This window comes from Perna viridis, chromosome 1 (assembly GCF_037379345.1).
Source record: "Perna viridis isolate PV_CMFRI_1.1 ecotype Kerala chromosome 1, ASM3737934v1, whole genome shotgun sequence".
NCBI lineage: Eukaryota > Metazoa > Mollusca > Bivalvia > Mytilida > Mytilidae > Perna > Perna viridis.
The window spans coordinates 10,633,636-10,685,860 of NC_142445.1; the positions used below are offsets into that span (position 1 = coordinate 10,633,636).

The following is a 52,225-nucleotide window of genomic DNA, read 5'->3' on the forward strand; positions in this document are numbered from 1 at the left end:
ATTCATGTATTTTACTATGGTAAGAACACATTTTATGTTATTACAACAAAGTTGATATTTTATGCCATATTCATTGTCCCTATACATTTATCCCCATTGATGTCATTGATATCTACGATTATTGAATACCATGTGATTTAAATTTTTAAACAATTGATTGAATGTTTATCAATCAATAAATAAGGGATCTAATTACATGTTGACTAATTTTATTTACATGTTGATAAAAAAAAACGTATAGATATCGATAAACTGATTTATCAACATGTTTAGAGACATTCATTAACGTGTTAATATGCTGTAGGCATCTAACTGATGCAACAGATTCAACAAATTGCCTTCCGAATCATTGAAAAGCTATGCTTCCGATTTGAATTATACAGTCGGGGATATACTTGGCTACATATTTTTCCAGTTTGGGTAAGGTTTTTTTTAACAACAGCTGGAACAGCGGAGAAAGATGCGTAAATACTGTACATGCAACTTTTCCCCAATTTTTCCTTTAATATTGCATCAGGTAGAAAAAAGGAATACATTGAAAACGAGTGTGTATTTTCATTGATAAAACTATCGTTTATTTGATCCTGATAAGTGCTAAAATCTATTTCAGTTGCGGAACATTTCAGCCTGTCTCTGTCAACTACAAAACGTTTTACCATTTCGCTGAATTGAATCTTTACTATGTAAATTATTAACTTGGATTCAACTCACCACTGTCTGCAATCATGATATTTATGAGCGCAATAAAAACCAAAATTATATACAGCGTGCATGGTAAGTACGAGATTTAACCCAGAAACGGTATATCTAAACAATTCGGTTTTAAAGTTATATTGGCCTGAGAAATATAGACAATTTATGCGTTCTTAAATATTAAGGTCATAGGTTTCTTATGTTAACTGGAACAGGTTCATTGCAATAATCACAGTTTATTGTGGTGTCTGTCACCTGCAGTTAGGGGCATCCAAAGGGTTTGTTTCGTAATTAGTCTCTGAATGGAGAATTCCCATTTTTAAGGATGTACGTTGGTCATGTTCAGCCATTTTTGTCACATTTTAGGGCTTCTCTGGTTTAATCCATTTCAAAGCATAATATTTTTTTGCCCAGTGGCCTCCCTCTTTTCTTTTGACAATTTCATTAAACACATCATAAAATATTATTTGGAAAGTTTTAATGAAATCCTTTTTATTTCATCAGTGTTTTTGACAAATAAAACCTACTAAGACAAAACCTATAAAAATCTAGAGAAAATCTATTCCCGTCATAAATTCAAATGCTTATATCTCAAAAACTAACACATGGACATTTTCTATTTTTTCTTCTTATATTGTACTGGTCTGAAAGATCTTAAAAGATTTCACAACCCTTTGAAATTCTTATTACTCTTAAATAAAGCAGCGAACGTCCTTAAGTGACAGCCTCTATTAGAATTAGGCAGTGGGTGAAATGTGGTATGAAAAAAAAAACAATTTTGAAAATTTAATTTGACTATTTGCACAATCAGAATCGTGGAAAAAGGCAGAATTTTTCCATATCATCTTGGTAAATTGTGTTATACTTCTATTATAATGCACTAAAAATGAACATTTCAAGGGCAGATAACTCAATAGCCTCATTTCTCTTACATTCTATTGAAAAAATTTCTGAGCTTATCCAGTAAAGATATAAAAATGTGAGGTTTTTAATTTTGAATGTATGAAAGTTTTAAGTAAGTCGATGACTGTCAATGCTACATTAGTTTTTAATGACCTCGATGTAGCAAACAACTTTGTCTACTATACATGACAAATATGTTGTCGTACAAACAGACAAAGCCCAAAATACAATTGTTTCGTCTGCGAAACGTATTACATCTGTTTATTATTAGAGGTAGACGTGAAAATAATAGCAGTGATAAGACCTATACAGACACTACACTCTCCGAAGAAGAGGTAGTGAAAACCATAAATCTGTGCTATCCTCTTTTGGTCTCTCTATGATGATTGTGATTAACCGTCTATTTATTGTATATATATGTAAGGATAATTGTGTTTGTGTAAGAGCTAGAGCACATGTGTGAAACCAAAACTAACTTCAACTGATGTGATGAAACAATAAACTGTATAAATTGTTAAGAGTTGATGTTACTCTAGAAAACTTTTGTAAAAAGCAACAAAAACATAATTCAGTATTTGGCTGTTAATTTGTCATAGCTTTCAATAGAGATGATATGAAAACAAACTGGCTGACAAAACATTTAACAAAACATATCGAAGGGTATGCCATTCGATGAATAAAGTCTCTGCTGCTGGGTTTAGTCCATAGCAGTAAAGGCAAATCGATATATTCCGCCATATTATCATCATGTTAATCTTTAACATGATGATAATCAGCCAATAATTTATCAATGACAAAATTAAACAGCCAAAAAAAAACAAAAACGAGAAAACATACAATATGTAACATTAAAGTACATAGGATACAATCTATTTTGTGAATGAAACAAAAAATGCTTTATGACCATCCTCCAAATCTAAATTCTTAATAGAGTGGCAACCATTATTTGATAAGTAACTACGTAATTTGCGAATAATTCGCTTTTTAGCCCTTTCCATGGCGTTATTATTTTTAGAATAACGCCATGAACTACGTGGCAAAATGCTTGTAAAAATCAAAGAACGATTAGGTAACATCTTACTGATAGTGAACGAAGCAAATTTACTATGCTTAAGCAGTACCCTTATTGAAAAATAGCCTATATCATTACCACCACAGCGTATAACAAGTGCCCTGGGTATACCAAAACAGTGTATTGTAGTATTAAGCAACGGTACAACTGAAGTCCAATGTAATCCTGGCATGCCAACCAAAACTATTTTAAAACCATGCTTTTCTAGACCAAGGTGGTGCCCTGTGGCTCTCTTATTTGTGTGATGCTCTGCCTTTGCAACAATTGAAGAACAGGTTGTTCTCCTGAAAATTGTTTCTCAATATTAACTCAAATTCAATTGATGCATCCTTATAAAATTCAAGTAAGTATCAGACTTCCATCTTCCCATTTTTTTTATATCATCATCAGATTTTCCAATCATTGCAAAAGAAGTTGCAGCACCAATGCGAAATGAATGAGTATTGTATTCTCTTTCATCATAATTTAAATATCTTAAAGATGCCTTTAACTTACTAACGAGTAAGTGTTTTACCATTCAAATGAATAAACAGTGGACCCTTGCCAATAGGTCTAGCCTTTAATTAACGTTTTAATTTTCTACTGGGCAGTTTTTGATGAAGGTAAAAACAAAGAAACAGTATTTTCTTCTAAATTGAATGACACATTAGCTTTCTGTAACATATGTAGACTGGTTCCCGATCGCAATATTCAGTATGTTACACATATACAAATATAAGCGAGTGTATTGCTAGTAGCTAATACCTGGAACGTAGTCCCGGGAACCAGGATATAACACATGTCTCAGAAAATGTGATTCAGCAAATTCACCTCCTCTTAACATGAAAAAAAGCTGTTTCATAGGTTGAAGATAAAGTATATATAATTTGTTTGAGCACTTCAAATGTTAATGGCATACGTGGATCTATTTTTTGTATACATTCTTTGCATACCCGAAATCATTTTTTGAATAATGAATGACTTTGTAACGTCATTCATACCTTCAATTTTTATTTTGAAACTGATCGCCGATATATACGATTTAGCTGTTGTTGAAGGTGCATAATTGTTGTTCTCTAAGTAAGCAATAACATTTATAATATCATAAATATAAGGTGGCCAAATGTTATGTCATTTGAAAATCAAATCTAAACTTTTCAAACTTCATTAGACCATTTTGATAAAGCTTCCAAGTATTATAAGAAATTGAATTATCTATTAACTTTATAAAATCTCTTCTAAAAGGTTCAAGAACTCCAATGGTGTGAATCAAGTGAACACAGATAAGCCCATTTACCCATTACGTATATATTACATCCTGCACCTTGCCCCCCCCCCACCCCCCCCCCCCGCACTATCAGTAAAAAGTTGTAAGTCAGCAGTTGATGACCAAAGCTCATCATACATATAGGAAATACCATTAAATGTTTCAAGAAAATATTTCCATACCATAAGGTCTTCAAAAATTTCCTTGGTAACTCTAATAAAATTATGAGGTTTTGAGGTATAATCTTCTATTAAATGTTCTATATGCTGGCAAAACCTTTGTAGCTGTTTTAAAGTAACTTTTTTCGAAAATGCTACCTAATTTATTTATTAGTAACTCCTTGATTTTGTCTTCAGGAATTCTAACTAAATGATTTTCAGTGTCAATGGTCAAACCTAAATATACCAAATTTGGAACTGGGCCAATTGTTTTTTCCGGTGCAATAGGTATCCCTATACGATTACAAACTGAATCAAATTGATTCATTAATTTTTTACAATCCTTAGAATCAGACTTTCCAGCAAAAAAGAAATCGTCAAGATAGTGATCTAAATTATTAGATTGACTTTCAAAGCTAACCAGCCAATGAATAAATGAGGATTTTTTTTTCAAATGTAAAACAAGAAATTGAGCATCCCATAGGCAGACATTTATCAATATAATAATTATTGCCAATTTTGAAACCCAACAAGTCAAAATCACCCGGATATATTGGTAACAATCTAAATGCAGATTTGGTATATTTTTCCCAATTAATGCCCCTATTCCTAATTGCTTTACAATTGAAACTGCATTATCAAAAGACGAATAATGTACAGTTGAAACTGCATATATATAACCATTGACACTATTTAACGGCGGGTATGATAAATGAGTAATTAAACGAAATCCACCTGTTTTCTTTGGATAATACCTATTGGAGAAAACCTCAAATTCGAAATCGGTCGCATATCAAAGGATCCTGCTATTCTGCCTAATTTTATTTCTGTTTCAATTTTATCAATTGCAGCTGTTGGATTCATTATAACACACTTTGATTTTTTTTTATCTAAAGCTAATCTAGGACCATGCTAATTTATTTTAAAACCTTGATTAAACCTTTCAAACAATAATTTAGCATCATCCTTATTCGGGTAAATTTCTAAACTTTGTTTCAATTGATCCAACTTAATTGGAGAATGGCCAATTTTTCTAAATGTCAAATCTGTCATTTTCTGAAATTCAAATTATTCAAATTACTTTTTTATTTGTGAACCACTTCCAAGCAAAGGATGTCTAAATCGAAAAGCATTAGGTGCTGTGGATAAAACATTCAATTTAGGTGCAAATTTACGAACACCGCCTTGCATGTTTCAAACCAAATTTTGCAAATTGATTACCCAACACAGCAGAGTGCATTCCTGTACACTTGATGCATGAATGACGATATATGCAATTAACTCTAAAACAACCTCTCTTAAAGTTGAAATCAAAACATGGTTTAGGTTGAGATCCAACTGAATATGTACACCCGATACTCCTTTAGCAACAAATCTTAGCCATAACACCCCGTCAATTTGTGACCATGATCTCAAAAGGTTAAGTGTCATTCGCAGTCTGAATTGTTGGTCATACATATACACTCTATCAAAAGTAGCATCTGATTGCATCTCTAATAATGGACATGTACATAAACAAATCTCCTGCTAACAGAGGATGTTTTTCAATCAAAATCTTTGCATAATTAAAAAAAGCATCAGTCCACATCTCAATACTTTCAATATGCCTTATTTTGCTTGGTTTATTTACTGATTGTGCAATTAGCCTTCCATTATCAACTGCAATACAATTTTGGAGTTCATTAGATTAAAACAATGATAAGTCTAAATATTCCATATTCCATATCTTATCTTTTAAGGATTTGGGAATAAAAATAGCAAATTCATTTGTAAAAGGCATTAGCATAGGCATATCAGTTATATAACATTAAGGATACTACAGACACTGCAAAGTCAGCCTCATATCTTGACCTACACTTAGAGATCAATGGTAGGGGAAAACTATTGACAAACGTGATTTCATTCACATTTTCAACTTTCCTTTCATCTGTGGCAACATCCCTTCAGCACCTGCTCTACACTGTTTCATCGGATCAAATTGATACAGGGAAGATAATGTGAACATAGAAGGGTCTGAAAAATTCCCAACTGTCAAATTTGCGAACCACTGGGCCAGCTTAGCGAATAGAGTCGTCACATTCTGAGATGTTTGTATAATTGATATGTTGTGACATGTATCGTTAATTTGATCCTCTATCCCACATAACAATACCTAGATGAGCTGTCCCGTACTACCGTACATCGTATACTAAGTTACGTCCCTAGATTAATCCTACGAGGAGGAATGACCCGGTCCGCGAAAGTTATATTTTTATATAGTCTAGCTGGTCGAGTGGTGTGGGGTGCTGGACTTTGTGCAGGCGGTGTTGCCTTAGATGTCACAGCGGTACGAGTTCGAGTCCCGCGGAGGGAACGACCAAAAATTTTCATGGCAAATTTGACAGTTCTAACATCGCTGGGAATTTTTAAGACCTTTCTATATATAAAATACATATATTCTTGGAATTGTAATTGACAATACTAGTCACTTATCTTGCTTGTACAAGTGTAATGACTTGAATTAATTAATTAATATAGATTTCAAAATCAAGGTAATCCAGACAGTTTTATTTCTATTTTTTTACAAGTTAAGACTATCAAATATAATTTTTATTCAGTTACGCACATCACAGATTTTTTTGTCTGGCTGATTTCTCCATTCAGCAATTTGTAATCCCTTTGTTAATTCAGTTCAAAGTTCAGTAATATGTGAACTAAGATATGAACGGCATTATAATCACAAAATAAGTGACAGAAATACTGAGCCGACACAGTCTCAACCATTTTGTTAATGCGGTGATGGATATTAACCAAATAAGTTTATAACAAAGCGCATTAACCTGACGGAAGTGACAAAATTTGTCGACACGAAAGTAGAGGATTGTGCAAGTGCGGAGGCGCTGTTTTGTCTTTTAATACGTCAACGGAAACTATTTTATATTCATTTATTCATTTGGTAATAGGGTGGGTAGAAATGTATTAAGATTCCCAAGAAGAAGGCCTCACACATTCTCCTCCCCGAATGAAACTTCGAAATAGCAACATGGCGGTGTACCGTAAACACCGTCCATCATAGACATAGCCCAAAATCATATTCATGATAAAAAGATAAATGAACACACTCAATGTAGAGTATACAAAGGTAGCGAAAGGCAAAAAAAAACAAAGAAACGGGAAGTTGTGATTCTTATGTGAAACACAGCAAACATATTATTTTAGGTAGTAATATGAAGTCACTGTTGTTGGTGTTGCTGGTACTTGGATGGACGTCAATAACTGTCCGATCATACAAGAGAAGCTATAGATGGAGAAAACAAGGTTTGTGAAATTATACAAAACAATAATACCAACTACATTCGTTTGTGAGTCGCTTGATTTTATATCAAATTAAATAAATTCAGATTAAATGGTAATTTACATAAAGATATCATGCATTACACTTAGATAATATTAGTTCAGGAAACTTATGAAAATTACGGAAAATTAGAAATCTTGAATGAGCTTACCAGTCTCCACTTAAAACTGGATCAGGTGCACAGGTAGGAAAGCAACATGTATATCGATGTGTATGGAAAGCATTTATGGTACGTGGTACACGTTTTAATGATTCGCTGTAAGCGGTATAAAATTATTAATCATATATAGTTCTTGAAATGGCGAACACACAGAACACGATGAATAATTTAAAAATTAAGTAAATGAAAAATGGCTTATTAAACCATGTGTGTCTCGAGCAGGACATAATAAAAGAGATCAGTTTATCTCCTTATCTTTTTCTCCATTTCCATCATCCTTGACGGGTAGATGAAAACACACAAATACGAAATGCACAGCTTTTTGAAGTTTAATTGAGAATACAGACTAATTTAGTTGTTTCTTATGTATAGTCTTTGACTTAATAAATATTAAAAACTATTCAAAAAAATATGTTAATCATCTTACTGTATAGAAAGCCAATATTACACATATCATATCATTTTAATTGACGTATGATCATGAAATCTTGAATCTTATTGACCAGAATTGAATGTTTTCCATACCTATAGACATTCAGTGTTTAATATGCAACCCCGTCTCTTAGAAATTTTATTCGTTAAAAAATACCTTTTAAAACGACTAATCAAGGGAACAAAGATTCGATTATTAACTAAAAGAATATAATCCAAGGATAAAGAACAGAACCACGCAAAAATGACATGGAATAACTGAAGTAACACGTACATGGAACACCAAAGTGAATGAGCTCACCAGTCTCCACTTAAAACTGGATCAGGTGCACAAGTAGGAAAGCGTCCTCTAGAACAAAAACCTGCTGAGTTGATCAGAAAATGTCACGTCCGGGGATAGACGAAAGAAAATACGACATGGTGAACAAATCGGTTTTCATGGCGCACCAGTACATTCTAACGAACCAAGAGTTTATGATGACGAGTAAAAACTATTTTGTATAGCGATGACTTTAACTTTGTGGCAACATATTACCAATTTGACAGAAAATTTAACTAGTTGAATGTGATGGATTGTCATACTTGTTGTACTTGTCAATGTCAAATTGATACCTGTTACGATGTTTACAAAAGTGAGATTCGGTAATTCATATTTTAGAATGTGACGACATCGCCATTATAGGAGCAGGTATTGCAGGAACATATACTGGATGGAAACTTCGAAATCTCGGCAAGAAAATAACGATATATGAGTACTCTGATCGTGTTGGCGGAAGGTTTTATACGCAAAAATTCCCACAAGCACCGGATATCAACGTCGAATTAGGGGCAATGAGATTTATTCCTAATGGTAAGTATTGAATTCATATAAATGTTTTGATTAGAAAAACACAGTACAATAATTTTGTTCTGTAATCTTATCAACTAGGTAAATAATAAATACACATATTAGAAATGTACATTTTGATATATGTCAAGTTAAGACACGGTTTTTTTCTGATCTCTCACGGTTTGGTTAAGACAAGCTTTTTTATCATTCAGGGTTTGGTTAATACAAGCTTTTTCATCACTCAGGGTTTGGTTAAGACAAGCTTTTTTATCACTCAGGGTTTGGTTTAGACAGGTTTTCTAGATCACACATAGTTTGGTTAAGACAAGTTTTTTATTACGTAGGGTTTTGTAAAGACAGGGTTTTTCGGATCACTCAGGGTTTGGTTAAGACAGGGTTTTTCGGATCACTCAGGGTTTGGTTAAGACAGGTTTCACGGTATATATGTTAATTACCAAATCTGGCAAAAACGTAACTTAGGGGAATTACAGAAAATATCTGCATAAGAAAAAAAACAGATACCCAATACAATAAATAACTGAAAAGTCTTATACTCCATTTACTACTTTGGAAGTTTAATGTTCATTCAGAAATCGACCTGAAAATCTATGTATATATTAAAGTAATCAAGGGAACCAAGGTTATAGCGGAAATCAAAAGAATGTAATCCAGGGACAAAGACCAGACATGGAAAAAATACACAACAAAGAACATAAAGTAACTAAAATCATACATACAAAGTAACAAAAGTAAATGAGCAACTCGGACTCCACTAAAATCTGGGAGCATGGACCAGGTGCACCGGTAGGGTAAGCGTCCTCTGCTATAAAAATATCAATTAAGTGAAACATTCATGAAATACACAATACCATATAATGCGAACTAACTTCTTGATTAATTGTTTTATCTAACAGAGCACCCGCTCCTTCATGATTTATTGCAAAAGCTCCGTCTACCAGTCCGAAGGTTTGAACAAGGTTCAGGCACTACTTCACAAACATTGATGTACTTACGTGGGAAGCACCTTAGATACGATAGTCTTGGCGGCCATGATACTCCATATAATCTAGGTCCTAACGAGAGGAAACATGTGGCACTCTTAAAATGGTAACAATCTCTCTGTATGAATTTTGTTTAATTATTTATCTTTGCGTCTTAGTAATTCATATCATTGTAAGAACAATTTAGAACAGATAACTTATCAGAAATATGCGTAAATTGTCTTCAATAGGGAAACATATAAAAATGGAACCGATGCTGATGAAGTAAACTTACCAGAAGCCGACAAGAAGTACTACATAAAAACAACTGCAGATGGAGTCGAATTATACAAACAAAGGTAATTGTGTTTATTACGTTAACTTGCAAAGAAAGGGAAAGAGTAATCAAGGGAACCGTGGGAAACAGACATATACAACAAAGAACACAAAGTAACTAAAATCATACACACAAAGCAACAAAAGCAGATGAGCAACTTGGACTCCACTAAAACCTGGGAGCATGGACCAGATGCACCGGTAGGGTAAGAATCCTTTGCTTTTCTAGAAACACCCGCCGAGTTGCTAAGAAAAGTCAAGTCGGGGTAGACGAAAGGGGAAAGGAAAACTATGACACGTTGAACAAATCAGTTTTCATATAACATGTATATCGATGTGTATGGAAAGCATTTATGGTACGTGGTACACGTTTTAATGATTCGCTGTAAGCACAAAAATGAAATGCACAGCTTTTTGAAGTTTAATTGAGAATACAGACTAATGTAGTTGTTTCTTATGTATAGTCTTTGACTTAATAAATATTAAAAACTATTCAAACAAAAATACGTTAATCATCTTACTTTATAGAAAGCCAATATTATACATATCATATCATTTTAATTGACGTATGATCATGAATGGTTCATTAACTATACAAAATAATTCGCAACATCAAGACTGCAACAACAAAGAAATGCAATGCTTAAACAACGTCGGAATAAATACTTCTTGTCTCCATTTTATACAAAATCTTTTTCAGTGTAATGTCTGTCTATCATAAGACTCTTAGTAAAGAGGCACTTAATTATATAAGAGCAACGCGTAGTTTTCCTCGAGTTTTAGTAAGTGAAGTAAGTTCGAGCATTGGATACATAACATCACCAAAACCATCCAATAAATCACCAAATGAGGTCCTGACTGTCACTTCCGGATTCAGTTCTGTGACTTCCAAACTGTTAGAAAGATTCCTGCAAGCAAGTATTAGGTAATAAGCTGTAAATCATAGCTTGAACAAACCTTTAAACAATGGTTTGTCTTACAATAAAACCTGGTTTAACCCACCTTTTCACTTGAATTGTCTGTATCAAGTCAGGAACATAGTGCTTATTTTATTTTTTCCACTTTATGCCTAATTTTGCCAGTTTATTTAAGGATTGGTATTTCAAACTGATTTGTGATTATGAAATCGAGAATTTTGTACTTACCCTAACTTACTCTTTGAAAACATCGATGTTCACTTGAAATTAACGTGAAATAGAATAATCAACTTCAGAATAAGTGTGTACTCGTTGAAAATGTAAAATTGAATAAACACAAAGATTTTTTTAAGAAACCGGCAATATATACACCAGGCAGATCTTTTTATATAGGTGGCACAGAATAAATTTATTCCACCAGTTTTTTTCATAGCTATGGAATTTGAAACTCATTCTGGTGTCAGAACATCAGTAAATTTTTTGTATTAAAAGTGGATGACCCAGAATATATGTTCAAAGTTCCATAATTTATCGATGGATCTCCCTTTAGTTTAAAGTTTATAATGCATTCTATGTAATTTCTCTCTTTAATACCATTTTTGTTATTTGCAAACCTAGACTCATTTCTTATAAAACATGAGTTCGTGACAACTAATATATGAAAATTTAGCATGTGCCACTCACAGCCTGTATCTTCAATGGACAGCCTCTTCAATTGTTTCAATACAAAATTTTCTTAGTCAGAAATTTAAAACAGTCCTTATTTTATTTTTTTTCAACTAAATTTCTTAACGTTTCTAGTCTAAATTTGTTCGGGCCATAATTACGAGATCATTGTCAATTAAAATTTTCTTTGTTGACTACATTTTTGTCGTAAAAGTGTTGCGTTTCTGATGATTAGTTAAACCAAGTTCTTATCTCTTATCTGCCGTTTCGGATGAGAATTTTTTTTCTTTTCGCAAGTGCAATATTTTTATTTATATTTCTGCAGCAAGCGAAATCAATATTTTTATTTGAAAATATGCCTTGTTAAATAATGGAGGAAATGTTCTTTTTTTCAATGAATGAGTAAAAAAGGAAAATTTTTTTCAAAATTTTGTGCATTTATTGTTTTTATTTCTCCAAAAAGATCTCAGATCCCTTTTTCCCTCGCTTCCAAAATTGTCGATGGCTTAAGAGCACTTCGCCATACTTTACAGTTTTAACCCTTAAGGGCATCTCTATTTACATTTTTTTCAGTTTTAGCGGGTCAGATTAATTTGTACATATACCGGTCATATTAAAAAACTCCACCGACTGTGGGAATATTTAACACATATCATGTGACGTTGACAAAATTCAGACGCAACTGACAGCTGTAAATTCCAAACAGAAAATGGTTTTTTTCCTGTCTTAGAAAAGCTATGTATCGATTTAATTAAGACAATCGGAGTTGCGTTTTTTTTCGAGGCAGGTTAGGTTTTTGACAACAGTAACAGTGGAACAGCGGGGGTTCACGTACATACATGTACATCCATGTTTTTCCCGTACATATAAAAACACATCATATTCACTTCTTTTAATAAGTAAAAAAGATTAGAAAAGACTCGAAAACTATCAGAAAAGAATAAATTATTTTTACTGCAACGTAGTCTTAACCTATACATTTTTATTTGTTTGATTTTAGGAACGTTGAATTTCCTTCTTAAGGACAGTCTGTTTTTGTTACTTCCGGTACATGACTTTATATTGGGCAACATTAAAGAAAACTTACATAATACATGTAAGAGCCGTAGAGCTCCCATCGCATCGCTGTGCTCGTTATCAAAATTATTATTACTACTACTTACCTAATTACATTTATATATGGTTTGCTAATGTAGTACATCGTAATACTATTCAATATTTTCTAGGCACAAGATAAAACGAAATCGTCATCTCCGATCAATAAAAAGGCGACGAAACGGAGGTTACAATCTATATTTTGAACCCACCGTATCTTCTGACGGTTTCACCAAAATCGATGAGGTACGTTTGAAGACACGTATAATTTTAATAAAATTTTCTAGTTCCGAAATACACAAAAATAGTGATATTTTATCGATAACAAATGAGATGTGGTTTGTAGGATGTTTAGTACATTGAATTATATGATATATACACAGTGAACGGATATTTGCTATAACATATACATATTTATAGAAATCGACTAGAATCCAACCATTGCGGACATTTTCCAAAAGAAATAAAATTTAAAAAAAAAACAAAGAATGCATAGTTTCAGAAGGATAGAATTAAATACTTTAAGTCTGCCGCTCCAGAGAACATTATTTTAAACATTAATTGTGGTAGTCTGTGTTAACACGTATGATAAACATAAGTATTTTTACAACATGAATGCATCACTATTTCTTTCGTTTTTGCAGAATTCCTCTTGCTCTATGCCCTCCCAACACATTGAAAAACAATTCAATTAAAAAAAACAAAAACAAAGAGTAAAAGAAGTGTTGGCTTTGGTAAACTTCTCTTCCATTAATACTCTTAAGACTTTCAAATTAGTTTCAAAATGACTTCTTGATAACACTTCGGTTATTTTACATAATTCTTGCTTGACATTTTAGTAATGATGCCAAATTCCTCAAAATTTTCAGAAAAAGTCTATAGAAAAATACTGTGCCAGAAAAGTTGTATTAGCAATCAACAGATTAGCCTTGGAGCGTTTAGATTGGTCTGTGCTAAATCAACCAAAAATAAAAGACTTGATAGTCAACTCTGTTAGAGATTTTCCTGCTGTCAAAATATTTTCTTGTTATCCTTATCCTTGGTGGGAACAATCTCCGGTTTATAATATCTATGCTATTTCTGACACACTACTCAAACAGACATACGGATTTGGAACCTCAAGGATTAGCCCACGTTCATCTGTTCTGCTAGCAAGTTACTCAGATGTAGCAACTTCTCTTTGGAGAGAACTTGCTCAGAGAAATACAGAATATTCCAATGGACACCGGCCAATTGTGAATCCACTCAATCCAGAAATCATTAGCATAACACACAAATATTTATCAAGAATTTACAAAATATCTGCTCGTCGAATACCTCCGCCATCGAATGGAACTGTTGCTATTTGGGATAGTTACCCTTTCGGTGGTGCAGTGCAACTTTGGAATCCTGGTTATATCTGGGAAGATGTAGAAAAAACCATGGTTAAGCCTTCAAGTCGAGACGATGTGTTTATTGTTTCTAATGCTTTCAACTCAAGAGCATTGTCAATTTGGTCAGAGGGTGCCTTACAAGCTGTTGAACTTGCAATGTCGTACCTTAATCCTAAGAACAAACAGTAGAAGAAACGTTTTTAAAAATGATTCTTAAGACACAAAGTCTGTTGCATGCACCGATGTACGAAGGCGACATTCCTTTGACGTGGTCTCTGTTCTGGTTTTTCAAGATTTAGATTACAGGTTTAAAATAATAAAAATGGGACAACGATCTTGAAAGAAAATGTTTATCTTCGTAAAAGTCCTTTCATGTATATTGTATATATGGTAACAAATCTTTAAAAAGGTTTTGTTACGATTTTAACTGCACCAGTACATCATAGAATAAACATAGCGCGTTGTATCAAAAGAATGACCATATTTTGCTTGACGAGTTCCCAGATTGTCTTATTATTTAAACATTTTGTTTATATGACGAGTAGAAACATGAGTAATTTCAACCAAATATTAGTACAAAAGAAGTAGATGAATAAAAGGGAGCATATATATATGATATTCTATCCCTGAAATTACACTTGTCTAATTTATAAGATAACAGATGATAAAAAGTACATAATACAAAAACAATTTTATTTTGAAGAAAAAAAAACTTTGTGAACCTTTTAATGTACTCATCGTTACATTTCTTGTGTATTTATCAAACTCCATTTGAAAAGGATAAAATTATCGGACATACAACGAGTGCTCAGTCAAGATCTGCAAAACCGCCACAAATAGACACTGAAACAAAAGATGACTAATGTTGTTGTGGGTATAAGAGTTGTAATAGGCCTGTGATAAGTTTACTTCAGTCTACTTAATTCAGGTACAATTTTCCTATCGAGTGATAATTGGAAACGAAGACAACATCGTCATCATTTTTGTCGGTGGTACGAACAATTAATTTTACAAGGAATGACAATAAGAACATTTCAATGAAAACAAACGGGTTTTAGATTATAGTAAGTTTTAAACATTAATGTCGACCCGTTAGAAGCGTTCCTTTATATTCTCAAAATGTACCTTTATCTTAGAGATTCTTTGTAATATCGATAAAATATCACAGCAGGAAGCCAATTATCAATAATGATGATGGTCCCAATGGTTTTTATTTTTTTATCAAAAAGGTTAATAAGATACATACTTTAAACATAATTTCTGAAAGCTGTCTTTCCTGTTTGGAATGTCCTGATCTGTTCATAAATAACATTAAGTCATTAGTTGAAAACTAATGGAGCCTTAAATTTCACGGTTGCTGTCACTTTTGTCCAATGAAATGCGATGTTGAAAGCTCAATTGGTTTCGTTGCCATGGTTAAGCATCATGGGTATTGATGATTAAGGACATATACTGAAAGTTCAAACTTCGGATTTCGCGGGTTTTTCACAAGGAATAAAAAGGAATGCAAAAAAAATTAGGAAGCTAATGCACTGCTGGTAAATGATCTCTCTTATAAACATTAATTTCCGTGCCTACCACATGAATTAGTTTTTGGTTTATGTATTTAAAAAAAAAGAATAAACTTAACCTAGCAATTGTGTGCGTGTGTATTCATTTTAACCTATAAAATAAAAATAGTCCTACCATTTTCGGCCTGTAAAATTTAAACTTGTAAACATACTACAACATCAAGTTTCTGCCACATTATTGCTGTCTTGTACCAAACATTCCAGACCAAAAGCATAAACCAAAAACATAAATCAAAATACCAAGGATGTTTCATATAACTCTTAAAATATAAATTACAGGCTGTTGCTTATAATGAATGTTTTGCATGTTAATATCGAATGGTATACTCACTTGTAGCATATATTGAATTTCACATATGAAACTATTAAGTTTCTTCATGTCAGTTACATTTAATTGAACAATGGATTGACACGTTAGACAATGTTGACTAAAACAATCATAGTTTAAGCAAGTGAAAATGAATCCTTAAATATATTTTAAAAATTTAAGTTGAGAAGATATTTTTGAGTTTTTGTAATGATTGATTGTAGAGTTTTGTATTGAGAATTTCTGAAGGCGAACATTTTGCATGTTGAGCTCATACCCCAGTAAATGTTTCTACGACATGCAAGCAGAACCAGATCTAATATTTCAGGGAAGAAAATTTGCAAAGACATAATGGCTAAACGGAATATGATTTTAACTTTGTTGTATAAATATAGAAAAATCCATATTGCGTTCCAACAAACTTTGAATTTGGTTTACTTTTCACTTTCATTTCAGATTTAAGTCGGCAACCAACTCTTAATGCTTTGTCTTTCGGTAGACAATACAATAAGCCATAATGTATCGACAGAGCTAATTTGTCTTGAAATGGTTTTAATACTATGTGGATTCGGAAAACATGACATTCTGGAAAGTAAAATTTAATTCCAGCCATATTGTCACTGCTGATGTGACCGCTGATTTACCGATTATGACAAAAGCATGCGAATGCTTTTTACACACCACTGGAATAGTCACGCCGCAATGGAAAAAGGGAGTTTAGCGCGCTGTGAAACCTAGATTTAACCCATTATTTCGTTTGATGTGCCTGTACCAAGTCAGGACCATTGCGGTACCATCTGCTCCAGTGGTACAAATAATATCTATTTTGCCAGATTTATTTTGGACTTGACTTGATTATGAAACGGATTAGTGTAATGTTTTAAAGAAAACAATAAACCAGCAGAAGCCAGTGAAATGGTGAAACTAGAATTTTCCAACACAATTAAGTCGTAGTGTTCTCTTGCTGTTCAAATATATACTATGTGTCCGGTAACATTTCTTCTTAACCGTATTTATGATTCCTTTCGGTCAACTAAGAAGATTTCCTATTTAAAGGTTTATATAAACAAATTTAAGGTCGATGGCCAAAAATATAAACACTGAATATTAACACAAATGGCAAATTTCTACCTAATTGCAATCCAATATTAAATAAAGAACCATTATTAATTTCATATTAAACGTGTTAATAATTCCAACACACAGACATCATTATACAACACTGCAGTGTTGCAATGACACCATCGAACATTCACCTGTTAGAATATAGGTCATTGATATTTTAAGTTCACCGACCCCTTTTTGTTTAGTCGTATCAGACAGATAATCATTTAGTTTACGTTAGCCTTACTATATATATTTTTATAAGATTTATAGGATGTAGCTGCGTTTTCCTTTAATTACGTTGTTACTGGACTTTACAAGACAGTTGTGACCTTTTTGAAAAGTTGGATTTTCTGAAGGTTGTATTTTTTTAATGTCTGGATATCATAAAGTCAAGTCGTTAAAATCTAACAATCCTCTATTCGTAGCTTTCTGTAATAGGACGAATCGTAATGTTGCTCTAGTGTGGCATGACTACGACGGAAAATTACACTGGTATGTTACATTTTCACCCGGCTGTGTTCATGAGAGGAGAACTTTTGAAAATCATGCATGGTCCGCGTATGACAGTGACACTCTAGACAAACTGCTAATAGGACAAACGTTTGTGTTTAACCCGACAATTCCAAATCAGGATACGAAACAAGATATATGCGTTGAAAGAGCGTATATTGATATCCCAGGTAAGAGAAGGTCTATAATATTATTGAACCATGCATCATTCTATATAGGTATTCGTTTCTACTTTTGGTTATGTTAACTATTAAAAACATAATACTTTTAGCAAAGCTACAAAATATGTGGAAGTTTTGTTTCCAGGCTGCACTTATATTCTCACTATAAATAAAATGTTAAAAATGAAAATATAACAGTGATACTTTATCTCTGTTGTTCAACGAACGGAACGATTGACCGAGTTAGATAAAATGACAAATGTTCTAACCAAATAATTGTATTTGTATCTAAGTCATACTACAGATAGAAAGTTGAATTTATTTTGAGAGAATATATATTGATTATTTATATCGTCGGAAATAAAACACAAATACAACACCTAAATGTGAAGAGAGAGACATATATAATGTAGCGAACAACATTAAAATACATAAGATAGGGAAAACAAGGCACCACAGAAAAAAACAAAAGTACTTGCAATTTGAATTCATATTCAGAAATTCAGAATTCCGGATTTACAGATTAAAAACCGTGAGTGACATCGGGTGCCCCGGAAGGGTAATCATGGCCTGCTTCGACTATTTCAGTAGCGCAAAATTGAATTTAATATTAAACCAAAAGTGGCATTAAGTTTTCCTATAACGACTTTTAAGTTCACTGAAAACTAGTATAATGTATTAATCTTTTGGCACATTTTTGCGGTCGTTTCTTATGTTGCCGTTTAAGCTTTTTTTGTTCTTTTTTGTTTGTTTGTTTGTTTGTTTGTTAGTTAATTTTATTTTATTGTTTTGTTTTGTTTTGTTTATGTTTTGTTTTAAGGGTTTTATATTTTTGTGTGTTTCGTTTTTAATATTCGACCATTATAATAGGGAGACCCTGTCAGTTGCTTCTTCGGAATAATATTAGACGATAATTTTTAGAAACAAAACGCCCCGTGCAGGTCCGGGTGTCAAAAGAATAGGCCTGCAGCAGCGCTAATCTTGTCGTAAAAGGCGACTAAATAGTGCTCAGAAACCTAGCCGGGGGTTAGGCGATCTGCCAACAGAGCAACTGGGTTGTGTGCCCCAGGTGGTGGAATGGGGTACCCTTGGCGTTTTACATGCTGGGGTTGTCAGGATATAATACGGAAAACCTGACCGCAAACCACAGTGGTGCCCCGTGTTGGGAAAGATGCCTCGTTCATCGCACGTTAAAGAACCCTGCTGTGGTATTCGATAGGAGTAGGAACTTTTGCGCTCCGCCACAGGAGGCAAAATTGCCCGACTCTGCCCGACCCTACCCATCCCCCCTTTTATTAGTGGCAATCTAAATTTGTCGACCTTGTTGCCCTTGTGTCCCATCCCTTTTTCATTTCACCATCATTTCATTTCATGGTCATTTTATCATCAATTTCATGTCCATTGCCTGAATATAGCTGAAATATTGCTGCTCGGGCGTTAAACCCCTACAATCAATCAATCAATAGAAACAAAACACATATTCAGTATCATAAGTCATGAACACATGCTTTAATTGTACCGATATATTCAGACGACATTTTGCCGGAGTAAGTCCTATTTTGTCAATCAGACGATTTTTAAATTAACTTGTGATTGATAGTTTGATAGATTTAACATTTGATTATTTAAATTCAATTTTTTTTTAATATAACAAACTTAATCAATCAATCTCAAATACAAATCCCAACACTGTACCCAAACACTTCAATGAGCTGAAAAAAGCGGAAATTTACCAAAGGATCTTTAAGTTTTCAATCAAGAAAATAAAAATTTTATGTAGAACAGCACCATTGGTTTCGTTCGCCATTTTAGAAAGAAGCATTTAACTCGATATATGATGACAATAGTGGCTTATTAACTTGCAACTTACCAAGATCACTTGCTAGACCTATATCACTCATTATCTTATTGGTTATTTACTGTACGCAATATAATATTGTATTATCTTTTACAGTGTATTCCTTGTTAGAGAGATGTTTACAGACAGTTAAGAAGTACATTCCAGATGGAGAAATAGACAATTTACGAATTCCCGAGTGCCTTAAGGAAGAAATAAAAAAGGAATCTGATGTGCCATTTTTTAAACATAAACCTAAAAAATTCTTTCCTTGTATTATTTGACTAAAATGTATTTAAAAGGTTAAACCAATAAAAATTGGCTTATCTATAGAGCACTTTATATATACCTCAAAACTTGTGATACGACAGTGGTTATACCTTTTTGATTAAATAATGTTAGTCTTGGAGAAAGGGAGGAGAGTGTATCGACATTTTGAGACTTTATAACTGATATTTTATCATGTGAACTTTAGATTGAATTAATATGTACAAGGGGTAAAACAACTATACAAAACATGAGAACAGGCACAAAATAACCCCCAATACATAATGAAATTCCAATGTGGACAACAGATAATAAAACAAATATTAACCACATACTTGTACAAATCAAAAAGGTGTTACCTGTAAATATGACATACACAGATACACAAACAACCATTAAGATGACAAGGGTACATGAGGGTACATGTAGTTGTACAGGTTCAAATACAATTAAGAGGGTATTATTAATATATAATGACTTAATACATTAATCATAACAAAGACATGAACAGGGGGTTTGACCTATTCATAGTTGTTTTACATAATCGTTAGTATATATAGGGAGATAGAGAATTTAGAAAATAGGACTAAGAAGGCACTTTTTAAAAAGAGAACTTAAGAGATTCAAGTTCAAGAGGGTTCGCCCTCAAAAAGGGAGTATTTCTCTCTTCTTATTGTTTGTACGTTGATGTTGTATTGTGATTGCTGAATAATAAAAATACCAGTCGTACGTCTGCTTATTGATCACGGCTATGGAAGGTAACAGGAACAGATTATCACTCTGTTATAAATTCGCTCTCACGATATGGGTTTGTTATATGGTTTTGTTTTGTTTTTTTGGTTTTTTTTTTGGTTTTTTTTATTGATTGTTTTTGTTTGTTTGTCTTTGTTTTTGCCGTTTTAGCTCACCCGGCCGAAGGCCATGTGAGCTATTGCCATCACTTGGTGTACGTCGTCGTCGTCATCCGTAGTCGTCGTCGTCAGTCGTTAACAATTTTTCAAAACTCATCTCCACTGACACTACTTGACCATTTGGAACCAAACTTGGTATGAATGTTCCTTGGGGTATTCTGCATAGAACTGATATGGAGATTTTGGATCTGTCGAAAAACATGACCGCCGTTACTAAAAATAGAACATTGGGGTCAGACAGTTTGTTTTTTTTTTCGCATATACAAGTATCTCCAAAACCGTTACGTTTAGCCAAATTCCGTCACGGGGTAAAAGAGTTCAGTATGATGAGATCTACCATTGGTCAAATTTTGGTTTTAATCCATTAAGCCATGTTAGAGTTATTGCCCTTTTTGACATTTTTGTCTATGAAGCTACGGCAGTGGCTGAAATTGACCTAGGCATCACATGAAAATCTTGCTAAATATCATAATTTGCGGTAGCACTCACATGCATCCGCGATCAATACCATTGTGAATGGAAACGAGTGAAACGTGAAATGGAAAGGAGTAAAAATAACCATGAAATTGATAGTTAATCAAACAGCATGCAAGGAAAATTTCGTATCTTCCATTTTATTTTGGAAATCCGTGTAATATTTACGCATTATTTAATGACTTGTTTCTTCGGACTGTTGATCACGTTGTGAAAGAGTAATCAAGGGAACAAAGGTTATAGCGGTTATCAAAAGAATGTGATCTAGGCACAAAGACCAAACATGGAAAACAGACATACACAACAAAGAACATAAAGTAACTAAAATCATACATACAAAATAACAAAAGGAAATGAGCAACTCGGACATAAGAAGTCAAATCCGGGGTAGACAAACGAGTAAAGGAAAACTACGATCCGTTGAATAAATCAGTTTTCATGGTGCAGATGGATACACCATAACGATCCAAGAGTTTATGACGACGACCATAAAACTTCTCTAGTGATGACTTAAAAAATTGTTACAGTCCCCTGTCATTTCATGCGTATGAATATCTCACGTGACCTTAGAAGAAAAGCTTCTGAAGCTGAAGGGGACGCTAAACGGGAAATAGTTTGATTAAATAAGGTGGGTTATTGCACGAAAGCACTCCCTAATGAAGACAACAATTCTTTCATTACAGATGCTATTTGCGAACAAGTTTTGATTATCTTGAGGGAAAGAATGGATAATTTTCCTGTATTTGTAGCCCCCGCTAGTACGATCGAGTCATCTCGCCATCTTGGATTTCTCCAGTTGAGCATCATGACAAATCTAAATATATTCTTTAATTTGACTGACAATTTTAGATGTGGACTTAAAATAGCTGAAAATAGTATTTGAGAGACAAACTTTTATATATTTTAAGATTGAAGGGAAAATGAATCCTTTTTTTCTGTCAGTCAACCCGTTAGTACAGTACTTTCGCGTCACCCCTCATGCATCTCAACAGACGAGCATCATGTCAAATCTTCTGTATTAATTTATGCAACAACAGCTAAAGTATAGGTATTGCATGCTATACATATATTGTATGTACCAACAAATACTTGTAACATGTATTCTTTTTCCGACGCAGTTATTTCCAGAATGAAATGTAGTAAATTATAAGTAAAAAGAACAAATTTTACTGCGTTGGCTATCTTTTTTTTTAAAGATAAGACTTGTTTACAATGTGTTACTTGTAAACAGTACAAAAACCTAGTTTCAATTGATGTATTCATATCATTGCTTGTCATCTTAATACATATACACATATTTACAATTAACAACACATGTTGAAAACTGTGTAACGTACTTGTTTTTGTCTAAGTTTAGAATAGATAGTAAAAATGTTATTTACCGAAAGTTTTCAGTTTCGGTTAATTTAGAATATTTTGACAACATTGCATTTAATAGGAATGGGACTTGCTAGTTATCTGATTTAGCCATTAAATAAATACACGGGGTCCATTAGTACTGAAAGATACAAGTTGTTTGAATGACATGAAAATACAGATTGTTTCTATCACAGCCTTGAATACCCTTTCTGCGTCTCTCAGGACTGCTCCATTTTATGACTCTGTTAGTAACTCTGTTTAGTAGAGGTGAAAGAACCTTTGTTTTGGGTGAACTACTATGTTGATGCTTTGGTCTGATTGTATGGTTATAATTCATTTTGAAAGTAATTAGACACCAAAAATGGCAAATTTACATGCTTTGACACAGGAAGACAGGACTCGACAGTGGTTTAACTAAAGAGTCTCTGTCCATGTATGACTAAGGGAGAACTTGGAGCTGTATAGAAGTTTGCTTCAATTCTATGATAAGTAAAAGTAGATGCTATGTAGTGAAGTATTATAAAAAAGCAAAAAAAAAAAAACATGGAAGAGTGAATTAACATGTATATTTTTACATGTGTATCGTCAAATCTGTGTGTGTGAAAAGTAAGAAAAGGTTGTGAGTCATTATCCCTGTTCTTCTTGTCAAGTGAGGAAGCCATGGCTGCTCAGCTAATAAACGGTCTTTGAAAAGAAAATTTCTTCTAAAAGGAAGAATTGTAAAGATATTACCTCCCCTAGTTTAAAATATTATAATCCTTTTTTATCATCAGAAATGTGACTGTACAGTAAGAAACAGAGAAAAATATGAAGGCTTCATTGACTCAGTACTTTAGTACATTGATTAATGTTATATTTCTTTCAAAATCTTCTCCTCTGACACTATTTGACCAATTGGAACCAAACTTGGTATGAATGTTCCTTGCGGTATCCTGCATAGAAATGATGTGGGGATTTTAGATCCATCGAATAACATGGCTCAGCCTGCCGTTACTAAAGATAGAGCATAGGGGTCAGACAGTAGTTTTTCGCATATATCTCCAAAATCGTTAGGTTTAACTTATTTTTTTTAATAGTTGAAATGATCCTGATTATAAGGCCTACAAAAATCTTTAGGGATAAAAGTTGTCAGACGACTCCTCTAAAATTTATTGCCCTTGAAAAGGAGAAAAATGTCTGCTTTTTTCCAGTTTTCAGCCAATATCTTGAAAACTATGATCGATAGAAAGAAACTTTCAATTACTGAAATGATCTTTATGATAAGTCCTACCAGTGTCTTTTTAAGTGAACGTTCATGGACAACTTTTTGTTAAACTTATTGCCTTTGAAAAGCAAAATTCAACCAGGTGAGCGATTCAGGCTCCTTGGAGCCTCTTGTTTTAAACAGAATAAGTTACATTTAATGGTGTTGTTTTTCGCCTACTAGTTTAACTGAGCAATTATTCAAGAAACAATTGAAAAAGAGATAAATATTTTTTGTGCGGCTTTTAAGATTGTCGCCTTTTCAAATATTCATATTCGTATAGTTTTTGCTCCCAGATTCTACTGAATCCGACTTGCTCATTTAGTTTTGTTACTGTGTGTGTGTATTATTTTGGTTATTTTATGTTCTTTGTTGTGTGTGTCTGTTTTCAATGTCTGTTCTTTGTCCCTGGATTACATTCTTTGGATTTCCGCTAGAATCTTAGTTCCCTTGATTACTCTTCCACACTACAATGTTTCGTATTATTTTCTATTGTTGTAGTTGGAAATCTTCAAAAAATTTACTGTTTTATCTCAAAATCCATGCATTTAAAACTTCATAATACCGATTTTTATATGTTTAACGTGATCTAGTGGGAGCTTCCACAAATAAAATTATTGAAAATAAAAAAAACTCCGATTTTTAGCAGACGAGGAACAATTAACGAGATTCGTTCTCGCTTTCGGTTTAGTTAATTTGTTTCGTGTCTGTTGTCTTTGTTGATGCCCCCGGCTTTGTTTCGTCTACGTATTCTCCCTTGTTTGAAACTTCTTTCAATAATAACCAAGTATTATCTTACAAATAATCCTACTTCTTCACAATTAGAACACGAAAGTTCACCTTTTCATAATAGGTAATCAATTTTAGTACCAGATAATAGGCTCCGAAACATTTCAAGCATATATAGTAGTATACTTTTAGCTAACGTGAAAGAGATCAGAATATGACTGCCTCTGTTTATTAAGTTGTTACATTTGTTTGCTTTCTTACAATACTCTTAGTGAATGGAAAAGATCAAAAACGATTTTTGCTAAATGATCATGATGTTTTATTTTTACGAATACTGAAAATGGAATCTGAGATTAAGCAATTGAGAGCCAGTTCTCAGAGAGGTACGTAACCCTCTTTCTAGCTACATTGAATTATCTAAACTTTTAATGTAGGGCGAGCGAAACAAATGTAAGGAACTTATCATAAATATTCATGAGGCACGAAAAAAATGTAGTTTACCCGTGAAAGAAGAATCTGGGCGTGTTCCATCATCGGGTGAAAACAGTTCATAATACAGACGACGCGGTGTTTTTGGTCTAAAGTTCGTTTTTTATTATTCAGAATTTAGAACTTGATTAAACATTTTAGCGTGTCCTTTATTTAGTTTAAATGTACTTATATTTCAGGTGCAATTTACACAAGATGGTGTAGGACAACCTGTGATGGAATAGCACCGAGCTTGTCTATGAATGTAATAAATGCCAATATATTTTCGTGCATTTTTTTCAACTTCTACAGTCTCCGCTGTTTTACAACAGTGTTAACTCCGTGTACATATCATAGCTATCGTAAAAACATTTGCGTCAATGCTTTGATAAAAATGTGTGCCGATTTCAGATGTGAAACGGTATTTTTTTCTTTATTCCATTCAATTTCGATTTCGTATATCTGGAGAACAACATTTTTTTTAAATGGTTAACAGTAATCCGTATTCATTTTGACAACCATGTTACGTTGTCGGTTGGATGCCACCATTTTCCATGTCAATTTCACTGAATAAGTGTACCCAAGAAAACGAAAAATTGAGCCTAATATTTTTATACCCCCGCAAGGAAAATATGGGATATATAGAAAACATTCCGTCTGTCTTTGTTTGTCCATCCGTCTGTCCACATTTCGTGTAAGGACAACTCCTCCTTAACCACAACACATCATATATAGATGTGCAGGAAGGAATATAGTTACTGTCGGAGCACTCCAACTTCAGGGTTTTACATGTTAATACCTCATAAGCGCAAAATGTAGTCAAGAATTTTAATGGAAAGTTATAGGAAGGATGGGCATCATGGAGGAATAAAATTACTGTCAGAGGAGTTATAAGGGAGATGATAAAACTTATAGGTAATACACTGAACTCCATTTGAGGCGGGGTATTCTCTTTGTGGGCTTGCACAGTTTTTTCTAGTCTATGATTGGACTATAAGACCTAAAAAAATATTTTTCCAGATTTTATCCATCATGCTTAAATCCGATCATTTACTCACTAACATGACACATAAGTCGTTTGTTGAAGTGAATGGTCCAATTAAACACATCGACATTAAAAAGAGACTAGTATTTAAGCTTGTAAAATAACTACGAATAAATATTGCTGCATTTCATTTTTTTTTGCGCTTCTCTATAATATTTGCCTGAAAAACCCTCGTCATTAACAGTTTTAACATAAATTAATTTTATCTGGTGTTTAGTGTTTTCATAAGTGTGATTATTTCCATTGTTATATTGATATTTGAGAGAAAGAAACAAACTTAAATAATATGTATTATTTGTAATATGTATTATTTATTTCATAACATAAGTAGGCTCAAGCAAGCATGTTTTACTGAACAGATATGAAATATAACCAATCAAAGCACTAGATCACATATGTGATACAAACTATAATACTTAAGTCTTAAAATTTCGTTCGGCGTGGATGCTTCATGGCCCAATTTTGTGTTGTCTTACTTAAAAGTCTTCTTATCTGTAGTTGATGTCAAAGTTCTTCATCTTTTTGACTGCTTTCTTGCCACCAGCTGCATACCGAATTATCATGGTTAGGCCGTTGATGGCTTCGATATTTTTAAGTGTAGTTGTATGAGTTTGTAAATGTTAGACATGTGTCATAGGTTTACTGTGCCAAACCCTCGAGATGTATGTAGTATCATTGTCAGTAGAGTGAGTGTAATGTAGTGAAATAAGTGTAGTAGGTATCCTCCTAATCTATATCTGGTTAGGTATTGAATCTTCAACTGTTGGTATCATGGGTTGGCCAATGTATCAGTGTCATACATGTATGGTCAACCATCATTTTTCTTGTGCTTTCCTCCGGATGTTTTTCATGTAATGGAAGAAACAACTTATTGGCTTGATGCCAAAATATTCTAAGTATGCAGCAAATCTGATGACCACTTCGTAGTACTAGAAGATATTAGTTGACTTTACACAGCCAAATATGCCCCACATGAGAATCATATGGTTTGCATCATACATATATGTTTAACATATGAATCGAGCACCATATGATTATCATATGTGGCGCATTTTGGCTGTATAGTAGTAGTTGGTTGCATACATCTTTGAGAAAAATCAGGAAACTTTTTTTGTATACGGCTTAAAACTGACAGTTGACACTAGGATCCAGAATCCTCTAGTGCAAATTGGAATTCTAATTTCTCCTAGGACAAGTAAGAATTCTAATTTGCACTGAATAAAATCCAGTAAAAATTGGAATTCTAATTTCTCATAGTAGAAATTAGAATTCCAATTTGGCCTAGGAGGATTCCGGATCCTACTGGATTCCAATTTGCCCTGTAACATATACATTGAGCACTCATGAGTCCTTGGCTTTTAGTATTTGATTTGATTGGAATATTAAACTTTAATACTATGCATTTTATTTTATGTTTTTTTTTTCTATGAAAATACTTTAACATTTATAGAATTTAAAAAATAATATTAGAAAGATGCATTTTTTGTCAATGACTGATGATCGTAACCGCCAGAAAAAAGCTTCCCGAAAAGTTAAAAAGCACACAATCAATTAATCGTTAAAGAAAATTACATATTTTTGGACAATTGAAGTTTCCCATTAAATACCGGTATAAAAGATTATAAATCAATCTACATCACATGTAATGTATTTATTATTCATAACTAGAGTACTTTTTTCTTAAACCAGGTATTGCGGCGGGAAGTGGTTATGATATTAGCGTTGGAGCGGCTGACTACATATGTGTTCCTCGTGATCGTGATCTGATCACAAACGCAGTGTTACAGAATCCGTATGGGGATGTATCGATTATGTACGGCGCGGAATATGAAGACAATTTCTTCGGAGGACACGTATTTGACAACGACGTGCCATGTGCTGTATGTTACGCGCCACAAAAGTCGGTGACACTAATGGTTCCAGGAAAAGACAAGTGCTACAATGGCTGGATTGTGGAATACAGTGGGAAATTTGCAAGCGGAAGTTACAAACATGGTGCTGCTTCGCAATATGTATGTCTTGATGGGGAGCCGGAAGTTTTACCCCATGGCCAGAAAGATGAAAATGGCAAGCTATTTTACCCTGTGAAGACAGCTTGTGGTTCGCTTCCCTGTCCTCCGTACCAAAACAATGCTTTTATGACGTGCGTTGTTTGTTCAAAATGATTGCGAATTTAAACTTTGTTTCATTTCAATAGTTAAATAACACTATAACAATAAAGTTGAAAAAGTCTTTCTGTATATCCGTTACACCATTCATTTCGTGCATTATAAAGCTAGGACATCGTTGCTTCTAGCAGGTAGTTGAGTTGATAATTCGACAGTCTTTGTGGATATAAACCACTAAAACCCCCAAAAATCTTTCGTAACACAGTTTTAGCCGATTATTTGCACGATATGAGAGACGCTGACCATCAGCTGACTATTCCTATACACAAAGTTCTTTAACATCATAGTCTTATCCGTACCAACAAAAGTTTTGACAAGCATTTTCTATTAACTATACTATGAGTGGGGGTTTACGGGTAGAAGTAATAGCTAGGTCCGATATGAGGCTACCGTATGATCGGTAGTAAATGGTACTAAGAAGTGAATCATATCTTCAGATTGTTATTGTTTATCATGTTTTGGGTATTACTTTTGGGACTTTTATCCGATTACGATAGTACAACAATGCTTTACAAAATAGAGTTATTAAGTTTGAAATACAATGTGGTGGAAACAGCAGGCGCGGATCCAAGCACGGGCGTGCCGGACGTACGCCCCCTATAAATCGGTAAAAAAAATGCTTGCGTGAGATCTTAATTTTTCACCAAGTTTCACCCCATAATATTTTTTGCCTTGCTTTGCACGGCATTTAATTCAATTAACGCCCCCCCCCCCAAACTCAAACTCTGGATCCGCCCCTGAACAGTTTAAAAAGGAATTTCTAGTATCAACTTAAATTAAAATTATACATACACAACATTAAATGCTGAAATCTGTAAGAATCAGGTTAAGTTGAAAAATGATGAATCGTGGTCAGAATAAAACACATGAATTTGACAATATAAGCGCATACATATGTAGTTCATAGTCTATTGTAGACGAACCGACAGTTCGTTCGTCCTGGAGTATAAAATGACTTATCTCCCTTTGATGATGAAAATACATTTTATATAATTCATAACTCGAATTCTTGAAACTTAAAAGAAATGAATGCCATTTCCGCATTTCAGATAACATTCTTAAAAAGATTTCCTAGAAAGACTTGTTAGCCTTTTCCACTGTAATCCATCCGCTGTCCGATGTCGAAAGAGAAGAGCGGTTAAACTTCGGTATCTTCTTTAAATAAGTAAATCTAGATAGACGGGAAGCTACTTCTTAGGATTTACAGTCTGATTTATTCATTAAGGGTTATAATCTTACCAGTAAATATATATATATCCGAATTCTTATTTATAAAAAAAGAAAACGTTTAATATTTCAGACATAGTTGGAACCTTTAATCATACATATACCTAATAGAGTTAAAATTCCTATTTCAATAAACCACGTTGTTTACCCTGTCAATTTTAAGCAAAATTACTTCTTAAATATGACACATATTTGGGTAAACATGGACAACAGAGCTCATCAAAGAATTCGATTGTTTGTATTTGTAGACCAAACAATCTTAGATTGACACAATAAATCGTCCTGTCTTAAAAGTACGGACTATAATTGGGATTTTTAAAATATAGTGGCTGACGGAATGCGTACAATACATGTTAATTGAACTTTAATATTCTGTTTCGGTCAGTATAGGTGGGAATAGAGAAACAGGGCTACTCTATTTTTGTTTTTTTTCAAATTCTGAAGGTATGATTTTTTTCTTTTTTGGTCATGGAATTGCAATTCTTCAAGTACGTGATCACTAACAAAATTCTTGTAGGTTTTAAATAGAGGTAGATGTCTATAATTAATCGAATGTTAAATCGTGGCAACATTTTAAAGATAAAATCAAATTGTGAAAAGTATTTTTGACTGCAGAACATTTCTGTACACAAGTAGGGATTATGTTTTAATATAAAGGATTATTTCTCTAACGCGTATTTCCAAGTGTCACGAGAATTTTCAACTCTGTTTTTGATGTAGAGAAAAATCAGTAGTAACCACGGTTCAAATAAAACAAATGCGTAAATTGGAAACCATAAAAAATATTTTCAGCCCGAACCAGGTGCATCGAATATGTAGGTTTTCTCTGCTAGTAAGTTGCTTATTAACGTTTTCGTAGCTCTTAGATAATACAACTGTTACGAATGAAACAGTTAGATGGTCTTTTGATATACACATGTAATATAGAACAACTGATGAATTTAAATTCAACGGCTTAAAAATGAAAATATTATTTGAAAATACCATGCAATATATTACTTGGTAACTTTAGAGACTATCGGTGTTTTAAAAGACACAGTTTCAGTTCTTAACACAATATACCCAAAGTTGTTAAACAATACCACTACAACATTTAAACATTTAGATGCAATCTTTTTTGTCATTATCTTGTCGTTAAGGACGATATATATATGATAGTCATTTAAAACCCATCATAATTATATAGTACTCCTTTGGTGATTATAGTACTCCTTTGGTGATAAAGAAATAACCATGAAAATGATGAGGAATTGTTATTTTAATTGTTTTCAAATGCCTCAAAGATCAACAAAGAACTTTTTCTTTTGTTATTGTCTGAAAAAAACGAGTGTTATATTTGTAGCATTTATGCCAGATTTTTTCTGGTTACAAAATCGAGGCAATCACTATCGAGGTAATCACTATCGTTTATAAGCTACTTAAGTTCTAGTTTTGTAGCCATTCGGGGATTTGAAAAAAAGTATTTTTTATGCAAAAAAAAAAGTGTCATCTGATACATTTTTATTGTTTATTTGAAGTTTTGTGATGCAAGCAAGCACAAAAAAACGACATTTGTATAAGTCTTTACATGATACTTGTAACTCTGTAAATGAAAGATTTTTCAGCGTGTTGATTGTAACATATTGTAACAGCAATGTTTATACCCCGTCAAGGACACGAAGTGGCGCGGTACATGTATTGTGTGATATCCTCCGTTTATACCCCGCCAAGGACACGAAGTGGCTAATTATTGATGATGATTGGGGGTTTTCACGGTCTTGACTATCCTTACGGATCTCGCACGACCGCCCCTTACGGGGATTCTGTTAGCAGTTGGAGGTAGCCGAGCCCAGCCTTCGGGATACCGACCGAAGAACTCAGAGTACTAGTAGCGGCTAGGCTGCTCTGTTGACGGTCTGGCCTACTCCCAGACCCCACGTGGGTCCGAGAGCGTTTCTCCACTCTGTTTGGGAGTACGTCAACGTGAAGAGTGTAGCGAATTATTGTGTGATATCCTCCGTTTGTACCCCGTCAAGCACACAAAGTGGCGAGGTATTGTGTGATATCCTCCATTTATACCCCGCCAAACACACGAAGTTGCGAGGTATTGTGTGATATCCTCCGAAAAATTGCGTGCCGTCCGTCTTCCGATGGTTTCCAGATGATATGTTCAGAAGAAACTTTAGGATATACAGTTATTTAGTATCAAAACATACAGATCGAGGACAAATTTTAGAATGGTCGGATAATTGACACAAAGGTTACGGCCATTTTAAGTTGTTATTACCCCCAAAAATGCTTTTTAACTATCAGGGGTATCATTAAATGCCTTATACACGACATTAACGTGTACTGAACATGTGATCCGTGATTTCTACTTGAAATTTGCTTCACTTGATTTTCATGTGAATTTTTACGTTAAACTCATGTGAAGGCTCAATTTACATATATTTAATATATTAAACTACACAAAATTTCTTTCCTCGATTTACATAAAATTCATGTGAAAATCATGCGAAAATTTTAACCATGTGAATATATGCACTTTGTTCAAGTCAGTTTGCCAGTGATACATGTACTATGTAATGATATCATGATGACTGGTGCAAATTGAAAGTATAAAAAGTCATTATCACACAGTGGGTATGCTTTACTAAGTGTACATCAATTGTAATAGTTATAAATATGATAAATTCTTAGTTGGTCGTTTACGTGAAGACGAACTGGTATACAATGATACTTCAGCTGTGTTTGTTTTACTGACTAACTTGACAATTCGATTCAACAAAGAATACCTAATTTACCCAGTCAATACGATGTAGGTTAGATATACCAGTATTTATTGTATTGCGTCGGGGATCGAACCGTGTTTAACACATAGTGTATCAAGATGTGTCGCATATTAATGGACAATTTTATCAGATCTCCCCCTTTAGTCATGGCTTATCGTCAATTTTTATAATGAGATTCTTTATCAATTTTTAAATCTTCACGACTAATCAATGTCTCAATATTTCAACTTTAAAGTAATTTTAAACTTCTAAATTTTGTTACAAGAGTGCATCATGTCTTACATAGGATTTAAACATGGAATGTGTATATGAAGTAATTTTCTCACGAAATAATGTAAGTTAATTTAGGTGTCCAGATACTCAATCTGAAAAAAAAAATTAGGAAAAAATGAAACAATCGACTATTTTAGTCAATGCAGAGATAATTTTCTACTTTAAACATTCATAATAAAGTATTTTAAATGAGTAAAAAATACAGTTAATGAATATTAGACAAAAATTGTGAGAAAAGACAAGTCAAATAACAAATATTGAACTTTTTAGAGCAAACTAATTCGATCTAAATGAACTTGCTTTGTCGTTTGTATTTGATTATAAAACACTTGTTATTTTCATACTTGATTAATTATGTAATTACATGTCTGTATGCACCAGTACTAGTATACCACATGAATATCAGTCATTTCTGTAATACACTATATGTAAGTATGTATTTTTTTCTGTTGTAGGTTTGTAGCAACGGTCAGGAAAACAAAACCTGAAAAATGTGAACCATTGAACAGACAAATGACCGTCCGAATTCTACGACATGAATACCTCCCATCCCTCCATCGACAAAAGACGGAAAAACTACCGCACACTCGGCTCCGTCATGAAATCAACCTCACGATGGAGCGAGTTCGAAAAGAAGACATAAAACCAACGGAATCAGTCAAGAAACAATTTCTGCTGTGTATGAATGCTCTTCAATCACACTTGAAAACGAATCCTTTTAAATTGGAAATGAAAGATAGTCCGATTTATGCGGGAGATATTCCACCTTGGAAGCCGTTTGAAAAACAAGTACCAGCTTATCTAGTACCTTTAAAAGTGGGCAAAATGATCGGTAAGCAGTTAGAGGCAGGATATGCAGTTTTTCCAATGCCAAAGGAGAAAACGGAAATGAGCGTTAAAGTGTACAATTTAGAATTAAGATCAGAGGATCGGACTAATCTCTGTCCTAGAAAAACAGTATTTTCAGTTTATAAAGTTTTTTCATGGGCAATACAGAAACTTAACCGTCATAACACTTCACTCACAACAGATTCTGTTCCAGCAGGGCGATACAGTGCAATGAATGACCTTGATTTGAAAGTAGAATTTAAAAATGATGTACCTCATTTATTGTTGGTTTTATCCGAGGGTCAGATGGTTGAGATCGTTCCTGCTATAGCCGTAACGAAGCGAGGTCCCTTTTACGTTACCCGTCCATTTGAGCACGACATAAACCCTATTTCTGACATGAGATGGCGAATAAATTATTCTATGAATGAGGAAGCTATTATGAGAGCAATAGCAACGGGGGATAAACTTCAAAGAATCAATGCAGCAAAACTTCTCGCCTTCATATGCCAAAATGAGTGGCAACTAAAACATATTACTCCATACCACATAAAAACAGTACTTCTTCATGAATCTGACTTCGAAATAGACGAAACCCCAAGATGGCAACGATTCGCCATCGATGATTGTCTTAAACATCTCATCCGACGTCTTCTGGACTATGTCAGGAGAATGCAACTTCCACATTTCTTTGACGAGGATATTAACTTGCTTAGTCATATACCACTGCGAGCGTTCACTTTCATGAGAAGTGCTTTGGATCGATTACTGCGCGAGGATGAAGAATTGGCTCGTGTCGTAGAAAGAGCCCGCTTACAAAAGATTGTGTATTAATGATAATATTGATTTACATAGGGTTATGTTCTGTGCTAATTAGGTTTGCCATTTGTTTGAATGCATAAATGTGAATAAGGGCAGAGTGCATTTACTTTCAAACTTTGTCATTATCTACAATTATCGCGTGCTTTTCTTATTGCAATCTTGTCATTTCAGATCTTACGCATGAAAAAATGGAACTCATGTTTTCATATATGTTAAAACATGGAAACATATGTTTAGGACCAAAATGTTGATATAAGTTTTTTGTGCATATAAAACATGGAAAGAAATGTAAATGTCATACAAAAACAAACTCTATTCATATAAAAAATATATAATTAATTACCATATGATGTTTATTTACTTGTTTTTCATAAATTAATTCATTAGTTCTTAACATATACTTTGAAGTCTTCGAAACAAATGAGAAACATAAGTTGCATTTTTTCTCGTATTATGCTACAATACTGCTTTTTTGCAACATCTGAAAAAATCCTAATTTGTTGATAAAAACTCCGCAAATTCAGTTTCTAAATTTGTAATACAATCTGCTAGAAATATTCGATTTTTTACCATCTTAAGACTAATAATGGCTTCACATTAGTTACCCAATGGAAACATGATTACTTTAATGAGCACGAAGAGCACTTGTTTAGTAGTGATGTTTCAACCATGTAATGCAAGTCTTATGTATTGCCGACAGATATTTGCACTTGTCTTGTGAATAAGGTGTAGGGATAAGTTAAAGTGACATACCATTCTGAGTAGAATCAAGCGTGTACAACAATTCCAATCAGAAATATCATCCAGTCTCTTAAATATTAAAAAGGTGGATATTACAGCGAGTAATTAAATTGATTAAACGACAATCACCTATTGAACTTCATTGTGTGGTTTACTAGACAACTGACAAGGAGATTTACCTACCCAGATTTTTTTCTTTGCACCAATACTGAAAAATGCTACCTTTGTTATCAAAGAACCTGACTAATTATTTCTTGAAAAACTGTTTGCCAATAATAGCAGCTTGCTTCTTACGAAGAATGATAGTTTAACATTTAGGTAAAGGGTAATTGTTGGTGTTACAGCTGCATTTCGTTAACTTGTCTCATATCTTCATTAAATATTCGATGCAAATATCTTGAAAGTTTATTTTGTAGTATAATCGATATGGACAGTGTCAGCAAAAAACTGACATTGTATTAATATGTCAATGGACATGGATAACGAAAAGAGGTTCTGCTGTGAGTCTCGTTGAAACAATTATTCTATAATTACATGACAACTGACAGAACACCAAAATAATGATACGGATTTGGAAATACAACTACGACGAGTTTTTGTGGGCACATATCAATAATAGCAAAAAGTAGTTAGGGTTTTATTTAAAGGTACATCTGTAGGAAAAAACTGCAATTCATAATAATAGCATAATATCACTGAATATGATTACGGTAAGATTAGGACTTAACAAGTATCATAATAAAAATACTTGTACACGTAGTTTAAATATGGAATATGTCATGATGTCTGTGTTAGGGTCGTATTAAAAGGTATTTTCAAGAAAAGAACATACAAACTCTCCATAGAATCGAATGCATCCGGGTATATTGTAATCAAATGCATCCTGGTATATTCCTTTTATGATCGCATGCATTTATTTCTGTGTTCCATCCTGTGGTATCGGGACATTTTATGGTGTGCGTTCGTCCAAAAGCACACTGAATGAACTTTTCACAGTCCGTTGGATGTGGTATGTAAGTGGACAAACCAGTTTGACAGAGGTTCAACGTTGTTTGGGTTGGACGAGAACCTTCAGAAATAAAAAATGAAAACAATGTCAAATGCAAGGAAAAAATATTTCCTTTAACAAACACTATAACTAAAATTGAAAATTAAAATCCAAAAATTCATGTATGAGAGGCAAAGTCTCCAAGAAAGACACGTTCAAGCACATGTGACAAAAATAAAAATAATAATATCATTTCCATACATGCTGCTAAAACAATAAATACATATCCTTTGAAAAGTATACTCACTGAATTTTCCTTTTTACTTTTAAACTTATGACAATATTTACACGTAATTTACATTTTAATTTTGCACCAAAATACCTTACCCTGATCATTCTGGATAACACTTACCCTGATCATTCTGAATAACACTTACCCTGATCATTCTGAATAACACTTGGACATGCCATTTCTTGACATGGTACGTTTAGTTCCTCCATAGAGGGGCAATTTTCCTCAGAACATTTTCTTCCTCGTGCTCTATACCTCATTCCAAGCCCACATGATGAGGAACAATCTGCATTGAACCATGCCGACCATGGTCCACAATAAGTGTCACAGTTTTCTATGATGATAAAAAAATTAATACAAATCATAATAAAAGAGAAAACTTAATAAGAAAACTTAAAAGTGTATTTTCAGAAATGAAGAGAAAGTGTTTCTCTTTTTTTCTATCATCGACTTTTAAAGCTTCACTAACAAAACAGACTACTTTTATTACTAATTTTTAATGTTCTTTGCATAAAACATCAAGTGTCCTCTGGTGACTAACCTGGACAGCTGTTCATGTAACAGTTACTCTTCTGTGACTCGTTTTCTGGGCAGTGGCTTTCATTCTTACACGATCTTTTCCTGTTCTTTGTTGTAAAACCAGTCCCACACGATACAGAGCAAGGTTCTTTGTACCACTCAGACCAAATATTACATTCTATATTACAGCCTGGTTCTGTAACTAAACAGCACAGTAGCATATTTTTAACTGATAACACCGTTTCGTTACATCTTAAAATTTCAAATAAATAAGAAAATGTTTAAAAGGGAGGTAATCATGAACAATTCTAAAATTCTAAATTAAGAAAGAACCCTGTGTGTAATGATTATTGAATATCATGTTTATCTATGGCAGAGATCATGAAAGACAGTTAAGGTATATTATAGCCTTATTGTCATCATCAGCTTAATGTCCGAGACGAAATTAAGTTACAGCAATAACAGCCATTATCATTTGAACAGATTTTGTTATGGAAAGGGTAAAACTTTTCCTCAGTTCAAATTAACAAAAGTCAAATTTAAAATCTTCCTAGAAGACAAGGGAACAAGAAGGATCTGAAACAAAGGGATGAAAATAGTTGAATGTTATATAATGGAAGCAACGTGACCATAATTCACCTAGACAGTCTGCAAGGTTACACTCCTCGGATACTTTATCTTCCGTTATGCATTCTTTTTGAAGGCAAATTCTAGTTCTAGATTTCAATCTCTGTCCAATACCACACGTGGCAGAACAGTCTTCTGTTTTACTCCATGCAGACCATTCGGAACATATTGAGTCACATTTTTCTAAATTATTTATAGAAAAAAAAGAACAAGGTTATAATAATTAATGTAGTATATGAAAAAAGAATATCACTTTTAATTACACACGAACAACATTTGTTAGCCAAGTAACAGGAAGGACAAAATAAATCTAGCCCCATTTTTGATTTGCTATGATTGAATGACAGTCAAATACACAGGTTAAAGACAACATATATTGTTTATATGAACTAAAAATGGATAACAGAGATGTTAAGATTAAGCCAAGCAAACAAACAGAAATGTAAATAGACGGTCATCATTGTTTCAAAGATAAAATTATACCATCACAGGGTTGTGGGTTACAGTTGGACACTGCGCCTTCAAATTCAGAACAAGTATTTTCAAGGCACTGTCTCGTCCTGTTCCACGTCAGTACACCTCCGTCACATGTGACAGGACATTCTGTGCTCTTCCAGGCACTCCATTGCGTACACATTGTATCACAAGAGCCGGTGTTAGTCATATCTCCTAGAACATATATAGAAATGAACTACTGAAATACAAATGTAATAAAAACGATGCAAACAAGAGATATACTGTATATACGAATTGACTAAAACTGAAACCAAGTCTACCCTTATCCTTTAAAAATTAAAAAAAAAATTTACATCCACATCATAACAATTCTACGAGGATTGCCTTTGAACTCACAGACAACACAAATATTAAAAATACTAAATAATTTATACTTACCGCTGCATACCTTGATATTACAACTAGTGGATGTTTCATCCGTTGTTGTACAGTCATCGTGTACGCATGTCCTGTTTCGATGACGCTCCATCCGGCCTTCATCACAGCTCTGGCTACAGTCTGAATCTTGCCAAGAGGACCAAGCACTGCATGTAGAGTCGCATGTTGCTTTCAGTGAGAAAATAAGAACAACTTGAAAAAGATATTCCTTGTAGGTTCAGAATTTCAAATCATAAAAGAGAATATTTTTATTATGAATTTGTTGTAAGATATCATATAACATCAAAGACAGAAGTCTTCAAATTCGCTAATCGTCAAATCTTCTATGTCACTGATTTTGGTGCACTATAAAGTTACATTTAGGCACACTGTTTCGCACATCAAGCTGACCCGGTCAAATTTTGTTAAACTTAAAATTAAAAGTTGAAATTTGGTGGATATACTGTTTAAATGTAGTTAAGCATTTATTCAAAGACAGATATAATATATGTAATGGTTAACAAATGTAATTCAAATGAAGAATGGTGCCCGGAACGTTTCAGTCCCGTGCCGTATAAGGTTCTGTCCTCAGCATCAGCTGGCTGATTTAAAAAAAAAAACTTATTTCGCGCGAACTTTTGGAACTAAAATAGTGAGAAAATGAAGAAAGAAGACTGCTCTTATTTTTACCATTTTCCCACCTCCTCCATGCATGCTTTCATTCTGTGCTAGTGTCTAAGTGCCTGATATTTTCTAAAACCGTATTTGGCTGTTAGTTTTTGAAAGGCAACTATGATTTGTACTAAAACTCAGTAATATTTTTTTTCAGTATGTTACCATGGCTACTGGATTTTATAACAATAATCACTAAATTACTTAAAATTACTTGAACCTTCACACATCAAGGATTAGAAAAACATGTACTTTTTATGACAAAACACTTGAACTTTCTGTGCGGACAGCCTAAAACAGCCTTATTTCAACAAAATGAGACCAAATTTTCTGAATTAACCTAACCGTAACAGTACCATCTTTGGCTTGCTTTCAACATCCGAAATGGCACGAATGCAATATTCTCTAAAATCTGGTAACTTCCACTAGAATCTTAGTTCCCTTGATATGATATCGAGGCCCTGATAATGTTTATGACCTAAGCAAAAAAACACACCTATAACACATGTGTATGATATTTAAAAGGTATATGTACGTTTTGATCTCGAATGAGGCTAGAATTCACGGTTTTACGGCACCGATCAGCAGCATAAGGTGGTGTAGTAATATATAATCATGCAAAATATGGGAATATAAAGTACTGAAATTACGAGTACACGAAATATTAATATTGGCGACTTAACAACAATACGAATGGTCCAAAGCATGCATTTTTGTTTTAATATAAAGCAATAGGGTAAAATCATAATATTATAATTACAGCTCATACGTTATGCCAGAGCTTGCCGAAGCAACGCAGACTTTTTGTATCGCGCTAGAACTCTAACAAATAGGCTTCTGGAACAGGGCTATGTTGCTACAAGATTGAAGTCATCACTACAGAAGTTTTATGGTCGTTATCATCAACTCGTGGATCGTTATGGTGTATCCATCAGCACCATGAAAACTTATTTATTCAACGGGTCATAGTTTTCCTTCCCTCGTTTGTCTACCCCGGACTTGACTTTTTATGAGCAACTCGGCGGGTGTTTCTAGAAAAGCAGAGGACGCTTACCCTACCGGTGCACCTGGTCCATGCTCCCAGTTTTTAGTGGAGTCCGAGTTGCTCATATACTTTTGTCACTTTGTATGTATGATTTTAGTTACTTTATGTTCTTTGTTGAATATGTCTGTTTTCCATGTCTGGTCTTTGTCCCTGGATTACATTCTTTTGATTTCCGCTATAACCTTGGTTCCCTTGATTACTCTATAAAACCGACTTTATCATATACAAACCTGTGCATGTTTTCTCCTTACAAACTTCTTCATAAGTGTCGATTACTCCGCAATCTGCAGCGTTGCATGTTCGAGACCTGGTTTTCAGACGTATTCCAATGTCACATGATTTTGAACAGTACCCTTCAGTCCAGTTACCCCATTCAGAACAGTCTATTGTGGCATTACAAGCTGAAATTATATATACAACACTGCATGTAGTTGAATACTAAAACGTTTCTTGAAAAAAGGAATACTATGAGAGTTAAATGCAAACTAGGAATTGTTATAAGTTTAAGTAAAATCATTAATCTGTTTTTGAGAAAATATTAGTGTGTGCCGACTTGATGACCAAAGAGAATACCAGAGAATTCTAGCGTTACAGACATACCTTTTTCAGCAGTGCACCAGTTACGATACTAAATTAGACATATCTCTTCCATACTTCTTCGCTCGATTACTATATATTATTTTTGTCCCTTTTAAATAATTTTTTTTTGGTATTATATATATTTGTTGCAAATAACAATGGTAGATTTAGTATCCTTCCCCAGTCAAAAATTTTCCGTAAACCAATTGACAGTGTGTACTTGTGACATTTTACATACAAATATCTTTGATTGATGCAATTTATACTATTTACTTACCAGAACATCTAACAGTATTACAAGGCACAGTACTTGTTTCTTCTTCCAAACAATCTTGAAATACACATGTCCTTGTTCTATTTCCGGTTTTATATCCACCATCACAGGATTCAGAGCAAGGAGACCATGACCATGTAGCCCATTGTGTACAAGTTGAGTCACAAGTTTCTAATAATTCAAAGTAGAGACAATTGTTTTTTCCTTGTCAGTTGAGCATACGTTTACTTGAAATTATCATTTAAAAAAAAACATGCGAACAAGTCTAAAACACATGTCTAAATGGTATCCTGTGCTTTTGTTCACGTGCATATACTTGACGGACAATCAATTCAGAATGTTTCAATGCATTACTACTCTCAGATAGTCCTAAAATCGGCCAATTGACTAACGTACATTTCTATGCATCAAATAAGCAAATTCAACAACTATAGAAATTTCAATCTCCTGCACAGAGGGTGTATATATTCGCTACTTCAAAGCTTTACACCTATGCCACACTCAGGATTAAATCCCACCTCCAAATGCAAATTAGTACAGTATAGCCCATCATAAAAAAAATCATAGATTCTTATCCAATTTTTTTTCAAAATTAGGGGTGGTCGGGCGAATTTTATTTGTTTAATTATTTTATCAATTTTAGTGAAAAATGCTTTCAAAATGAAAGAAATGCATCTACATTGGTAAAAAAAATCCAAATATTTTTTTTTTCAAAGTGCTCTTGCGTTGTGTTTTGTTCACATCCTGTTTAGCATTGCCTATACTAAGCTAGCGTAGTAATACGCTAAAAAACAGGAAGCCGTTATAGGTCTGCGTAGGAGATCTGTATTATATAATCAATTTTAAATCTTAATTTTAATAAGCGATGACAACGAGAGAATATCATCGGTTACAAAGTACCATCACAGAACTACCTGGACATGATTTGGTTTTACAATGACCAATTGCTTCCTCCTCGTCTTTACAAGACTCCAGAGCACAAACACGATTTCTCGTTCGATTCGTCGTTCCGTAATCACAGGACGCAGAACATCCTAAATCATTCCAGTGTGACCATGCTGTACATGCATCATCGCAACCTATTTCCATAAAACTGGACTTTAAATAAATAATAAATGAACAAAATGTCTAAAGGTATAGTTTGTCAATTTAATGTCACAACGAATACCATATTTAAGTGTGGTCATATAAAAGAGATAAAACATATATGAACAATTATCCTTTTAAAACATGTGGTGTTTTTACGTTTTATTTTGTTTTTGTTTTGTTTTTATTTTTGTTTTGTTTTGTTTTGTTTTGTTTTTTTTACATAAAAAGTCACATCAATATATTTTTATAACCCGATAAAAGCCCATAAAGAAACTATGTTATTACTCACAAACTCCAAGATTGCAGTAGGTAGAGTCAAATTCTAAAGAGGCTCCTAAACAGTGAATCTTTGGTTGACAGTTTCTATTTCTACTACGTCTCTGTTCGCCTGTTCCACAAACTGTAGAGCAAGGGCCATATTCTGACCAAGCAGACCATTCATTGCAAACACACCCTATTTAATATGTCGGAAAAAAATCGTTCACTTGACGTATTTCGGGCATAAATTTGCCGCTGAATATGTTTGACTTATCACAGGAAAGCAGTTCGTTAAGTCTATAAGTATATGATGACATCCTTGTGTGACACTGATTTTAATGTTAATGGTGGTTAGAATGACGCATAGTCTACCAACCTTGTTCAATATGAATTCGCGTTAGATGATGTCAGTAATTAAGTAAATTGTCAAAAAACGTGTCTAAATTACTTTGTTGCATGTATGTACATGTACACTAGTACATTAAAGCAAAAAAAAATACCTGTGCACGGTTCCGTATTACAGTCTTTAGTAACTTCCTCCTTAGTTGAACATCCAATAGTCCCATGACATTGCCTCGTTCTTGCTGAAGTCAAGACACCACCGCCACATTGCAACGTGCATGCACCGTCCGACCATTTACTCCAAGGAGTACATGTCTCTTCACATCCTAAATAAATAATTTTATATTAAGTCCTTTGCAGAAATCTGTGTATCTTAGTTTTAAGTACCAGTCCACATAAAATTCAGACACTACCAATGGTAAAGTGATTCATGGTCAAGAAAAACCCACCAAACAACGATGCTTTTTTAGTCTACATATGCCATACTTTCACATAACAACAACTTTTCCTGTATTCAGATTTGCACTTTTGAGAAAATCATACATTTATCTCCCACTAAAAGCAACCGAATGAAGCCAAATCAAGAACGATCTCTTGCAAAGTACAAATTTCATGTACAATCTATATATTTTTTATCTCAAAAGCGCAACAACCAAGTGAAAAACTAAGACTGGTTACGTGATCAGTTACTGTTTATGAACAAGAAATAAAACTGAATTTGGTGGGTTTTTGACATGCATGAATGACCTCTACTTAAGCATTTGTTTTTATTAAAAACATGATTGATAAATTTTAATAAATTGACGCGATATATATATATATATCGCTTCAATTTATTTCGGATTTGAAAATGAACAAAAGTTTACTCATAATTTTGCTGAACTCATCTGAAGATGTATGTTTTACACTGCCACAATCCGCCATGATATTTTAATTAATAGGAAGAATGTTTTATATAGATAATGTGTGTTACTATGATGTTTACATTAGTCTCTTATAACTTTTTAAAGGGTGGCTCTCGATTGTATGTTATTTTATTACTTTCAATGTTCTTGATATTTATTTTATTTTTGTATATGAAAGGTGTATATTAAATATACTGTCTGTTTGTCTGTCTGCCTGTCAATGAAAATTTCAACTATTCTAAATAAAAAATAATTTTGTAATCAGGGTTCCCCGGTCTTAAGCAAACAGACTCTGAAGTGCTGTAAGTTTGTTGGAAACATGTATCTCCGGCACTTCCATAATAAATTTTTAAGACAAATTTTGATAATATGAATAACTACAAAAATTATTTACTCCTTACTGTTTATATCCGTAGGTAATAAAATTCACACTCACGTGCATGTAAACAATAGAAAAAATTTGAATGTTTTGGGAGAGAAACAATTGTATTTGGTATTTGCACAATATGCACTCCGTTTTATTGAATGTTCTAGAATTCCTGCCAGGGCTTTAATTGAATTGATATCAGCAAAAAGAGACAAAACAGTAACACAGAGCTCCCTGTATAACAAGATGATATACATACATGTAATTATTATCTACAGGTGGATTATCCGGTTTCTACAATCAGGATACTTTATAGCTTAATCGTATTTATTTTTATAATTCAACTACGGCGAAATCAGATAACCAACCACGACTGAGTCATAATGTTAGACGCTTTTTCTCTAAAACACTGATGTAAAGTTGATTATGATTACAGCAAGTAATTCTCAAAAAGTATTTTCGTAATATTGGTCACCTTGTATATTTATGCGACTCAAGTGTTTCCAAAAAAGCCAGACGTTTGACTTTTTACAGTCATGCGGTTGTTGCAAACAAAAAATAAATAACGATACATAGATTATTTCCTTTTTTGACATTTTTAATTCATACTAAAGTATAGTAGGAGCAAGCCATACTTAATAATAGCCATTAATGTTTCATTTACCTCTGGTAGGAATGTTCAAGGATGACAACAGATACTAAAAATATTTATGATCTGACACTTTTTTGAAATAACATTAGTAATTAAATTTTTTTGGTCTTTTTCACCTATTGATTGACAAAAAAAAACGTATACACCAAACCTATTCCAGTCGCACTTTCGTTCCCTCTCCTATTCGAAGTTGCTAAATGCATAATAAAGTTCTGTTCGGCATTTTATTTAAGTAACAAAATAATCTTTGATGTTCATTGTTGAATAATAAAGGCATTTATCCCGTAGCAGGACTTGCGCAATTATTAAAAGTATAAACAGTTGTTATGACCAGGTGTATGTAATATCATATAATCTCCGTAAATGTAAATCAAAGCCTGCAGCTTAAATAGTATACCAATGGGAATACACATATAATCCTGCGGTTGGCACATACACACATTTTTTGTTCAGTTTTTCGCTTGTTGTAGTATTTTTGTAATAAATAAGTCACTTTAAATAAATTAATGATACATTGTAACCATCATCATGGAACATATTTTTTGAAAGCAACCATTTGCTATGAATGTAGTATGTAATTGACTTTCTATGAACAAATCGGCAGATATTTATAGAAAAGCAGAGGACGCTTACCCTACCGATGCACCTGGTCAATGCTCCCAGTTTTTAGTGGAGTCCGAGTGCCTCATTTACTTTTGTTACTTTGTTATAGTTACTTTATTTTCTTTGTTGTGTTTGTCCGTTTTCCCTGTCTGGTCTTTGTCCCTGGATTACATTCTTTTGATTTCCGCTAGAATCTTGGTTCCCTTGATTACTCTGTTAAATACACTTTATCCATTAAAGATATTCTTGAATAAGATTTCGATTTTTTCGATACATAGCATTGCTTTTTTTATTGGTTTAACCAGCCACTTACAATAAATTGGGCCAGTATTTTACGTTTGGACCAAACGACAATACATTTAGGCCAAAAAAGAAGATACATATAGGTCATTATTAAATCATGCAGTTGGGCAATAATAAAATATTAACACCCAATTTGCTTTTATAATTATAAAACTTCTTCCATACGCCAAAGAATTAAGTAAACGTTGTCCTATTTTTATTTTTCAGAGATCTACCTCATTCCGCTGGACTAAATTCCCTTTCCTGATATGTCATTAGTTTTCACAATTGCTTTACACTTGGAGTCGGTGAATCTCCATGTTATTTCACCTGTTTTAGAAGTATATTTAACTAGGAAAAAGGGACGATTATACATTTCTCCTTTTTATTTAATCATTCCATCTTGGAAAAAACTAATCCACCTGAAGTTAACATTACAGTAAAATTTAATTAAACCGAACCCAGAATAATCCGAAAACATGTCTTAACAAGATACTTTTTAAGTCTTTTTAAATGTATTTTGGACAATTGTAAACCGAATTGTCTAAAAAGAACCATTTTGAAAGTCCAAAAGAAGTTCGGTCTAGGCAGTTTTCATTGGGTATCTTAATGGGTGGAATACTTTTTTAAAGATATTATAGGGGACTGTATACCGTCTTACCTGAAATAACAGGTAAAGAGAATTCACGTAACAAAATATCTTTGGCTTAAAAGTATATTTTCTTTTGGCCCAAACATAGCAAGCTCTGTTGGACGTAGGACGCCTAAAGGGTATTCGCTTTCAAAGCAGCGTCATCATATTGTAATTGTTTTGATCTTCTCGGTAAAACATTAATTTTCTCTTAATTGAAGAAAATAAGGTGGGCCGATGATACAACCTTGAATCATAGCACAATGAGTATGAAACTGTAGCTTTTTCTATCTTTTAAGTAATATAATAAAAGCAATTATTGTAAATATGGCTTTTAAATAAAGTTATCAAAATGTTTTTGTGGTTTTTAACTTAGTGTTCCCGGGGCAAGTGTTTCAAAAATTGTTAGTAAATGGTGTTAGCATGGTGTGTACGTGTGATGAACAAGTTAAATAATATAAATTTCGATCCTTTTAGCTTACCGCCTAGCATTTTCTGTAAATTACATTCAAGAAAATATTTATTAATAACAATTTCAAGACTGAAAACAGCTACAATTGTTTTGAAGTCCCTTATGGATCTTCCAAAATATAATTTGACTTCGAGGTCACACATTGAAGTAGATCTTTACTTTGTCATTTGTTACCACATATAAAGTTTGAAATGACAAATTTTCGTTTGATTTTGTAAAATCAGTATTTTGAAGTTGGTAATTTTAACTGAATTCGTTATTTAATTAATTATCAAATTATTTACCGGGTATTACTGATTCATTCGTGATAGCACATTTGTGTGATAAGAAATAACTATAATTTTTGTTTAAATTCTTTATTTTCGATTAACTTCGTAATCACGGAATTTTTCAATGACGTAGAATAACGTTTCCATACCTCATATTCTTCTGATGAGTAGGGAAAATGGAAACAGTGATTGTAGTCACAATAATTCTATCGAAGTTGGAAAAAATCACTTTAAAATACTTATTTTAATCACGGACTGGCTGTCGAAACAACGCAACATACTAACTTCATATTTGTTTTGACCCGATAACTAAGTGAAGCTGTAATAGCTAAAGTTAAAGCAACCATATTTAGAAATCAAAGTAAGAGGAAAACGTGCGTGATAACAATTACGATTTTATGTTAGTATGTTATTAAAGAAAATGCGTGTGTAATAAGAATGATAGGAAAATGTAGTAACTATACGAATTTGAGACCCTCTCAAAACAAAAGCACACACCCATACATACATACATACATACATGCATACATACAAATACCGATACCGAAATTGTTGTGTTCTTACGTAAGCATTTTTTTTTCTTTTTAAAGGTTTGACATAAAAGACAGATTCCCTTATTTGAATTACGACCGATAACATGCTCGTAATTTTTTTTTATTGGTATTTTGTATTTTCCAGTAATTCAAAGCATCAATAGATCAGTTTTGTCCTTTCTTTTGAATATGCGAGTTCACTGTATTAACAATTTAACCAGATCCGTTTTAATTTTTTTTACCTTAACATTTTAAGACTATGTTCTCATAAATATCCTGTCCAAGAAAACTCGAAGAATACGGAGCTGACACACAAGGACTTACCACATTCCTGTGTATTACAAACTTGGAACTGCGTAGTTTTCTTTACACAGTTAATTTCACCAGAAGTATAGAGTATATCATCTCGGCACAAGCGCTGTCTATTTCTAGACTTTAAACCTCCCCCACAGTGAGCCGTACATGGTCCAAATTCTGTCCATAGTCCCCATTCTGCACACATGCAATAGTTAGACCTAAAATAGAATATTTGAATACTAGGCTTTTGTTTTTTTATAATATTATGTGTATTACCCTGTGATGTGATATATTAAAATTGTTTTTGGTGGTTAAAGTTCTTAATAGTTATATAAAGCATCGCCCTTTGGTGTCCTCAGCATTTAGATCAACCGAAAAATGCTCCTTCTGCTCCCGACACAAGGATATAACAATTTTATCCTTGAAGCCCTTTGAAACAATAAAACAGCAATGTTTATTTGGGTTATTTTAACAACTGAATGTAAGTAGCTATCTGTGGTTGGAACATTTATTTTTCCTCTTGTCTCACCTCTGTTGTACCTGACATCCAACACACTATATTGTACTGTGTGGTAAATCAGTCATTGTAGACTTTTGTTATGTGCTTAAAATGTAAGTTCAGTGTGATGTGCTGTTATAATTTTAATTTTTGTAATGTCTCATGCCCTCACGGGCCCATTCATATGGATGATAAAAGTTCATCTATATTCGCATGCTTACTATAAAACTTTATACCTAAACCGTTATAAGCATAAAGTTGTAGTCAATTGGTCGGTCATTTTTACTCAAAAATCATTTTAAGAATAGAGCATTGTCTGTAGTGTCTTGGATGTGTTTTGTGGCGCGGTAAGTTTTGGTGTTTAAATGTAAATCACATTTACATAATATTTTGTATAATGTTTTGAAGTAAGTCATCTATTTAAAAAAATGAAAATCGTGTTATCTTGTATAAAGTTCTGAAAAAGTAGCGAAAGGAAGAGTAAACGTCATTACACATGTACAACAAATAAGGAATTAAGATCACATTAGAATGTGCCCCTTCCTTTTTATTATAGGTTTTCTACTTACTCCTCAACAGCTCTGATCATTTCAAGTTCTACCAAATAAACCGTGCATGTTAACATCAGTAGTCTATTTCCAAATAAAAACATTGTTTATGTATTCAATGGCATGATAACACAATCTGTAAAAGTCTGTTGGACGTGCCGTTTTTCCTATCATTATCTCACAACATCCTTTATCACCGCTGTTTTTCAAATGACACGGACCAAACGCTCACTGTGAATAACTAAAAATTATGTCTTTCTATTCAAACTCCCGTTGAATTCTGTTACTACTTAAAAATTTTACATAAATGCATCTGACAATCCCTTACAGTTACAATACGGTAATAAGAAAGCCTTTTTGTCTCGCTTCATGGGTTTATCTTGTATCCCCATCTACTCTGTATCATCCTTTATATTCATTCACATGATGGGTCAATTAAGAAGTCGACAATAAATTTTGCTTTTATTGTAAATTTCTTTACCTCGGATATCTCCATTTGGCATGCATTTTACTCTTAATACCTAAACTTTTCTTCCAAGCCATGTACATTTACAAACTAATTAACATTCTTACAAATACCTGTTTAAAAATAAATGAGGTTTTGGTGGAGTTCTATTGCTTGTTACATTTACGCATTGATACATAGAACACCGGTGTTGATAAGGTTATTCCTAGGCCTGTAGCTCCAATGTGTCCACTCTGGCTTTTCTTACGTTGGAATAAACGACTCGCAATACCTCTTCCTCTACCCCGAGAGAAATTAAGAGAGAAATTGTTTTTATGCGGACAAGTAGTGAGTGCCGTGTGGGCAAATTGTTGCGAGTGTGTGCGTTTGTTTGGATTAAGAAGGCTAATTTGTGCATTATTGGGGTTTTTTTTGTTTTTTTTTTTTGGTGTATTATTATTAGGGGACGACCATTAGATTCCAAGGGGGGCCTGGCAAATTTTTTCAGATCAGAAATTTTATTTCCAGCCTGATGAAAGTCAGATTATTTATTTTCATTATATCCTTGGCTAGATTATTTATTTTTCATACTCTTTAAGAGTCTATTTTTTTTCTATGAAAATTTATATGTACATACCCGTGTTACCAAAATACTTGTATGTTGTTTCATTCTCTATAATACAAGGCATAGTCTCTACTATATCCGACAGGTGGCATTCCTGGACCTGAAATATGCCCCAAATTTAATGGGAAATTTTGCGGAGGACTTTTTAGGGGACAGATTCGCATAAATATGTATACGAATGAAATCTACAATTGCAATATTCAACTATAGTACGTGGGCTTAGATAACCCCGGGTGCACCCTCCCAACTTATCAACTAAAATATGATTTTCAGGTACCCTTATACCTCTCATTTACGAATCTTTTTTGTCGCCAAAACAATAAGCTAAAGCATTTTTGTACTTTTTTGCTACTTTTTGTACCTCGTTGAGGCAAAAATCCATTTTTAACACTTTTTTCTTCGAACTTCTTGTTTCTACAAAACGAATTAAAGTAACATATATATGTATCATCATGTAGCCCAGCTTTACAATGGTTTCAAGAGAGTTGCGGTAACACTAAGGGATTTGGGGGTAAAATGAAAAAAAATGAACCCCTACCCCACCGAAAAATCGCTTAAATTGACATATTTTTCCATGTCAAAACACCTAGAGTATTTATGCTTCAGTGAAAATGTCTTATTTGATATTTTATGTTTAGTATTATCGCAGTTAATAAATCAGGGATTGTTTCGATGAATTTTGGCCATTTTCGTATCAGAATTTATCAAAAAAATCGAAAAATGGGATTTTTCAATTTTTCCGTTAAAAGTCATATAAATTCGACTCTACAAGTTATTGCTGCACTAAAACTTCTCAAATTTGGTATCATTCGATAGATAATTTAATTTTCTACATAATTAAATCACCAAAGACTAATTTTAACGAAAGAATTTTCAAAAAGAGTTAAAAATATTACCCCAACCCCTAGAAAACTGGTCTCAGTTAATTCTCATTCACAGCATTCCGACATCATAAAACATATTTTATGCATTTATAATTATGATAATGATATACCCAATCATATCTTATCAATTCAGGCACTTAGATTTTTTTCTTGGGGTAACAGTTACTATGAAATAGTAAAAAGGGAAATTTTATTATATATATTAATATAGTGTCTTAGCTTCCAAATGAGCCCAGGTAATAAATATTTGAACTTTTCCAAGTCAAGTTAAATGAAAAAATGCCCCCCCCCCCCCTATCCATGAAAAAATATCTCAACATGAACAAAAATGTTTTTGATTTGCATATACACTATGTACAATAGACATGTTAGGTACTATTGTTCTAATTATCGATGTATCCAATACATCTTCTCATTTCAGGCGAGTATTTTTCAGTTTCAATGTGACAATAATGAATTTTTCATTAAATGGGGAATTGTCGGAATCCCATATTTTCTTCCATTTCACCTTTAATGGGCATTTTTTTTCAAGTACCCTACTTCAAACAAGCTTTTTCATATTAAAAAACATCTATGTAACATCAAAGCTTTCTATTGAACCAGGACAATGCTTAAATGTATTCCAGGACTTTTGGGCGAAAGATGGTAGCCCATACACACTAAAATCTGCCCATTGTGAAAGAAAAGGATCGTTTATAGCATAACTGAACACATTGTCCATCTGGCATTTTTTCAGGAGATCTTCTTGTATCAATCATATTGTCTAGCAAATGTGCTGTGATTGTCCCAAAGACGTCAAAATATTAAAAAACGGAAATTTGAGAATGAACAGATTATCACACTTTTTAGCACGTAAATTGTATATCTTTGTTAAAAATATCAAAGTTTTAACATGATTTTTATTTCTATCACTATTGTTACATATATATTCCCGACTTGGGGACCAACATTTTGTCAACATTTATCTCCCTTTGGAGCAGGTGTCTATTCGGAACACGCAAGGTATTCCATCCGATATCGACGATACTTCAGAAAATCTCGAAAGTCAAAAGGGAATTTCTCGTTCTACTGACCCTGCCATAAATTTTCTTTACCCGGGATACAAATGAAAATATGTATCCAACACCATATAAAGAAATGATGATCTACCACATACGAATTGTGGGTTTGCACGGAAATTTTAGTGGGTATGGGGTACCATTCTTTCGCCCAAATGGCCTAGAATACGTTAAAGTGTGCATTGCCCAGGATTACCAGAAAGCTAAGATGCTACATGTACATAGATGTGTTTGAATATGCAAAAGATTGTTTGAAGTAGGGTTCTTGAAAAATTGCCAGTTACAGGTGAATTGGAAAAAAATATGAAATTCCGAAAATTCCCTTTTTTATGAAAACTCATTATTGTCATATCGAAACTGAAAAATACGCGCCTGAAATGAGGAGGTATGTTGAATACATCGATAATTAAAACCCAACTTGTTTTTCTACATCGATAACATGCTAAAAATTAACATTTGGGTTTAGGTTGAGGAATTTTTTTCATAGGTAGGGATGGCAATTTTTGACCTAACTTGACTTGGAAAAGTTCAAATATTTATTACTTGGGGTCATTTGGAATCACATAAAAACTTGTTTAAACTAG

General features: G+C 33.4%; 5 protein-coding genes and 1 long non-coding RNA gene across 12 annotated transcripts; 4 read left to right on the forward strand and 2 right to left on the reverse strand.

Moving 5' to 3' along the window:
* The first annotated feature begins 7,274 nt into the window (after positions 1 to 7,274).
* On the forward strand, positions 7,275 to 14,759 carry LOC148627210 (achacin-like). Its single transcript, XM_088569649.1, has 7 exons — positions 7,275 to 7,369; positions 8,657 to 8,848; positions 9,742 to 9,934; positions 10,059 to 10,166; positions 10,844 to 11,068; positions 12,953 to 13,067; positions 13,691 to 14,759. Exons 1-7 carry the CDS (start codon positions 7,279 to 7,281, stop codon positions 14,381 to 14,383), a joined length of 1,617 nt encoding a protein of 538 aa, XP_088425775.1. The 5' UTR covers positions 7,275 to 7,278; the 3' UTR covers positions 14,384 to 14,759.
* On the reverse strand, positions 10,648 to 15,976 carry LOC148627211 (uncharacterized). 2 transcript variants are annotated; one of them, XR_015919977.1, is made up of 3 exons: positions 15,881 to 15,976; positions 15,441 to 15,489; positions 10,648 to 11,051 (listed from the first exon to the last, which is right to left on the reverse strand). It is a non-coding gene; the product is annotated as an uncharacterized LOC148627211 (long non-coding RNA). The 2 variants fall into 2 exon arrangements; XR_015919978.1 differs by lacking the exon at positions 15,441 to 15,489.
* A 1,393-nt stretch (positions 15,977 to 17,369) lies between these two features.
* On the forward strand, positions 17,370 to 20,019 carry LOC148627212 (von Hippel-Lindau disease tumor suppressor-like). Its single transcript, XM_088569672.1, has 2 exons — positions 17,370 to 17,859; positions 19,805 to 20,019. The coding sequence occupies exons 1-2, from the start codon at positions 17,550 to 17,552 to the stop codon at positions 19,969 to 19,971; spliced, it is 477 nt and encodes a 158-aa protein (XP_088425798.1). The 5' UTR covers positions 17,370 to 17,549; the 3' UTR covers positions 19,972 to 20,019.
* Positions 20,020 to 25,010: 4,991 nt separating this feature from the next.
* LOC148627213 (uncharacterized) lies at positions 25,011 to 28,348 on the forward strand. The gene is made up of 2 exons (XM_088564819.1): positions 25,011 to 25,053; positions 27,873 to 28,348. The coding sequence occupies exons 1-2, from the start codon at positions 25,011 to 25,013 to the stop codon at positions 28,346 to 28,348; spliced, it is 519 nt and encodes a 172-aa protein (XP_088420945.1).
* A 1,468-nt stretch (positions 28,349 to 29,816) lies between these two features.
* LOC148627214 (uncharacterized) lies at positions 29,817 to 34,975 on the forward strand. 5 transcript variants are annotated; one of them, XM_088569699.1, is made up of 2 exons: positions 29,817 to 29,958; positions 33,078 to 34,975. In XM_088569699.1, exon 2 carries the CDS (start codon positions 33,136 to 33,138, stop codon positions 34,282 to 34,284), a length of 1,149 nt encoding a protein of 382 aa, XP_088425825.1. In that variant the 5' UTR covers positions 29,817 to 29,958; positions 33,078 to 33,135; the 3' UTR covers positions 34,285 to 34,975. The 5 variants fall into 5 exon arrangements, with proteins under 5 accessions (XP_088425825.1, XP_088425840.1, XP_088425818.1 ...); XM_088569714.1 differs by having other exon boundaries at positions 29,852 to 29,871; XM_088569692.1 differs by having other exon boundaries at positions 29,887 to 30,022.
* Positions 34,976 to 35,640: 665 nt separating this feature from the next.
* LOC148627215 (A disintegrin and metalloproteinase with thrombospondin motifs adt-1-like) lies at positions 35,641 to 48,891 on the reverse strand. Of its 2 annotated transcripts, none has more exons than XM_088569735.1 (13): positions 48,651 to 48,891; positions 47,610 to 47,800; positions 42,730 to 42,897; positions 42,261 to 42,425; positions 41,797 to 41,961; positions 40,886 to 41,053; positions 40,260 to 40,430; positions 38,334 to 38,501; positions 37,923 to 38,108; positions 37,452 to 37,622; positions 36,835 to 37,008; positions 36,439 to 36,627; positions 35,641 to 36,082 (listed from the first exon to the last, which is right to left on the reverse strand). In XM_088569735.1, exons 1-13 carry the CDS (start codon positions 48,731 to 48,733, stop codon positions 35,886 to 35,888), a joined length of 2,196 nt encoding a protein of 731 aa, XP_088425861.1. In that variant the 5' UTR covers positions 48,734 to 48,891; the 3' UTR covers positions 35,641 to 35,885. The 2 variants fall into 2 exon arrangements, with proteins under 2 accessions (XP_088425861.1, XP_088425852.1); XM_088569726.1 differs by having other exon boundaries at positions 36,835 to 37,014; positions 48,651 to 48,890.
* Between the last annotated feature and the right edge of the window lie 3,334 nt (positions 48,892 to 52,225).

Coding starts and splice junctions, on each gene's coding strand:
- LOC148627210 (XM_088569649.1), top strand. CDS start 7,279: ATGAAGTCACTGTTGTTGGTGTTGCTGGTACTTGGATGGACGTCAATA. Junction 10,167..10,843: donor GTCGAATTATACAAACAAAG/GTAATTGTGTTT, acceptor AATCTTTTTCAG/TGTAATGTCTGTCTATCATA. Junction 13,068..13,690: donor GTTTCACCAAAATCGATGAG/GTACGTTTGAAG, acceptor CAAAATTTTCAG/AAAAAGTCTATAGAAAAATA.
- LOC148627212 (XM_088569672.1), top strand. CDS start 17,550: ATGTCTGGATATCATAAAGTCAAGTCGTTAAAATCTAACAATCCTCTA. Junction 17,860..19,804: donor AGCGTATATTGATATCCCAG/GTAAGAGAAGGT, acceptor TATCTTTTACAG/TGTATTCCTTGTTAGAGAGA.
- LOC148627213 (XM_088564819.1), top strand. CDS start 25,011: ATGGAATCTGAGATTAAGCAATTGAGAGCCAGTTCTCAGAGAG. Junction 25,054..27,872: donor GAGAGCCAGTTCTCAGAGAG/GTACGTAACCCT, acceptor TTCTTAAACCAG/GTATTGCGGCGGGAAGTGGT.
- LOC148627215 (XM_088569726.1), bottom strand. CDS start 48,733: ATGTTTTTATTTGGAAATAGACTACTGATGTTAACATGCACGGTTTAT. Junction 41,962..42,260: donor CTACTGCAATCTTGGAGTTT/GTGAGTAATAAC, acceptor TTATGGAAATAG/GTTGCGATGATGCATGTACA. Junction 38,109..38,333: donor TAATATCAAGGTATGCAGCG/GTAAGTATAAAT, acceptor TATATGTTCTAG/GAGATATGACTAACACCGGC.